Source organism: Erinaceus europaeus, chromosome 4, assembly GCF_950295315.1.
Source record: "Erinaceus europaeus chromosome 4, mEriEur2.1, whole genome shotgun sequence".
Taxonomy (NCBI): domain Eukaryota; kingdom Metazoa; phylum Chordata; class Mammalia; order Eulipotyphla; family Erinaceidae; genus Erinaceus; species Erinaceus europaeus.
This window is the reverse complement of record NC_080165.1, coordinates 122,996,854-123,068,942: the sequence shown is the minus strand read 5'-3', so window position 1 is coordinate 123,068,942 and position 72,089 is coordinate 122,996,854. Positions and strand designations below refer to the sequence as shown.

Sequence of the window (72,089 nt, the reverse complement as noted above, 5' to 3'; positions counted from 1 at the left end):
ACTGAGTCATTTGGCTTTTGTCCAGGACTCTTCTTTCAGTGCTAGATTTCACCCAATTCAAAGTTGGCATAAGAACTTGATTATATTTCAGGAAAGGTCCTTATACTTCTTCCCCAAGCCAACTGGCACCTTCTTAAAATCCTTTTCAATATTTGTGGCCTATCTCATGTTCCAGGTTTCTCTTGCCTTGGCTTTTTCTCACAATACACCAGCTTCTTTAATGAAGCAAAGGCTATTTGTCTTGACTGCTAGTGGGCAGACTTCCTAGTCCTATAGCAAGTCAACCAAGTAGAAATTATTTAACTAGAAAGAGAAGGTGGCATTTGAAGTTACACACACACACACACACACACACACACAGCAAATATTAATTACTGACATCTAAAACTTAACTTTAGAATGTATTACAAAAGTATATTTTTTATTAAAGTTTCTTGAAAGTATACATGTTAACTGGAAAATTCTTCTTAGCTTTTGATTTGGGGTGGGGTCTTCTTGAATATCGACTGATTATCATAAAACATTTATGAATTATAGCTTATATTGCAAGATATTGTGTTTGATTTTGGAGAAATTAGTAATGAACATGTGGGCTCTTCCATCATGTAATTACATGTAAATAAATCACCAATTTATTGGTTCAAGTTACAAAATGTAGAACATACAAAGCCCAAATAATTTATATTTCTATTATTTATACACTTAGTTGAAATTAAGCTACTGACTGAAATTTTTGTTTTTAAATTTTTTTTTCTCTTTACCCTATGGACAGAGAATTGGTTTGATTTTTATTCTTGTTTTATCACAACACTCATCAATAGTTGGCTCTTACATACTTGATTTATTAGTTTATTTTTGTTTATAAACAATTCTTCTTCTTCTAGCGTTTGCCCTTCTTCCGTAGCCAGTCAACAGCGTCAGGTTGAGCCTGATGTAAAGTTTCGAGACCTCCTTTGAATCTGGAGAGGTGGCAGTCATTGACTATGTGGGTCATAGTCTGTCTGGAGCCGCAGGGGCAGTTCGGGTCGTCTCTGGCTCCCCAGCGATGGAACATAGCGGCACACTGGCCATGGCCTGTTCCATAGCGATTGAGGAGGGCCCAGTCATAACGTGCTAGGTCAAAGCCGGGTTGACGCTTACAGGGGTCTGTGATGAGGTGTTTGTTCTCCACCTCAGCTGACCGCCAACTCTGTTTCCAAGAGACTGGAACAGAGAAGTTCAGTGTAGGCGTAGGGGACCAGATTGGGTGACGAGACGTCAAGCGTTGGACAGGGTGGGTGAAGATATCCGCGTATATTGGCAGGTCCGGTCGAGCGTAGACGTGGGAAATGAACTTAGATAATGCCGCATCCTGATGAATATCTGGCGGGGTGATGTTGCTAAGAACTGGCAGCCATGGAACCGGGGTGGAACGGATGGTTCCAGAAATTATCCTCATGGAGGAATATAATTTGGAATCGACCAAGTGGACGTGGGGGCTACGGAACCATACTGGGGCACAGTATTCTGCAGTGGAATAGCATAATGCCAGAGAGGATGATCGTAGTGTGGAAGCGCTCGCGCCCCATGAGGAGCTGGCCAGTCTTGCAGTGATGTGATTCCTCGCGCCTACCTTTGCTGCAGTTTTTATGAGATGTTGGTGAAATGACAGGGTGCGATCGAGAGTAATGCCAAGATAGACTGGCTGGGCTTCATGCCGGATTCCCGTATCGCCAAGCTGCACATTAAGCTCACGCGAGGCCGAGGCATGGTGTAGATGGAAAACAGATGATACCGTTTTTGCAGTGCTAGGGATTAGTCGCCATTTTTTACAGTAATCAGATATCAGAGACATGTCTTTCGTGAGTGTTTCCTCGAGGATGTCAGACTTGGATGCCTGAGTTGCACAGCAGATGTCATCGGCGTAGATGAACTTCCTTGAAGAAGTTTCTGGGAGGTCATTGATGTAAATATTAAATAGCGTAGGAGCCAGAACAGAGCCCTGGGGGAGGCCACTTGAGACAAGTCTCCATCTGCTAGACTTGTCACCCAGATGCACCCGGAATCTTCTGTTTTGGAGAAGAAACGATATAGTGTTGGCCCCCCATGGAGGCAGGCATCTTGAGATCTTGACTAGGAGACCACTGTGCCAGACCGTGTCATAGGCTGCTGTGAGATCAACAAAGACAGCACCCGTCTTTAAATTCTTTTGGAATCCATTTTCAATGTAAGTTGAGAGGGCCAGGGCTTGTTCGCAGGTAGATCTTCCTGGGCGGATACCAGCTTGGGCGGGTGATAGGAATTTCTCTGAAGGAGGAGAAATACGTGACAGAAGCAGCCTCTCAAGGAGTTTGTAACACATGGAGAGGAGAGAAATTGGTCTATAGCTGGCGGCCAGTGTTGGGTCTTTCTTTGGTTTCAAAACCGCTATAATCTTCGCACGACACCAAACTTTGGGCATAGACTCAGATTCCAAGATGTGGGACAGGAATGAAGCGAGCCACTTCTTTGCCATGGGACCCAGGTTAATAATGAGTTCTGGGGTGATGTTATCATAGCCAGCAGCCTTTCCCGGTTTAACCCTCTTCAAAGCGTCTTCCAGTTCAGACAGTGTAAAGGGAGAGAGTTTTGGAGATGGACAAGATAAACGGAAGTGGGATGACCACTCATGGGAAATTTCTCTTTTCCAGACTGGGTCGATCTTAGATCTTAGCACATCCAACTTGAGTTAGGTGACTGGCCACTGAGTTTGGAGATACGGGAGGATGGGAGACGGGAGGGGGTTGGCTACCGGCACCCAGACTATGAAGAAGCTTCCAGGCCTTCCTACTTGAGTGGGTGAAGTTCAGACTTTCCGTGAGTTGTTGCCAGCGGGCTTGGCGTGCTGCATCCAGGGAGGCAATGAGATGGTCGGCCACATCTTCCCATGATAGATGTCTTTAGAACACTCACCCCAGCTTAGGCCCTTTTCCCCCCATCATGCACTAGTATCCAAACCCTTTCTCTACTCATTCTCCCCTCCTTTCTCATGCTTTTTGCTTTGGTACCATACATACCACCCAGTCCAAGTTTCGCTTTGTTTTCAACTTGTCTATTGCTGTTTCTTAAATTTTGCCTATACGTAACATCATTTGTTAAGTATCTTTCTCTTTTTTGGCTTCTCTCACATGATTCCTTCAAGTTCCACCCAAGATAGGGCAACGTAGATGACATCATCATTTTTAGTAATGAATGGTATTCTGTTGTGTATATACAACACAACTTTCTCAGTCACTCATCTCCCCTTTTCTTTTCTTTTTCTTTTGCCTCCAGGGTTATTGCTGGGGTTTGGTGCCTGCACTAAGAATCCACTTCTCCTGGAGGCAATTTTTTCTCCATTTGTTGCCCTTCTTGTTTTATCTTTGTGGTCATTATTATTGTTGTTACTGTTTTTGGATAAGACAAAGAGAAATCGAGAGAGGAGGGAAAGACAGACGGGAGAGGGGAAATAGATACCTGCAGACCTGCTTCACCACTCATGGAGTGACCACCCCACAGGTGGGGTGCCAAGGGCTCCAAACCGGAATCCTTAAGCCTGTCCTTGTTCGCACCATGTCTCCTTAACTCGCTGTGCTACCCCGTACCCTTCTCTTTTTTTAAAAAAAGTTTGGCTCACTCATAGCTAAATATTCTTAAAAGGAGATTATTTTAATTTTTGAAATTTTATAAAAATAAATTATGCAGGATATTTTAGTGTTTGGATTTTCTTCACCTACTTAAATTCAGGTTGCTGTATGAAGTGTCTAATCATTAATTACTTAACATTATTCTATATTTTTAACATGTATTAACTATAATTCATGTGCAAGTCAGCCTACTTTCATTTATATATTTTTCTATTATTTTGTCTTTTCTATATTTTTTTTCTATATTTTGTCTTTGTTATTTTATCTCTTAATTTTTCATTTTTATTAGCACCTTAACAATATTTTACAAATTATAAGATCACAGAAGTATGATTTTTTTTTTTTTTTTTACAGAGAGAAATTGAGAGAGGAAGGGAAGACAGAGAGGGGGAGAAAAAGACACCTGCAGACCTGCTTCACCGCTTCTGAAGAGACCTCCCTGAGGTGGGGAGCCTGATACTTAGGCAATTCTTGCACTTTGTTTCATGAGCGTTTAACCGGCTGCGCTACTGCCCGCCCCCCCCCCCCAGGGGCATGATTTCCAAACTCCCACATGGTATAAGTTACTTAATATTCTGTGCCTCTTCCCCACACCCAAACACCATAGTTTTCACAAAGTCCAAGAAAATTTTTTTTTTCAGATTCATTTGCTACAAACGTTATTGACATAAAGATTATGTATTTGTATTTTGCTTGTTTTAGAAATATTTCTCTTTGATATAAAATTGTCTGTGTGAGGTGCTGGGCGGTGATATACCTGGCTGAGAACACATGTAATCATGCTCAAAGACCCAGGTTCAACTTCCTGGTCTCCATCTACATGGGGGAAAGTTCACAAGTGGTGAAGCATACTGCAAGTATCTGTTTGTCTGTGTATATAACTATCTCCCTTTCTATCTCTTAATTAGTTCCCAATATCCTCTCTGTCTAATAAGTAATAAATAAATGAATATTTATAAAGTACAGAAACATATAGTCTAGATAAATTTTACTTATTGTTATGTTTGTGTATATAGTAATGCAATATTAATACTTTTTATTGAATCTTCATTTTCAGAAATCTTAAATTTACTCTTCAAAGGATAAATTCATTTCAGTTTTTCTGAGTTAATTCAGACATGCATAATGCTATTTCCTACAAATAAAAGCTAAAATAAATATTAAGTCATATCTCACTTGATCTATCAGGTAAGGTGATTAATAACATCTGTTTCTGTACAGGACAAGGAGTTTGTTATGTTCAGTTAAAAGTATATAAGGCAAGAGTTGTAATTAGACTTGACAATTGATTAAAAGTAGGAAACACGTATTGTACCAATACATTTTCTAATGTGATATAATAGAGATTTGAACAAGCAATTTAGAGTAAATTAATTCACTGCTACTAGTTGTTAATTATCTAGTATCACAATGGTCATTCTCACAAACTTAATTTGAAATTATTATTTTATCCTAAGCTTTTGATCATTTATCATATATATCCTTTTCACAATACAAACACACACCAGTTTGTTTGTTTTTTTCCCATAACCAGATAGGACAGTGGTTGGTGCTGCCTGAAGAAACCAGATAACTCAGGTCTTGTCTTTTAGGACTATTGTCTTTCTTAAAGATTGAATTGGTAATTTTTTACTTTACCACAAGGGTGCACTAAAAAACTCTCGAACACTGAAGTCAGCTACTTAATTTATTAAAGCTCATTTATCCCTAGCAGTAACATGTTTCTCTTAGATTCACTTGAATCTACTCATACTCAAAGAAGTTGACTACATTGCTAGAGATAGGAGCAAAACAGTTTCCCTTACAAATAAAGTCCAAATCTAAACATTTTTACAATGCTTAGCTAGTAAGGACTTTAAAGCGGTCCTATAATTTGTTTCAGACATAAAATTAAGTTTGGTTAAGGTTTTAAAACATATATTTGTACTTTAAAAGATAGTTTTTCTCTCTGAAAATAACTTAATTAAATAGCAAAATTGGATTTTAGCATAATTTCTAATTATGAAGTGTTAAAACTTTATTGTATTAAGCTAGCATATCAATTTTTCTTTATTTAAGTATAATTATAATTGAATTTTTATAAGCCTTACATAAATCAAGAGACACTTTATATAGTACATTTACCAACCCAAACTCTTGGAGGTGAATTTTATTTTATTTCACAAAAGAAAAAGCCTACACATCAACCATAGTGCTCCTGTCTTATTTTTATTTATATATTAGAAGCACATCACCTCTGCCACCTCCTTTTTGGGTGATCTTTTGCTTTTAGATAACGAAAGTGATGATATATAATAACGTATTAATATGCATTTATGTCAATATATATGTGTAAATATATATAATGATGCATATTCATTTTATGTGTCTCCATCTTTACTTTTCATTAAGCATTTATTTACTATTTATATATGTCAGGTACTATAATATAACCTGGGGAATCAAAGTCAAGACAATAGCAGATACAATTCATTTAAAGCACTATTAGGACAGCAGAGAGATGGAATTTTTTAGACAAGAGTAGAAGGGTCAAATATTTCTAAATATTCACTGGGGAATCTGTGTTCCAACAACAGAGTGTACTTATTTGGAAGGGATATTATCTCATAGCACATTTTTTTTTTAGGTTGGATAGTGGAAGAAGCACTCATTTGGGAGACAGAAGTTCTGGCTTTTAGTTTCATCTTAGTCACTAACAGCCTGGTTTCATGGAAATTCAAAAAAATCCTGCTTCTTCATTTGTAAAATACAGCAGTTAGAGTAAATGATCTTTCAGTTTTCTTTGTACTCCATCATGCTGTAATTCTACTTATGTGGCTGTATAATTAAGAGATATGTTGCACTAAACTGTGGAGAAAATTGAATTGCAAACTGAGTATTTTGTAGTAAGAGGACAATAAAGATATTGTAGGCTTTTGATATGAACATAAAGACATTATTCATTTTTTAGAGTTTAGTTCAGCCATAAGCATCTTGCAAATGTGATAGACACAAAACAACCCTTAACATATAAAATGATCCTTTGAATCCAACAAAATTCCAGTCCACTGCTATTCATCACTATAAATTTCTTGCTAGGCTAATTCACATGACAGTGGGAAAATATGGAATATAATTGCAAGAAATTATATTTCATATAAAATATTTTACTATTATGAAATATTAATGAAAACATATTTCTTTCTTGTCATACCTATTATCACCTTTGTTTTACATTTTAAAATATTTCTTGCTAAAAATGTCAAATATATAAAAATAATACAATACATTTTCTGTGTAATTATCACGTAGTTTAAGCAATTGTCAATCCACAACTGATCTTCTTTATTATATGTTACCCATTCTTTGACATTTTATTTTTTTAAGTTTTATTTATTTATTTAGGATAGATACAGAGTAAAACTGAAAGGGAAGGAGGAGATAGAGAGGAGAGATACCTGCAGCACTGTGTCACCACTCAGGAAGCTCCCCCCACCCTCTGCAGGTGGGGTCCAGGGGGCTTGATCCTGGGTCCTTGTACATTGTATTGTGTACATTCAAACAGGTGTGCCATCACCTGGCCCCATTTTTTTTTTTTGCTATTTTCAAGAGAATCCTACCTTTGCATCATGTCTTCAATAAATACAGATAGTTATCTAATCCGTCTGTAAACTAACCTCTGACTTTTTATACTGCATCTACAGTATCTGATATTATATTTCCCCTCTCATCTGTCCATCATTGTGAGCCATGGTAAGTGACAAGGGACTCTGAGATGACAGCTCAATCATCATATTAAGTGCTTTAATTTTTGTTTTGTTATTGTTGTTTAAACTTGATCCCATTAATTTTTTTAAGATTTTCCCTCAGATTTATGACACCACTGTTCTTACTAGTCTTTTTTTCTTTCCTCTATATAGAGGGTGAGAGACAGAGAGAGATAGAAAGGGAAAGGCATAGAGAGACACCACAAGTCCCCACCTGCAGGGGGAAAGCTTTACGAGTGGTGAAGCAGTGCTGTAGGTGCCTGTCTATCTCTCTTCTTTTCTATCCCTTCCTTCCCTCTTGATGTCTGGCTTCAAGAAAGTTCAAGAACCAGAAAATAATACTTCAATCATGACCAAAATAGGGGAATTCCTGCTGAAGTGAAGTTTCATAAGTGATGGAATGGTTTTGTGGTGTCTCTCTTAAATTTGTTTAAATTGTGTTTGTTTATTAGATAAAGACAGGCAGAAATTGATAGGAAGGAGGAGGTAGAAAGACACCTGAGTCACTTCTTCACCACTTGTCCACTTGTGATGCTTTCCCGTGCAGGTGGGGACCAGGGGCTTGAACCTGGGTCCTTGTATATTGTAATACATGGGCTCGACCAGGTGCACCACCACTCTGCCCCTGGTTCTTGAAGTTTCTAAATGTTAAATGCTCTTTACAGTGAGTATTGTGTTTAAATGTATGACATATATGCATGTCTGAATGTAAAAATCAGTGGCTTTATGTTCTTTCATTGTAATCTTAAATGTGTGTGTGTGCATGTGTTTATTATTTTTTTCTGACATGAAGTTTAAAAGCAATCCAGTTTCTTTTCCTTTATTTTTCTTGCTGTGTTTTCAAAATGGTTGGCATCGCCTGATTTCCTTCTATTTCTTTTTTTTAAAACTTTTTTTTAAAAAAACTTTTATTTTAGTTTTGATATAAACAGCCAGAAACTGTACCCCCCATCCTATGATTTTGTTAATGTCTCCTTTCTTAAATAAATTAATTAATTTAAAAAAAAAGTAACAAAAAAAAACCAGCCAGAAATTGGGACAGAAGAAGGTGATAGGGAGACACCTGCAACATTGCTTCACTACTGGCAAAGCTGTCCCCCTGCAGGTCCCCACCGGGGGCTTGAACCTGAGTCCTTGCACAGTGTAGCATGTGCGCTACCACCCAGCCCCTTCCTTCTATTTATTATTTTTTAATATATATTTATTTAATATTTATTTATTCCCTTTTGTTGCCCTAGTTGTTTTATTGTTGTAGTTATTATTGTTGTCATCGTTGTTGGATAGGACAGAGAGAAACGGAGAGAGGAGGGGAAGACAGAGAGAGGGAGAGAAAGATAGACACCTACAGACCTGCTTCACCGCCTGTGAAGCAATGCCCCTGTAGGTGGGGAGCCAGGGGTTTGAACTGGGATCCTTAGCCGGTCCTTGCGCTTTGCGCCCTTCCTTCCATTTCTTAAGTCAATAGTTCCCCAAATGTATTAGACGTTTTAGACCACATATTCACATATGCAGTTTGTCTAACAATAAATTATTTCAATTTATTTTTTAGGCACATTACTTGAATCATGTTTTCAGTTTTCTTCAGTTTCATATTTTTCACATGTTGAATTTTTAGGCCTGTTTATTTATTTGAGAGAGAGAGAGATAGAACATTCAAAGGAGAAAGACCAGAACACTGCTCAATTCTAGTCAATAGTCTATTGGATTGAACAATATGTTGAGTCTTTTCTTTCAGTAATATCACCACTTTCTTTGAATTCCTGTTTTCTCATTCATTTTATTTTGATTTTTAAGTGTTATCTCTTTTCTATCTTTTCTTTCATTATTCAAAATTTGGTGATACATTCGAATTTAGTATTCATTTCTGAGGTAACTGAATTACTTTTACATATAATTTTAAAGCTTTGGAAGCAAGGTATGCAAATCACCTGTTTGCCCAGCCATCAAATTTATCAGTTTATGTAGTTTTTTTATTTAAGCTGTTGCTTCACAGTTTGCAAAAGTGTCTAGAAGTCCTGGAAGTGAAATCAGGGACTTGGATGTATACTTGTCCAAATTGTCTAGAGAAAGTTTAGAGATTTTAGTGGTTCTCAGGAAGTAATTGAGAATGAGTAGATAAGGTAATGTGAAGAATGTTCATGAACTTAAAAGTCAGATGGAGGTGATAAAATATTAGAAAAAAAATCAAAAGTTGATGGTATTTGAGGTATATTTTGTGCCAACACAAATTTAAGATTTATTTCTCTGCAATATACTTGATAGATTCAACATAACATAAAAATTAGTTAATTAAAAATTACAATCATTAAGATTTAATTAATTTATTTTTGTACTGCCAGGGTTTCAGTGTTTCAGACAACTTTTTTTCAGGTAGAGAGAGAGACGGCACAGCACTGAAGCTTCCCTCTGTTAAATCCTGGTGCTAAATTTGATCCTCGATCTCACACATGGCAGACCAGATGCATTCCAGGTAAACTGTATTGCTGAACCTGAACTTTTAAATTTAACTTAATAAAATGTACTTAATTCATTATCTCAGGGCTGGTGGAAGAAAAAAAATGAAGACTTGTTTTTCCTTGATAATAAGGTATGAGGTAAAGACTGGATTTCTTTGAGAATTTCCAAGGAGACTTGCACAACAAATGTGAATGTATCATAAATTCAGATACAAGTTCAATGTATAAAATTTATTACATTTCTACATATAACAGGCACTAAACAAGCTACATAAAACAATACTAACTACACTGCATTTAAAATATTAAGTATCTAGGGATAAATCTGAAGGAAAAAAGATAAGATCTGTATTCTGCAAACTACGCTGGGGAAATGAGCAAAAGAAAGAGACAAGTCACATTGTTATCACTGGTCAGAAGACTAAACATCTCTACACTGCTAATTCTTCATGTGTTGACCTGTAATATTTAATAGATTATAGTCATTGATATGTTGTCCAAGTTTTATTTAGCTCTATAATAGTTGATTTGAGTAGTTGAGACAAGAAACTGTACAACTCACCAAGCCTAAAATTTTATTACAGAAAGTCTGTTGACCTTTGATCTGCTTTACTCTTTTATTTATTTATTTATTTATTTATTTATTTATTGCTTCCTGGGTTATAGCTGGGGCTTGCTGCCAGCACTTCGAATCTACTGCTCATGGCGACCATTTCCCCCATTTTATTGGATAGGGCAAAGAGAAATTGAGAGGGGAGAAGATAGAGGGAGAGAAAGATAGACACGTGCAGACCTGCTTGTGAAGCAACGCCCTGCAGGCAGGAAGCTGGGGCTGGAGTCAGGGCTAGAACCAAGATCCTTGTGTGGGTCCTTGCCCTTCCTACTAGGTGCACTTAACCTAGTGCTCTATCGCCTGCTACTCCTGTACTTGTGATATTGTTTAACAACTTTCTATTTCACTCAGTTACTTCTTTTTCTCATACTTAAGTCCTAATTTAAGATTTTTTTGCAGTATCCTTTTCAACTTATAAAATGGAAATATTGACAATACTATAGGATAAGAGGGGTACATTTCCACACAATGCCCATCCACAGAACTCCATATCCCATTGCCTCCCTTGATAGCATTCCTATTCTTTATCCCTCTGTGAGTATGGACCCAGGGTCGTTGAGGGTTGCAGACGGTAGAAGGTCTGGCTTCTGTAATTGCTTCCCCGCTGAACATGGGCGTTGACTGGTTGGTCCATACTCCCAGTCTGCCTTACACTTTCCCTAGTAGGGTGGGTCTCTGGGGAAGCTGAGCTCCAGGACGCATTGGTGGGGTCTTCAGTCCAGGGAAGCCTGGCCGGCATCCTGATGGCATCTGGAACCTGGTGACTGAAAAGAGAGTTAACATACAAAGCCAAACAAATTGTTGAGCAATCATGGACCCAAAGGTTGGACTAGTGGAGAGGAAGTGTTAAGGGGGTACTCACTGCAAACTCTAGTGTACTTCTGTTTCAGGTATATATTTTGCAGTAGTTTATGGATACATGTGAACATAAGCTCTCTCTCAGAGAAACTGGTGTATATCTAGGTTTTGGGTCTTTGTTAGAAAGTGAACCACCTGGGATGTAATTAGAGAATACTATGTAAGGAAAGGTCTCACCCAAGTAATGAAGCTGAAGGGTTGTCATTCCATACGTGAAATCTCTGAGCTGTTGATTAGGTTGATCGTTGTGTTGATTAGGTTGCGATCGGCAGATGCAATATTATTTGATATGGATTGGGAGAGGCATACGGGAAAGTGGGCCCTATCCAAAAGTTCAAGGACTGGGGGAAGTAGAGGCTCTATAGTGGAGATGTGAGATTCCTGCTGTCTTAGGGTTCAAAAAGACAATGGAAAGTTAATGTTATCATCACATTATTTGGTAATTGGTTAACTTTGAAAAGTCCTTCTGTTAGGGTTTGCTGTACAGTACCCAGTATCTTGTATATAGCTGTGCTATTGGTTGCTTCTGATCTACTTGGTCTAGGCTTTTGAGAGTCCACACATCAAATACACAGCCTATATTAAAAGACTCAGTCTGTGTTTTAAAAAGTTCGAGACATACAATCAATTTCCCCCCTCTCATATTAATTAACTAGTGATTTATATGACTACACTTTACTAGGAGTGTACATAAACACCATTCCCACCACCAAAAGACTGTGACCCATCCCTCCCACCCACTCCCACCCCCCACTGGCCCAGGAAACTGCATGTCTACCCCTCACCACAGGGTTTTTACTTTGGTGCCCTGCTTACAATTTGGTCAGGTCCTGCTTTTAGTTTCCCTTTCAGATCTTCTTACTCAACTTGTGTTGATGAGTGGGATCATCCCATACTCATCTTTATCTTTCTGACTTAGCTCACTTAACATAATTCCTTCTAGCTCTGTCCAAGATGGGTCAGAGAAGGTGGGTTCATTGTTCTTGATAGCTGCGTAGTATTCCATTGTGTATATATACCACAGCTTTCTCAGCCACTCATCTGTTGTTGGGCACCTGGGTTGCTTCCAGGTTTTAGCTATTATGAATTGTGCTGCTATGAACATAGGAGTACACACCTGTTTTTGGTTGGGTGTTATGGAGTCCTTGGGGTATAATCCCAGGAGAGGAATTACTGGATCATATGGACGGTCCATGTCTAGCCTTCTGAGAGTTTTCCAGACTGCTCTCCACAGAGGCTGGACCAATTTACATTCCCACCAGCAATGCAAAAGGGTTCCTCTGTCCCCACAGCCTCTCCAGCATTTGTTGCTGCTGTCCTTTTTGATGTATGCCATTCTCACAGGGGTGAGGTGGTATCTCAATGTGGTCTTAATTTGCATTTCTCTGATAATCAGTGACCTAGAGCAGTTTTTCATATGTTTGTTAGCCTTTTGGATCTCCTCTGAGGTGAATGTTTTGTTCATATCCTCTGCCCATTTTTGGATGGGGTCATTTGCTTTTTGTTGCTAAGTTTGCTGAGCTCTTTATATATTTGGTGATTAGTTTCTTGTCTGATGTATGGCATGTGAAGATCTTCTCCCATTCCGTGAGGGGTCTCTTTGTTTGTTTAATAGTTTCTTTGGATGTGCAGAAGCTTTTCAATTTGATGTAGTCCCATTGGTTTGTTTCTGCTTTGGTCTTCCTTGCAATTAGGTTTGATTCATCAAAGATGTCCTTGAGGTGTATGTGGGAAAGTGTTTTACCAATGTTTTCCTCTAAGTATTTGATTGTTTCTGGTCTGACATCTAGGTCTTTGATCCATTTGGAGTTGATTTTTGTTTCTGGTGAGATAAAGTGGTTCAATTTCATTCTTCTGCATGTTTCAACCCAGTTTTCCCAGCACCATTTATTAAAGAGAGCCTCCTTCTTCCATTTAATGCTTTGGGCCCCCTTATCAAAGATTAGATGTCCATAGTTGTGATAAACCACTATTTAATCAATATGAGAGGGGGATTATAGATTGAATGTCTCAAATTTTTGATGCATAGACCCCATATCTGAATATACATTCCTTCAATCTAAGCACTTATGGTTTCAAATTGGTGAGCTGATTGAATTTTATTACTTTGGACTTTGACAATGTGATTAAAGAATGCTTTGCTATTATCACAACCACACTTACCATTTTGATCTACCAAAAGAACTCTAGGTCATTAATCCTGGTTTTTCTAGATCCTAAGAGACATAACTGTATAGTTTCCTGACTCTGACAAAAAAGTGCACACACACAGAATTATATTACAAATAATATATTTATAAGATGGCATAGATAGCATAATGGCTATGCAAAGAGACTCATGCCTGAGGATCCAAAGTTTCAGGTTCAGTCCCCCACACCACTATAAGCCAGAGATGAACAGTGCTCTGGTTACTAAAAGAGAGAGAGAGAGAGAAAGAGAGAATACTTTTTATAAACAGTTGTGAAATTATGCTTGACTCTGACATAGCATAAACTTAAGCTAGGTTCTTTCAGGTCTGTTTGTAACTTAAGTAAAGATAAAAATAGTTTATAGATTGATGCATTTACATAGAAAGCAAATTTCCTGGGATATTTTACCCCACTAATCACTATTAATTAAAGTTCAGCTACTCCTGATTTAAGGTGGTGACACAATTGTTTTTCCCATAATTTCTTAATATAGTTGTTTAGAAGATTGATATTCACCTAACATTTTAAAAGAAAAAATTAGAAAGTCACTGGATATACCTTCAGGTTACATGAAGGAATAAGAAGCCCAGTTGCAGCTAGTTGATGGAAATGGTAGATCACAACAGCTAGCTAAAAGAGAAAACAAAAAGCATGCTTCTATTATGTAAAGAAAAAAGTGTTCAGGGTAAATAAAGAAGTGAGGCAGTAAAGCAAAAATGAAATTTGAAACTAATATGTGATGAAGACAACCAGGCGTTGAATAGTATTGACATGTGACATTGATTTGCAATGTTTTCTCCAAAGAAAGCTACAAATGGAACATTTAATGCAAGTCATTAATTCAAATAGTTAACTACCTAGTCCAATATTTAGAGAATCTTACCCAGGATAGCTGCTTTTTAACTGGAGTGGCAGTTAAGTGACTCAGCTACTAAGTGTTGGGTAGTTTAATGAACTGACGACTCTTCCGGGATCCAGCTTTCTGGTCTTTTTTCCAGTCATGACATCATCTCCCCAGACAATAACTTGGATCCACCTGCATATCAGATTTCAGTCTCAGGGAAAAAAAAAAAAATAGTATAGCCACAGGCGTTTTGGAATATAATTAAAATATGCCTACTAGCTATCTACAAAATGGAGGACCCCTTAACTCTTCAGCTGCACTATACCAGCCTTTAGGTCCATAATTGTTCAACAATTTGTTTGGCTTTGTATATTCACTCTCTTTTCAACTACCAGGTTCCAAATGCTAGCATGATGCCGACCAGACTTCCCTAGACAGACAACCCCACCAATGTATCCCGGAACTCTGCTTCCCCAGAGCTCCACCCTACTAGGGAAGGAGAGAGATAGGCTGGAAGTATGGATGACCAGTCAACGACCATGTTCAGTGGGAAAGCAATTACAGAAGCCAGACCTCCCACCTTCTGCATCCCACAGTGACCTTGGGTCCATACTCCCAGAGGGTTAAAGAATAGTAAAGCTATCAGGGGAGGGGATTGGATATGGAGATCCAGTGATGAGAATTGTCAGGAATTGTACCCCCTTATTCTATTATTTTGTCGTTTCCTTTTTTTAAAAAAAATATTTATTTGTTCCCTTTTGTTGCCCTTGTTTTTTATTGTTGTAGGTATTATTGCTGTTGTTATTGATGTCATCGTTGTTGGATAGGACAGAGAGAAATGGAGAGAAGAGGGGAAGACAGAGAGGGGAAGAGAAAGACACCTGCAGACCCGCTTCACCACCTCTGAAGCGCCTCCCCTGCAGGTGGGGAGCCGGGTGCTTGAACTGAGATCCTTACACCGGTCCTTGCGCTTGGCGCTACCTGCGCTTAACCTGCTGAGCTACCGCCCAACTCCCGATGTTTCCTTTTTATAAATAAAAGAAATGTTGAGGGAGTCGGGCGGTGGTGCAGTGGGTTAAGCGCATGTGGCCGCAAAGCGCAGGAACCGGCTCCTCACCTGCAGAGGAGTTTCTTCACAGGCAGTGAAGCAGGTCTGCAGGTGTCTATCTTTCTCTCCCCCTCTCTGTCTTCCCCTTCTCTCTCCATTTCTCTCTGTCCTATCCAACAATAAACAACATCAACAATGGCAATAATAATAACCACAACGAGGCTACAACAACAAGGGCAACAAAAAGGGGGGAAAAATGGCCTCCAGGAGCAGTGGATTCATGGTGCAGGGACCGAGTCCAGCAATAACCCTGGAGGGAAAAAAAATGTTGAAATAAATAAAAGATAAAAGGGATTTTAGGCATAAATGCTTATTTTTAGTTAAGGATATCATAACCATATATTGGAATATAAAGAAGTAGCAACTGTCTATTGCAATATACAGACTTTCAGTTGACTAGAAAGAATACAAGGTGGGTCACTTGTAATGTCCTGAAAATAATGTCCTGGAAGTTCTGCTCCTCTGTGTTTTGCACTGTTCATTTGGCTCCCACCTACGTGAGAGAAAAGGTGATGAGCAAAAGGTGCTATTATCCATTCAGAACATTTGTGACTCAGCAGCAACAGTGGCAGCTTAAGTTATAGGAAATCGGTGGAAATACAACTGGATAAATAAAAGTCATCCCCCCCACCCCCAGAAGGTAGAGTATATAAAATAAGAAACAGAAGTCTTAAGAACATAAAGATGCAAACCTTTTAGAAGATATAAACAGGTATTATTATCCTAGAATTTAAAAAAGGAAAGGTAAATAATGAATACATAGTACAACTGCTAATTATTTATTTTTTTCTTCTTTGTTTTGTTTTTACAGTTTGGAACCTTACACAGGCATGTTTTCACGACCCCAGGCTGATTGATTGATTATTATTATTATTATTATGAGAGTAAGAAGGCAAGATATCAGAGCATCAAACTTTCCCTCAGTGCCCATAATATTCCCATGGGGTACTAGACCACAAATCTTGTCACACTCTTGGCAAGTCTTATCCCCTATCAAGGAAATTAATCTCTAACCAATATATATATGTTTTTCTCATTTATAGGTCTACATAGATGAATGATACATGTTAGAAAATGTACAAACTATAGAAACAATTGAAAAAGCCAGCACAACACACACACATACACAAAATCTTATAATTATATTGTTTATTGCATATATTTATCTATGTATATTAAGAAAAATACTTGAGAAGGAAGGCAAAATTGAATCCAATCATACAAATAGCAAAATATTGTATTACCTCTTAAATTAATAAACTTCTATATAATGAATTTTAGGAGGAATGTGTTCTTAAAAGAAAAATAGGGGCCAGGTGGTGGCACACCTGGTTGAGCACACAAGTTACAATGCGCAAGGACCGTGGTTAAAGTCCTCGGGTCCCCACTTGCAGAGGGAAAGCTTTGCAAATGGTGAAGCAGTGCTACAGGTATCTCTCTGTATCTCTTGCTTCCCTCTCAATTTCTATTTTTATCCAATAAGTAAATAAAGGTAATAAAAACAATTTCCAAAAATAAAAATAATTACTTGTTAATGTTGGGCTTGGGTAGGGTTTTTGTTTATTTTATATTATTTTTTTTTAATTTTTGTATAGGAGGGACAAAAAGATATAGATACAGAGAGAGAGAGGCTAGAGCACTGATGAGCTATGGCTTATATTGGTGCTACTGATCGAATCTGGGACCTCAGAGACTCAGACATGAAAGTCTTTTACATAACAATTATTCGGTTTCTCTAGCCCAGGTAGCTTTTTTTTTTTAATTTGGAAAATTACAGAAGTGTTTTTAAGATATTGTCATAGACAATAAAAATAAAATATTAAAAATCACCTAGCTATATGAAAAAGTAAATTTATTTCTTTAAATATTTTATTTACTACAGAGAGAGAGAGAGAAAACAAAACACTTTGGCATATGTGATGCCTAAATCAATCTCAGGACCTTATGATTTTGATTCCAAGGTTTTTATCCTCTGTGCCACATTCTGGGATGTGAAAAAGTAAATTTATTGAACAAGATTCCACCAACACAATGTTGCATTTGAAATAGAGTATTGAATAGCAGGACTATGCTTCAGGCACTAGAATTACCCTGGAGACATTCACAGCATGCACTATTAATTTTTTTATTATATAGTGAAAACACACATGGGAAGCAACAAAGTATGCAATCCTTACTTTTGGAGAGATATGCGTGGAACACCCATGAAATGGTGAAAGACTTCTTATTTTGTTAATTCTCAGGACAGATGCTCAGCTCATAGAGTAGAGACAACCTTACTTATTTTCTTAAACATTACATTTTTGGTTTTCATAAATATACTTGGATTTTTTCATTTATTTATTTGTTCATTTATTATATATATATATATATTTTTTTTTTTTTTTTGGTTAAAGACAGAGATAAATTGAGAAGGAAGAGGGAGATGGAGAGAGAGAGAGAGAGAGAGGTAGCACTGTTTTACCACTAATAAAACTTCCCCGAGCAGGTTGGGATCTGGAACTTGAACCCCAGTCCTGGTATACTATAATGTATTGAAAAGAGATCTCTTTAATTTCCCTTCTCAGTGAGAAGTCTTTGGGACTCACCATCTGTCTTTGTCACTACTATTTTCCTTCTTGCATCAAACATCTGCTCAACTGTACTTCTATGGATTCTTTATGATTATAAAATAACATGAGCTAAGGATGGAAAGAATTTGTTGCATATCACTGAATAGGAGCTGTTGCTCATCATGAAGTAATGTGATATGGCAAACTCTTAATCTCTGGAATGTTCTGGAGTTATTATTCAATAGAACAAAAATGGAGCACTTACAGCATGCACATATGACTTTACAAATTTATTCTGAGAATCAATGAAGTAATAAACCATAAATAACTGCTGATATTTTGCCTTGTTATATATAAATGTAATAACTAGGCATAGAATTACACCAAGTGTCTGACATATCACATATTCAAGAATTTTAGCTGTTTTATAAATACAAAATAGAATGATATACTCAGTTGAATTTTTCTTTTTATATCCAAAGATATAATGAATAAGAATATTGGCATATTTATTAATACTACACTTTGCACAGTACATGTACTACTCACATAAATTGCTAGCCTCTGCATGTCCTTCTCATGAAGTTTTATGATAACTTTCTAAGTTATTTTAAATAGAAAATGAGAAGAATGTGCACAATTAACCAATACTTTAAGTTTTTAACTAAGATGATATTTTTCTCATGAGAAACTTAGAATATTAGAAAAGGCAAGATGCAATATTTTCTGGTTTTATTTTTTTAATATTTATTTATTCCTTTTTGTTGTCCTTGTTGTTTTATTGTTGTAGTTATTATTGTTGTTGTTGATGTCATCATTGTTGGATAGGACAGAGAGAAATAGAGACAGGAGGGGAAGTCAGAGTGGGGAGAGAAAGATAGACACCTGCGAACCTGCTTCACCGCCTGTGAAGCGACCCTGCTGCAGGTGGGGAGCCAGAGCCCCAAACCAGGATCCTTCCTCTTTGTGCTACCTGCACTTAACCCGCTGCACTACCGACCGATTCCTCGTTTTCTGTTTTTATTCTTCAAGTAGAACTGTGTTTACATTTCTAGTGACCAAAACAAAAGTTTTCTTCTTGAGTTGTGACAGATAAGCAGAGATACTCATTTTTCTTCAAGATTGTCTGTGGTTGTTTTTCCCAGGAGAAATTGCCTAAAGACCTTCTTCGCCAGTTGTAATCTTTCTCAAAGGCAAAAAAAAAAAAAGTTTCAAAGTCATGGAGTCATGGAGACCTGCAAGCATATGAAGTCTTTCCCATGGGATTAGTCACAGCACTTCTGGTTTAATTCATTAGCTATGTCCCATCAATATCTCTAAACTGATTCTTCTTTGAAACTGAATAAGGCTAGAAATTATTAATTCCAGAATAACTATATGGAATAACTATATGGAAATACTTTGTAAGAACAATGTAAGAGTCATGAGTCACTAGTATGTGCTTTGACAAGAAATCTCATCTAGTTGGGAGCCTGCTTTGCCATGTGTGACCAAGGTACCAGTCTTCAGAACTTCACATGGCAGTATAACTGAGCTGGGAGAAACTTTGATGCTGTGTTGTCTCCTATCTGAAAAGTCCACCTGGAATGGATAGATTCCCTATACTTAATCTCTTTCATATATATATATATATATATATATATATATATATATATATGTGTGTGTGTGTGTGTGTGTGTGTGTGTGTGTGTGTGTGTGTGTGTGTGTGTGTATTCTGCATATATATATATGTGTGTGTGTGTGTATTCTGCATATATATATATATATATATATTCTATCTTTCAGCTACATTCATTCATTCAGCATTGAAACTTGGGTTTGTAGTGATAAAAAGCAGTGGTTTTAAAAATGGAGTATATATCAGAACTGCCTGAAGGTCTTTGAAGTTCTGATTTCAAGGCTGCACTGTGTATGATTCAATAAATATGAATTTGTGAACATTTTTTTTCTCTCAACAGGACTTCAACACTCTGAGCAGAGATAGAGAGATAGGGATAAAAAACACAACACTGGAGCTTTCTCCAGTGAAGTAAGGGCAAAGCTCATACCTGGTTAAGGGGCTATGCCTTTCTAAGGTGCTCTTCGGTGATATTGATGCTGATAGTCTAGGAACCTCATTTTAAGAACCACTACTGAAAAATGTGTTATCGATTCTGTAAAAATCAGAGCATTTAGTATATGCGAAAAGCCTGAGGATTAAAAAATATATATCCAGAGAAGTTATACTTTCTTAGTGGGAATTACTTGGAAGCAAAGTCCAAGTTTATTTTAAATCACAAATTAATTGCCAGTGTTTAGTTTTTACCTGCAATGTTATGTTTCCATATCACTTTCTAGTAATCTACATTTTTGGTAAGAATTCAATCCATATTTTATTTTTTTAATCATGAAAATTAGACTTAAAACACAATGAATTCAACATAAAGTCACCTCACTAAATCTAAAAAGTAAGGTAGTCCTGGAGATTAAATTATAAATAGATTAAAATACTACTTTTATTTATAAATAGATTAAAATACTTCTTTAGTTTCCTAGGATGCATGAAAAAATAACACAGACTGGGTGGCTCAAACAGCAGAAATGTATTAATATTTTCTCTCTCTGGATCTGGAAGTCCAGGATCAAAGTGCCAACAAAATAGGTTTCAGTGAGATATTTCTTCTTCGCTCTTTCTCACTGATTCTTCATATCTTTTTTTTCCCCTCACAGTGCCCAGATATTCCTAGTATCTTTCTCTTCTCTTAAAGATACTAATCTTACAGGATTAGGACCCCACTCTATGGACTTCCTTTCAATTTAGCCATATCTTTGAAGGTCTAGCCTTTAAATACATTCACATGGGTAAGAATCCATGAGCAGGACCTTGGCTAGCTTTAATGATCTTCTTCGTAGTTCTATCTTCAAAAGAGTTGCATTCTGAGGGATTAAGGACTAGGCTTTCAATTTCTGCATTTGGAGTAAATACAACTTATTTCATAACAGAAATAGTTGTGTGGAGAAACCCTACACTAGAGGATATAGCTTTAAACTCCTTCCCCCAAATTTGCATCTAAAGTGTAATTTTAAAATTTTTTTCACAGTCCTATAACCACTTATGAAGAAGCTTTAAGATTTCCAGGGATCCCTGTAGTAGTAAAGAGAATAAAGGATGTGTTTATCTTTAATCTTGTCTACTTGCAAAATGTAATATGCATAGTCATACAGAAACAATATTTGATCCAAGGGCAATTTTCCTAGAAGAGCTCAGAAAGTTTACTTAATTTATAATGTATTTGAACTAGTGTTTAACTCAAACATAAACTTATTAAACTATGAGATTTAAATTTTCTTGATTCAAGTAGTAAAAGTCTGATCTGAGAACATATCATAATGGTTTTTCGAAATGACTTTCACACTTGAAGCTCCCAAGTCACAGGTTCAATTCCCATCACTATCACAAGCCAGAATTAAGCAGTGTTCCAGACTCTGTTTATTTCCTTATGTATTTGTTTCTCTTCCCCCCCCTCTCTCTATATATATATATGATGGTAGAATGGGGACAGTTTTAGCTACAGTTGTTTACATATTTTTTAAAACTTTACCACTTCCATCCACTTTTACAATAAGCATATCTTTGGACAATTGTCTTGTTTTCAGGTTACTATCTGAAATTTTAAAATACAGCAATCGATAAAGAGGATATACCTTTGCCAGAATGGAATATGAAGTCATTGTGATTATTAATAATTGAAGGTCTAACAACAGAAAGAAATAAAGCTGTTCCCAACCATATTGGTGGGGTCAGATTTGGTAACCAAATGGTAGAAGAAAAACTTTTTTTTTTTAACCAAGGGTACATTTCTCTACAAAAAAAAAATACTTAGTAAAATATGGGCATGGTTGAGGAAACAAACAAGGTATGTTGAGGTCCTTAGACCCTAGCCATCACCATTTCCAATTTGAAGAGTCCTAAGAAGGAAATCATGGTAATGGAGTTCTTGAGAAAGAGAAATATGGGAAAATGTGTACACAATGGTAATGTAGATTGTGTGTTTTGGGGAAAGGGAGAAATTTACTGACAAAAGCAGTGCTCAAAGTAAGGAAACCAGAAGAATAGCGTCTCCATTTCTCTTTCCTTCTTCCTATTCTCTTAATGGGCTTTGTTCAAATGCTACAACTAGCCAGGTAAGGAAACTGATATGAGATAGTTCCCTGGAGTTAGGGTGTTGGGGGGGGGGGAGTAGGAAGTCTGAGAAATAAGGCACACCACTAGCAAAAGGTTGCAGTGGACCTAAGATTGTACTTAGATCAGTCATTCAGACATGCTATTTACAGACATAATGCTTGTGTCTCAAGCCCTGTTGGTATGAAATAAAGTTAATGTTTTGCTTACGAAATCAAATCATGGATAATGCTAAACAACATATACCAAATGATTACAGAGATACCAAGAATAGTTCGTGACCATAAACTAAATAATTCATCAAAAGTGGAAGATCAGACCAAGAAAGAGATTACTGGGGTTCCCAAATTTATATTTTATCAAAACCCAATTCTAATCAATTAAACAATTTATTTAATGGTTTGCTAATTAGTTTTTCTTGAACTTGTGCTCAGTAACATGGTAATTTCATGACTGACAAATTTTTCCAATCTGTGCAGCAGTTATACCCTGCTCCACTATTTCTTTGAGAAAGCTTTGACAGGAAGTTCTTGGCAGTATTCCCAGGAATACAAAATTCTTTCTATCTTTGGAAAGAGCTGTACAATTTTGAAAGTGGCTAAGGTATTGGTGGTACTTGGACTCACTATCATTGGATTGTATTTTTAGGACATAGTGTGAACATGAAATATATTAAAAGATAAAGTAAATGAATCTTAAGAGAATGTTAGTATCAGGTATCGATGTACACAAAACAGCAGAAACTAGAAATGGTTCTATAAACTATTTTATATTTTTGTCATAGTAATTGGAACAATTATAAGTAGAACATCTATTGTATGATAAGTTTACCCCTATCTCTGCATGATTTCTTGGTTTTCTAAAATGTAACATTATGGTTGACAAGAAAAATCTTTAAAAGAAAAATCTTAAAAAAATAAGATTTACTTTTTTTATTAGTGATTTAATTATGATTGACAAGACTATGGGATAAAAGGATTACAATTCATTAGATTCAATTCCCACCACCATATCCCCTACCCCCATTAGAAGTTTCCCTATTCCTTTTTTTTTTTTTTTTGCCTCCAGGTTTATAGCGGGGGCTGGGTGCCTGCACTACTAATCCATTGCTCCTGGATTAGTAGTGGCCACTTCCCCCATTTTGTTGCTCAAGGGAGGAAGCTGGCGGCTCAAACCGGGATCCTTAGGATGGTCCTTGCTTTACACATGCACACTCAGCCTGCTATGCTACCACCTGTTCCAGCCCCACTCCAAGTTTCCCTATTCTTTATCCTTCTGGGAGTATCTTTATGGGGAGCAGAATGTAGAAGGTCTGGCTTCTGTAATTGCTTCTCTGCTGGACATGGCCTTTGACAATCCATACCCCAATCCTTTTTCTGTCTTTCCCTAGTGCGAAAGGGCTCTGGGGAAGTGGGGTTCCAGGACACATTGGTGAGACTGTCTGCCCAGGGAAGTCAGGTTGGCATCATGATAGCATCTGCAACTTGGTGGCTCAAAAGCATTAAGATGTAGAGCAAAAAAAAATTTTTTTAATAATCAGAAACCTAAAGGTAAGAGTATAGCAAATGAAATTTTGGGTCTTCATGTTGGAAGAAGCTAGGAAGTCTATTTTAGTTATGTTCTAAAGAGCCCATGACTACACTAATTTTATACTGAGCCCAACAGCTAACATGCAGGTGGGCTAGGAGTGTTGTTTGGGAAGATGGTGTCAGAGCTGAGAATAGGAATAAAAAACTGGATCAGGGCAGAGAGAAGCTCCCAAATATGGGAAAAGTATATAAATACTGTTACGTAAACCTCACTGGTCTGACCTACAGCCCAATCTATTCATGTTTAGCACAGGAGCCTGTGTAACCTCTGCATCCGGGTCAGTTTGAGCTTGCATTCCATGGTCTAGGAACATTCTGGGCTGCACTCATTTTAGGACAGTCTTTTTTTTTTTTTTTCTTTTAAACAGTATTTATTTACTTATTTATTATTAGATAGAGACAGAAAGAAATTGAGTAAGAAGGGGAAAATAGAGAGGAAATAGAGTAAGAAGGGGAAATGAGAGACATCTGCAGCTGGTGAAGCTTTCCCCCTGCAGGTGGGGGCCAGGGGCTTGAACCTGGGTCCTATCATACTGTAATGTGCTTAACCAGGTGCACCACTGCCTGGCCCCAGGACAATCTTTCTTGAATGGCAGAGTATGTTGACCCAGCCTCCCTTCGGAGAGTGGGACAATTGCTACTACTGTCGTTCATTGTTCTACATTGAGGGCAATGTCCTGTAGAGACCCACAAGAGGGTTTATGATGTTGTTCCTTATGGAGACAATCAGGGATGGTGGAGAAAGGATCTGTTGGAGTTCTAGGTCCATTATATCTATGTGGGAACCCCAGAACTCCCTGACCAGGGCCCCAGATGATGGGGTGGCCTGGTAGTGACCAAAAGGACCATCATTAAAGTGTGCTGGTCTCTTGCCCTTATCCAGCTTTTGTAGTTCTTACTTTATCTGACAAGTTTAGCCTTAGAGTGATTGAGGGAAGTGAAATAGCAAGTACATGAGGAAGGTATCTAGGTCTAAGTAGAAAATATTTGATTAAGTACCTTATGGTGTCTTCCTTAGGTCTTTTCCCCTTCTTATTGCATCTATTGAGTCATTGTAGACTATTGCACACTGTCACTTTAAGGTATATGTTTTCCCCTAATAATGGATACATGTGCCCATGTGCCCTATCTCATGGGGCCTGGTCTATATCTAGATTCTACAGCTTTGTTAAGAAGTGTGCCACCCAAAATGAAACCAAGGAGTCCTATGAGCTAGGAAAGATTTCATCAAAATATTGGAACTGGAGGGTTGACAGCTCAGGCATGGCATCTCTGGAAATAGCCCGAAGTGAAACACGTCGAGGTAGCACTTGTTGCATTGATTTGGTTGAGATCAGCAGATGCAGGATCAAATGGTGTGAATCTAGAGAAGCATGAAGGAAATTGAGCCAAGCCCCAGAGGTTCTAGCACTGGGAGAAATATGGGTGTATAGTGAATATAGTTTAAGAAAGCAATAGATAATTATTATTATAACCAAGTTATTTGGGAACTTGATTTACTTTGAAAATTCCATGGTTAGGATTGTGCCAAAGTAAAAATCTCTGGGATGGGGAAGGCTAGATTTAGTGACACAGACCTTTGCTGGCAGGAACGGTGTTAATATATACTCCCATTAACCTAAAGTCTTATATGTCCCTATTTAATCAACATAAAAGGGGAAAAAGAGATTGAATGTCTCGAGCTTTTTAATGCATAGACTTCAGTTCTGAGTATATATTCCTTCAATCTAAGCACTTAAGGTTTTAAAAAACAAAACTGAATTTTAACATTGGGCTTAAATTGTTAATGCATTTCTAATAATGACTTTTTTTGAAATATTAGATCACCTATAATCATAGACCAAGGAGACCAGAAGTAACCATTCTTGCCAGTAAATAAGATGCAGTTATTTGTAAATAGCATTAAATGACATAAATTGTGGCAAGGTCTCATATACTTTTCTTTCATTTTAGAGGTTAGCCTGATCATGTGAAATAGTAATAACCAACTGAATAAAAAAGAACCAGAGGTAGCCTTTCACTTAGGAGGATGTTAGTACTACATTTGGAAGCATTTACAGAGTTCTTCCTGAGATTTGCTTTAAGTATTTTTACCTTAAAAACAGCCTTATCTGTTCATCTCAACTTTTGTTTTTTTCTACCATCTTTTTTCCTGGGTACTTAGTGTTTCCTGTTGCTTTTTTAATTTTTTTCTGTTTCTATTACAATTTATTTTTTTAAGTCACTCTAAAAAAAGTTGGAGTTACTATATTCAGGTGAGGAAAGTCTTGACACAGCATTAGAAAATTTGGATTAAAATCTTAGCTCTACTTGGTTATTTTGATCTTGTATGAGTTGCTTAGCCATGCCATGTCATGTGCTGATTTTAGAAAATTGAGATAATGGTATCTACTTTGTGGATTTATTGTGAAGAACAGGAATGCAGTATTGAGATACTTAGAAGAAAACATTTTTAGATATCAACTAACAAAACAAGACTCTTATGTGGGGAAAAAATTTTCCTTCTGTGTGCATATCTGTATCATGTTGTGCAAGAATTTTCCTATTGATTCCAGACTGCTTGTCTAGGCTTATCTTTGTGTGTAATAAACAATCTCTACTTACTCTAACAAATATACTATTCCATAGATGTATACTATGTGTTCCAGTTACATATTTCTCTTGTTTTTCTTGTCTCAGCCTTGAACTGCTCAGAGTTTGGAAAACCCTGATTTTTTACAGTAATTAATTAATTAATTAATTTTAGTTAGGCTACTAGACTATGAGATTACAGGATATAGTTCTACACCAGACTCACCACCAAAGGTCTGTATTCCCTCCCTCCCACCTCCCAAAAAAATAACTACCACATTTTCATAAGTCTCAGAAACAGTTTGCTTGCTTTTGTTTTTTAAGGTTTTTTTTTTCTTTTTCTTTTCTTTTCTTTCTTTCTTTCTTTTCTTTTTTTTTTTTTTTTGCAAATTCATGTATATAAGTTCTCTAGATTTCACATATGAGTGAAACCATCTGGTAGTTGTCTTTCATCCCTTTTCTTTGTTTATTTTGTTAAGCACAATAACTTCTGGTTCCGTCAGTTTTACCCCAAAGGACACAACATCATTTTTTTTTACTGCTGAGTAATATTCAGTGAAATATATATTCTATAGACTCTTTAACCAGTCATCTGTTGATGGACACTTTGGCTTTTTCCACTCTTTGGCCACTGTGAATAGTGCTGCTATGAATATAAAAGGGTACAATTATCCCTTTGTTTTGTTTTTTTTTAATTTTTAAAAAATATTTTATTTATTCCCTTTTGTTGCCCTTATTGTTTTATTGTTGTAGTTATTATTGTTGTTGTTCATTGTTGGATAGGACAGAGAGAAATGGAGAGAGGAGGGAAAGACAAGAGAGGGAGAGAGAAAGACAGACACCTGCAGACCTGCTTCACCACCTGTGAAGTGACTCCCCCGCAAGTGGGGAGCCAGGGGCTCGAACCGGGATCCTTACACAAGTCCTTGCACCTTGTGCCATTTACGGTTAGCCCGCTATGCTACTGCCCAACTCCCCATATATCCCTTTGTATAAGTGTTTGTAAGTCATTTGGGTAGACACATAAGAACGGTATTGCTGGATCATATGGTAATTTCATTTTTTATTTTTAAACTATATTTATTATTGATTTATTGGTTAGAGACAGCCAGAAATAGAGAGGGAAGAGGGATAATAGAGAGGGGGGCAGACAGAGAGACACCTGCAGCTGTGCTTCACCACTTGCAAAACTTTCCCCCTGCAGTTGGGGACTGGGGGCTTGAACCTGGGTCTTTGTGCATTGTAACATGTGTGCTCAACCAGATGCACCACCACCTGGCCCCCATTTTTATTTGTTTAAGAACTCTTCATACAACCTTCCAAAGGGGCTGCACTAGTTTACATGCCTACCACAGCCTTGCCAACACCTGTCTTGTTGATGTAGGCCATTTTCATAGGCGTGAGGTGAAATCTCAGTGTAATTTTGATTTGCATTTGTCTAATGACAAGTAATGTGGTGCATTTCTTCATAAATCTGTTTGCAATGTGAATCTGATCTTTTGAGAACTGCCTGTTTAGTCCTTTGGTCCACTTTTTTATTTTTATTTTTTTTTCTTTGTGTTGTTGTAGCAGTTCTTTATAGATGTTTGATATAAACTGTTTGTCTCTTGTGTGGTGTGTAAATTTATTCTCCCAGTTTCCAAAATGCCTGATTATCCTTGAGTAGTTGTCTTTGGATATATAATAAGTTTTTTATTTGATAGAGTCCATTATTTACATCTTTCTTTTATATTTCATATGCCCATAGACTTGAGCCTCCAAATATGTCTTTGGTGTTAAGATCTTGCAATGTTTCCCCAATATTTTCTTTATAGATTTTAGAGGTTCTGTTCTAATGACTAGGTCTTTCACCCATTTTTATCTGACTTTGGTGTTAGATGATGATCTAATTTCATCTTTCTTCACTTGGGTGTCCAATTGTTTTAGCATCATGTGCTGAAGATGCCTTTCTCCATCAAATGGCCTTGGCCCCTTTGTCATGTATTAAGTCACTATATATATAAATATACGTGGCTTATTTCTGGGCTTTCAATTCTGTTCCACTAACACTGGTGTCCATTTTTATTCCAGTACCATGATGTTTTAAATTACTATTGCTTTATAATGTAAACTTAGGTTGGGAAGCATTATACCTCGTTTTTTCCACTCCTCAGATGTGCTTTGGATATTTATTTATTTATTTATTTATGGTCCCACACAAATTTTTAGACAAGTTGTTCAATTTACTTGAGAGATGCCATCAGAATCTTGATAGTGATAGCATCGAACACACTGAGATTTTTCTTTTCTTTTTCTTTTCTTTTTTTTTCCATGAGATTTTTTATTATTATTTATTATTGGATAGAAACATAGAGAAATTGAGGGGAGGGGGAGACAATAGGGGAAGAGGAAGAGATACCTGAAGCTCTGCTTCTCCACTCATGAAGCTTTCCTCTTACAGGTGGGGATCAGGGGCTTGAACCTGGGTCCTGGCACACTGTAATGTGTGTGTTTAACCAGGTGTGCCACCACCTGGCCAGTTATAGCACTGAAATTGTATATTGTTTTTAGGAAAATGGCAATATTAATAGTGTTTATTCTTCCAACCCAAGAACATGGAATGTTCTTCCATTTCTGTGTGTCTTTCTCAACTTCTTTTACCAATGTCCTACAGCTTTCCTTGTAATATTTCTTCACCTCCTTTGTGAGGCTCAGACTGAGGTATTTTATTTTGGGGGGTTCAATTTTGGGATTAAGATCTTCAGTTCCCTTTCCTCTAATTCATCGTTTGTACATAGAAATGCCACAGATTTATGGGTGTTAATTTTGTATCCTGCTACTTTAAAGAATTAATTTTTAACCTTTATTTATTTATTGCATAGAGACCGAGAAGGAAGGGGGAGACAGAGGACGAGAAAAACAGAGAGACACCTGCAGCATTGCTTCAACACTCATAACGTTTTCCCTGAGGTGGGGACCCAGGGCTCGAACCTAGGTCCTTTTGCATTGTGACATGTGCACACAACCAAGTGCGCCACAACCTGGCCCCAAGAATTAATTTTTCCAGTAGTGTTTTTTACAGGAATCTTTGGGATTCTCTAAGTATACTATCATGTCATCAGTGAATAATAATAACTTGATTTCTTCCATTTGTTTTTATTTTCTTTATTATCTTTATTTATTGGATAGAGACAGCCACAAATCAAGAGGGAAGGGGGCAATAGAGAGGGAGAAACATAGAGAGACACCTGCAGCCCTGCTTCACCACTCATGTAGCTTTCGCCCCTGCAGGTGGGGGACGCTGGCTCGAACCCAAGTCCTTGCGCATTCTAATACATGCGCTCAACCAGGTGCACCACCATTCAGCCCCCTTCCATTTGTTTTTAAAGCTATAGTCAAATTCATCTGTAGATCTTCTTTTACCTGTAGCTTTTGACTGTAGCTTTTTTTTTAACCTGTAGATTTTTACTGACTCTCTAGACAATACAAATTTATATATTTGATGTGACATTGTTGGCATTCTGCCCACATCTCTTTTTTTTTGCCACTTCTTTCTATTCCAAAGACCTGATTTTCAATGATAATTTTTTATGTCATGACAACCCATTGCTTTTTGAACCCATGTAATTATATTGTTATTGAATAAACTTCATTAAAAAATATTTTATTATCTTTATTTATTGCATAGAAACAGACAGAAATTGAGAAAGAAGGGAGTGGTAGAGAAGGAAAGAGACAGAGACCTACAGTCATGCTTCACCACTTGCAAAGCTTTCCCCTTACAGGCCAGGGGCTTGAACCCAGGCCCTTGAGCATTATAATGTGTGCATTCAACCAGGTGTGCCACCACCTGGGCCCCTGAATAAACTTCACAAAATAAAAGTTGAGAATGAAAAGATGAGGTATTTCTGTTCCTGAAAATAAACACCTATCTGTGAGCAGGCCTTAAGTTATGCTAGTTATAGAAAGATTTGCAATTTATAGGGATCATTTTGAAGAATATGTTTTGCTTAATTTCTTGTAGTTTACTTTACAATGAGAGTTTTACAAAGTAGTATTTTATGATTGTTTCTAGTTCTCAAAAAATCTGTTTACATTCAAATTCAAGGCTCTGGTCCACTCTTGAAGGAGTTCAAAATAATACACTTTGTCACATAACCTTTTTTCCATAATACTTTATATATGTTTTCACTGTTTATAGAGTTTTTAAAATTATTATTATGAAGCATCACTATTGATTATTCTGAAACCTCTTCTGGACTATGAGGCTTCAACTAAGAGCCATATCTCATTTACATGATCTTGAACTGCATTAGGCATAAGGTGTTGAACTCTAAATCATGAAGTCCTGAGTTCAACTCCTAGAACCACGTGTTCACAAGTGATACTATGATTCTCTTTCTCTGTAACTCTAACTAATAAATTATAAAATAACTCTTTAAAAAAGGAAAGAAATTAAGGTGAAATAGGAAAGGTAAATGACAAAGAAAAAATATTAAAGAGGAAAAAGCAAAAGAAGAGAAATAAGAAAGAAAATTAAACTGGAGTAGAATATTGAGAGTTTATGTTGGATGCTCTTTCTCTTTCAATAAACTAAAAGAGGAAATAACTGATGATGTAAAAGGGAAAGAAAAATAATTCTGTAATGGAAAGGCAAAAGATACTTGAAATATCTTGAAATAGAATTGGGTAGTCAGAGATAAGTCAAAAATTGATATTCTTCAAACAATAAGCAATTACAAAGCACCTATTATGTTTCTATGCTACATAGTAAGCCATATAGAAGCAATACAGACAAATAATTCAAATATCCCACCTGCGAGGGGTCACTTCACAAGTGGTAAAGCAAGTCTACAGGTCTCTCTTTCTCTCTCTCTCTGTCTTTCTCTCTCTCTCTTAGTCTCCACCTCCTCTCTTAGTTTTTCTCTGTCCTATCCAATAAAAAAATTTTTTTTAATTCAAATATATAACCTTACAGATTTTTCATTCTGTTTTGGGATCAATAATCTCAAAATATATGTCAACAATGCCAATAACCAAAAACATGAAAATGTTTATCAACAAAGCAAAAATACATTAGTCACTTAAACCCTGAAAATTGGCTTTTCTTCATAACAAATAGTTGCTAACAATGTCAGAATCGATCGTTTTGCTTTTCTGTTGTCCAGTAATGAGAAAAGCTCTTCTGGCAATATCACTTTTTTATTATCCTTGTTGATGTTACCCAGAAAGCAGGATATTGAGTCATTGTTCTAAATCAGAAAAAAAAATGCTGAAGTCTGTTCAGAGGCTTACGAGGTATTCTAAAGCAAAATGTAATTTTATAACTAGTGTTTTCTAACCCAGTTTTACATTCCTAAGAAAGTTTAAGCCTATTGCAAAAGTCACATTATAATGAGTCAAGTTATAAATTCAATTTCAATCCTATATTTTCTTCTTTCATATGATATTTCCTAAGCACTTTATCAGATCTCCCCACCCGCAATGGTAAGCATTATATGTCAATATTACTACACACTTTGGACCTTGAAAGAAGCTAATTGTGCAATTATAAATACTGTTTATGATAGGTTAGAAACAGGATTTGGCATCTGAAGACCTGAAATAAAACTTTTTCTGTCTCTTATTCCCTATAAACTCAGAGAAATTATTTGACCCTACTGTTGTTTATTTTCCTCTACAAAAGTTAGACAAATGGAGGAATGCAAGAACTTAGCACACTAGAAAAGATAGAAAACACACAAAAAAATTTTGTTTGGCAATTGACAATGACTTGATAATTGTTATCAGTTTATATGGAGTATTTATTTGTTTTTCTGATTGTTTGTGTATTTGCTTTCAGCTGTTCTTTATACAGTTCCCCCTTCCTAGATGCAGGAAGATACTATCTAAAAATCCTAACAAGAATTCATATTTTTCTTATATAAGGTTAAATGGTAAGCATTTGTGGAGTTTGCATCTCTACAGTCCTTTAAGCATAGGTTTGAAAACTAAGTGCAGCTAAGGAAAGAACATAATGGATTTACAGATGTTTTTTCTGCCTGAGGCTCTGAGAGCACAGGTTCAATTCCAAGCACCACCACCATAAGCTAGAGGTGAGCAGTGCTCTGACAAAAAAGAAAAAAAAAACAACAAAGAATATAAACAAAACATTAGTATGCCACTAGATTGCTAAGTGAAAAAATGAAAACAAAGAGTATGTAGATTACACTTTGAATGATCAGATTATGATGAAAGAAATATTCATACAAGTGGATCTGTTCGGTGGAAGTAGAAACAGCTGGTAACAACAATCACCTTCCAGAGGCAGCAACAGCAGGATGATTAATGGACTTTCCTTTAGTATTGAAGGGTCCATAGTGGTAAGAGTGGCATAAGATATAACAAATATATACAGTTTGATGTGACTGCTACTTTGGTCTTCATTCCCCTTGAAATAACAGGATGATCCTTTTCTTTTGAAACAGCTAGTCTTTGTTTCATTTAGTGAATCCTTAAATACTGTAAGATTAGGATCAGAAATGTTTGCAAGCAATAAGTCTAAGAAAAATTGGGGAAGAGGGTGTCAGGCGGTAGCGCTGCACGTTAAGTGCACATGACACAAGAGCAAGTACCAGCATAAGGTTGGAGTCCCTGGTCCCCCACCTGCAACAGGATTGCTTCACAAGTGGTGAAGCAGGTCTGCAAGTGTCTATCTTTCTCTCCCCCTCTCTGTCTTCCCCTTCTCTCTTCATTTCTCTCTCTCCTATCCAACAACAATGGCAGCAATGACAACAACAATAATAACAGCAATGATGAACAACAAGGGCAACAAAAGGAAAAAATAGCCTCCAGGAACAGTGGATTCATATGTAGTGCAGGCACTGAGCCCAGTGATAACCCTTGAAGCAAAAAAAAAAAAAAAAAAAAGAAAAACAAAAAATTGGGAAAGAACATACAAACTCATGTATTTGAGAAATCTGTGATTTGTTAAATAGCCTTGTCATATAAATTCTAGTGAATATTAAAGATTAGAACTCTGGTGGCCAATGACATTTGGTACCAAATCTTAATGAAATTACTTTCTGAAGTTATCTACTATAAAGTAATGATTTAAAACAAAACTGAGAGACTAGTATGAAAGTAAATTCAGGGGCTGGGTAGTGGCACACCTGATTGAGCGCACATGTTACAATGCTCAAGTACCTCGGTTAGAGCTCCACCTGCAGGGGGGAAACTTCACTAGTGGTGAAGCAGTGTTGTAGGTGTCTCTCTGTCTCTCTCCCTTTCTGTCACCCCCTTCCTTCTCAATTTCTCGCTGTCTCTATCCAGTAAATTAAAAAATAATAAATTTTTTTAAAAAAATAAAGTAAATTCAGTGTGTATGGGAGATGAATTTTTTTCAAATATATGGATATCTTTTTTTTAAGGGTGGTTTATTGAAATTCCAAAATTCTTGGCTTTAAATCATACACAATAAATAGGACATTTTCCACATTCATATTAAATTTTTAAAAAAATCATTTTTGATGAACAGAGCTAAGATACTAAAAACCAAACGTATATTTGAGTCTGAATTATGCTAGATTAATTCATTGCCTTGCTGAATTCTTTAGATAAACCATCAGAACATTTATTGGGGAAAAGAGACTAGGAAATTTAGAATTAAGATACTTGGAAAAATTCAAAAAAGCCTGAACTTCCAGTGCTTTCTGTGATTTCTTTGCCTCCGGAAAACTGACACTCATTCCTTTTGATGTAATTGCCCATCTCCCTTCTTGCTTGGCTCCCTAAAGCAGTTTCTGAAAGGAGGAAGTCAATTCAACTCAAGCCCTTGTGTTTTCATCTCTAAACCAGTTTACTTCAGATGAATAGTTACAAAGTAAAACTTGACAAAGCTATAGGCATACACATAGTTATATGAGTGAATACATTTTTAAATGCAACTTTATTATTTTTTTAAAATCTAGATCAGGAATGATTTCTTTCTTTTTGCAATTCTTTTTCTTTTGCCCCCCATCTTTTATTTATGAAAAGGAAACACTGACAAAAATAGGATAGGATAGAGGGGTACAACTCCACACAATTCCCACCACCAGAACTCTATATCCCATCCCTTCCCCTGATAGCTTTCCTATTCTTTATCCCCCTGGGAATATGGACCAAGGGATATTATGGGGTGCAGAAGGTGGAAGGTCTGGCTTCTATAACTGCTTCTCCACTAAACATGGGCGATAACAGGTCAATCCATATTCCCTGCCTGTCTCTCTCATTCCCTGGTTGGGCAGGGCTCTGGGAAAGCAGGGCTCCAGGACACATTAGTGGGGTTGTCTGCCCAGGGAAGTCCAGAAAGTCAAAATTTCTGGGTTGAGGGTGAGGGTGGATGTTTGGCTTTTTTTTCTTTTTTTAACCAGAGCACTGCTCAGATCTGGTTTGTAATGGTGCAGGGCATTGAACCTGGGACTTTGGAGCCTCAGGCATGAGAGCCTGTTTGCATAGCCATTATGCTATCTGCCCCTATAGGAGTGATTTCTATACTAAATCTGGTCTGCTGCTGTTTTTATCAAGAAAATGGATCACAGATCTGCTCAATTACATGTTGATCATGGCTGTTCTACCATTAATTATAACAGTGGGGCTTAATAGTTATGACAAGAGACAATCCTTCCAAAAAGGTAAAAGAAAAAAATAGTTAGCATTTGGGACCTTACAAAAAATGGCTGTTGGGTGTGGGAGGTTGGGCAGCAGCACATAGGTTTAATTACCTTACTCGTGTAAGGAACTGGGTTCAAGCCCCTAACTCCCCAATTGCAGGGGGATTGCCTCACAAACAGTGAAGCAAATCCTCAAGTGTATTTCTCTCCCCCTCTCTTTATCTTCCCTTCCCCTCTCAATTTCTCTCTGTCCTATCCAATAAAACAGGGAAAAAAATATATGGCTGCCAGGAGCACTGGATTTGTAGTACAGGCACTGAACCCCAGTGACAACCCTGAAGCAAAAAAATAACTTAAAAAAAATATATATATAGAGAGAGAGAGATCTGAAGGTGTATGAGTAGTAGAGTGCTTGCTTTGTTATGTACATGTCTTGAGGCAACAGAGTTAATCCCTCATACCACAGAAAACTGCATGGGCAGCATCAATGGTGCTGGGAATACTGTGAGAACCAGGTTGAGCATGGTGAGGTTTTTCCCATTGAAAAATAAGGAACTGAGGAAACGAATCTCCCTGTCAGACTCTCTCTTGCTAAGGTTGAGCTGGGGAGAGGTATAGACCTCAGTTTTTGCTTCCCTGTCAGTTACTCCCTGTCTCCAGAAACCCTGCATTTTTCTGCCTCCAGTGGCTCAGCATTCCTTAAAACATTAAGCCAGCTCTGCATTCCTTGATACAATGGCCTGCTCTCTTATTATCTACATATCAATGTTCTGCTTTGTCTAACAAATGACTTAAGCTCTCCTCCCTATTTCCCCACCCATTCTGCTCATTTGATATATTCTTTTCCTACCCTCAAGACCCTCCCTGCCAGCAGGGTATTATTAATCCTACCAGTTAAACCCCTCACAACAGTTGCTAAGGAAGTTCCTACCTTTTGTCTTTCTCCACCCCTTTCCTAACCATGTATGATATTGTCAAGCCACTTCCTTTTTTTAACTTGCCACTTCCGTTTTCCGGCCTCAAAGAGCATGGGGCACTCAGACTGGGATCCTTACGCCGGTCTTGCACTTTGCACCATGTGGGCTTAACCTGCTGTGCTACCACTTGACTCTGGGGCATTTGGGTGAATAAAGATTTGAACTGCTTCACCACCACCTTCTCAGTTCCTGGGTCATCTCTCTCATGTCACTAGCCCGACACAATGGAACTGCCCAGATGCTGGAGTAGTGCTTTGGTGTCTCTCCTCCTCTCAAGACTCTCCCTACTCTGTATGTCTTTATCTAAAAATAAAAAAATAAATATTGGGCAGTGGGGCAACTCAGCAGATATATATTTGATGAAAGCTCTAAGACTTTAAACAATCTTGCCAGATCCTGACATGTAATTTAATTGTATAATTTGTCACTACTAAATCCGTGTGTGTGTGTAATATGATATATATTATATATGTATATATGTATGTATGTATGTATGTATAATAAATATGGCCCTAGAGTTATCCCCAGGTATTATTGCACAACAAACCCAAAATGAAGTCTGCTAGCCACAGGACTAGGTCAAGAAGGAAAGAACAAAGTTTGAACATATTAGTTTGGATTGGTCATAGCAGCTATTTTGGAAGCAATGTGCTTCTTTAGTTGGTAATAGTGACCTGAATTATTTATCTTTATTACTTTTTTAATTATATTTTTATTTGATAAATGTTATTAATTTAGGTTTTTTTCCCATTGGATTTAGTAGTGACAAATTATACAATTAAATTACATGTCAGGATCTGGCAAGATTGTTTAAAGTCTTAGAGCTTTCATCAAAGAATTCACAGGAACACCATATAGAAAATAAAGATCAGGGGGCCAGATGGTGGTGCACTGGGTTAAGCCCACATAGTACAAAGTACAAGGACCAGCACAAGGATCCTGGTTCCAGCCTCCAGCTCCCCACCTGCGGGGGGTCATTTCACAAGCAGTGCAACGGGTCTACAGGTGTCTATCTTTTTCTCTCCCTCTCTCTCAATTTCTCTTTGTCCTATTTCCTCCCCCCAAAAATGGCCACATGAGTAGTGGATTTGTAGTGCAGTCACTGAGCCCCAGAAATAATCCTGGAGGATTAAAAAAAAATTCAGAGTGACTTTAGTATCTATGGAGTACTCACTTTCTTCCTGAATTTGTCATATCCTCCACTCCTATAAACAGCCAGAAGCCAAGAGGAGTATTTTATTTTTCAGAGAGAAAATAGGGCTAGTAGTAATAAAGGGCAAAAATCCAAGTGAAATAATTTTGAAAATTACCTTGAGGGCCAAGTGGTGGTTCACTCAATAGAGTTTACATGGTACAGTATGCAAAGGTCAAGTCCTGATCTCCTCCTACAGCAATGGGGAAGTTCCATGAGTGGTGAAGCAGTGCTACAGGTGTCTCTCTCCGTCTTTGCCTTTCTTTTCCCTCTCAATTTCTATTGGTCTCTCTTCAAAACTAATCAATAAAATTGATTTGGAGTCATTAAATATTTATAAGCAGGTAGCATCCTACCTAGCAACTAGAAAGATACTACAAAAAAAATTATACAAAAGGTTAAGTTCTTACTGTTAGAAAGTAAGTGGGGCAGGCCATTAGGGGTTATTCACTGAAAGCCATTTTCTGCTAGAGGCAGGCTGGAAAATCTGTCATGTGAATTTTTCTCAATAAAGTATGTCAGGAAACCACAGGTTGACTGTTTTAAAATTCCACCTTTGAAAGTCATAATTGTTATTAGGTCTGGTGCTGAGTCATGGTGAGTATGGTAGTATGGACTCCAGTTTGGACTTCTTTCTTTTTATAACAGTACCATTTTGGATTTTGTATGGCTCCTGTACAGAAATGTTTTGGCATTGCAGTTATTGCTATGGTCTTGTCAATATTTCCATTTTATAAATAAATAAGTAAGTAAAAGAAATTCCAGTTCAGTCTGATAAAAAGTAACAGGAACATTAAATAAAAAACACATGGTGTTAGAGTAAGTAGTTAATCTCTGGCAGTAAGGTTTGGATGTGTTTAAATGTTTGGAGGTTGAAAAGCTTTTTTTTTCTCTCCTAAACTGAGAATCACTAACAGATGGTCAAAGATGCAGGCAGAGAAGTAATAATAATAAAAAAACTGTGTGTTATAGTAGTTGAGAATTGACTTAGTCATATGACCACAAGAATTTCTCAATGCTAAACCAAAAACTGACACATATTCTACTATTTACAGTTTATTTAGGCAACATAAGTCCCTACACAGCAACCTCACTCAAATAAGTTATTTTGGGGACAACCTGAGTAGGAATATGAATATAAAAAAATGAAAAATATTCAGCTTCACATATCTTATCTCTCCTTTCCACTTTATCAACCAGATAATTCATTCATCCTTCTTTGGAGAAGAGAGAAGGAAAAGACTTAAAAGACAATAATGTTAATCCTTGTTCTTTCACTTAGAAATAAAAGGCAAGCTGGGAGCATGGACCCAGGGTCGTTGTGGGTTGCAGAAAGTGGAAGGTCTGGCTTCTGTAATTGCTTTCCCGATGAACATGGGCATTGACTGGTCGATCCATACTCCCAGTCTGCCTCTCTCTTTCCCTATTAGGGTGGGTCTCTGGGGAAGCGGAGCTCCAGGACACACTGGTGGGGTCGTCTGTCCAGGGAAGTCTGGTTGGTATCGTGCTGGCATCCTGAACCTGGTGACTAAAAAGAGAGTTAACATACAAAGCCAAACAAATTGTTGAACAACCATGGACCTAAAGACTGGAATAGCACAAATGAAGTGTTGGGGGGTATTCCCTGCAGTCTCTTGTGTACTTCCGCTTTCAGGTATATACTTCTGCTTTCAGGCATATACTTTCAGGTCCATACTCCCAGAGGGATAGAGAATGGGAAAGCTATCAGGGGAGGGGAGGGGAGGGGATGGGATATGGAGATCAAGTAGTGGGAATTATGTGGAACTGTACCCCTCTTATCCTATGGTTTTGTTAATGTCTCTTTTATTAAATAAAAAAATATATATAGCTAAAAAACAAAATAAAATAAAAGGTAAGCTAAAGTGAAGCCTAGAAGTCTTTCCACCTGTGACCAGGGACTGCCAGCTCAGATTGACAGGGATTCAGATTACACAGGCTCCCGTACTAATATGAATATATATATATATATATATATATATATATATATATATATATATATATATACCCTGGAACAAGTTGATGAGGTAAGATGTTAATTGTATTTATATATTTTATTCAAGTTTTGGAGGTATTCTCTGCCCTAATCCAACTTTCTAGCCCTATTCTCAATTCTGATACCATCTTCCCAGACAATATTTTTAGTTTACCTCCAGGTTAGCTATCAAGCTCAAGCAAAAATTACTAAAGTTATGGGCCCGTAGTAATATACCTAAAACAGACTTCCTAGCTTCTTTCAAGCCTAGGATCCCTATTCTTATCTGCTCTATTCCTACTTTTTGATTTCTGTTTTTTAACCATTTTGTGCTGCTTTCTATCTTACTGTCTTTGAGCCACCAAGTTTCAGATGCTACTATGATTCTATCCTGACTTTCCTGGGCAGACAATTTCACCAATATTTTCCAGAACCTCACCTCTCCAGAGTCCTACCCTACTAGGGAAAGACAGAAACACACTAGGAATATAGATCAACCCGCTGATCCCCATGTCAATAGAGAAGCAATTATAGAAGGCACAACTCCTACTTTCTGCCCCCCCCCCATACACACACACTGCTAGAGGGGGAGCAATCTTAGGTATAGATGACCAGAGGGCTCTGAACGCCAGTTCCTTCAGGACCTGGAGAAAAAAAAAGAAAAAAAGGAAGTACATTTAGAAATAGTAATAGGTGTAGATGTGACTTAGAAAGGAAGAGAAGGTAGGACCATAGGAAAATGGGGATATATTATATATAACATATATAATTACATGTATGTCAGCCTATAACTGTGACCTTGAGAGAATTACTGCAATTTCTAATAAAGAGAATAAGAACACAGAACTCTGGTGATGGAAACAGTGTGGAATTATACCCCTGTTATCTTATAATTTTATAAATTAATACTAAATCATTAATAATATTTTAAATATAAATAAGTTAAAGAATTTAACCCTCCTCAGACAGTACAAATGATAGTGGAAGCTTGAATGTATGATTAGAAATCTGTGGTTATTCAAAGAATAATTAATTTGTAGCTATTAATATAAATTATAAAGCATATTGTAAAAGTTTCCACTATTTTATTCTACTTTTTTAAAGTTAGATAGTTACTTTCAAATGCTTTTATGGAACTTCTGCAGCAGGTAAACCTGTAAGTCTTTATATGAAATATAAAATGTGGGCAGATGTAGATAGAGTAATGGTTAAGCAAGGAGACACTCATGCCTGAGGCTCCAAAGTCTCCGGTTTGATCCCCTGCACCATCATAAGCCAGAGCTGATTAGTGTTTTGGTAAAAAAAAAAAAAAAAAAAAGTGGTGAATTTACCTTCTCCACCAACTATTGTATTTTTACTATTGACTGTAAACCGTTAATCCCCCCAGTAAATTAGAAAAAACACCAGAAGATAATAATAATAATAATAATAATAATAATAAATAAAACATAAAATGCAACATTAACATTGACTTAGTATTTTAAGAAACCAGAATGCTCCCTGAATCAGCACACTCTAAAGGAGAAAAATCCGGTTGAAATTTATATCTTAAATGTCAAATACCCAGTTGTCCCCAAAACCTACTTTACTTCACATCATATCATATAATTTGACTGAGATCAAAATGTTTCTTTGATATACACAAGAACAAATATTATAAAAAGGAATCTGTAAAGAATAACAACAAGCGGGAGTCGGGCGGTAGGGCGGTGGGTTTAGTGCACACGGCGCAAAGCGCCAAGGACCAGCATAAGGATCATGGTTCAAGGCCGGGCTCCCTACCTGGAGGGGAGTCGCTTCACAGGTTGTGAAGCAGGTCTACAGGTGTCTTTCTCTCCCTCTCTGTCTTCCCCCTCCTCTCTCCATTTCTCTCTGTCCTATCCAACAACAACACCAACAATAATAACTACATCAATAAAACAACAAGGGCAACAAAATGGAATAAAAAATAAATATTTTTTAAAAAAAGAATAACAACAGGCTTGAAAATTCATTTTAGCTAATGTAGTACTACAGAAATATTCCATTCAAAGAACACTTGCATTAAGAAGCATATTGAGAAAGAAAATGATTTGACAGACTTACTTAATTTTAAGTTTTTGAGAAAAAATGTTTTTACAAAATTCAGTAACCCTGTCTTGTCAGTGCTCAAAACATTTAACTAGATTAGATGAGGTGATACTCTGTATAAAAGGTCATTTTAACTATTTATTTACTTATTTTTGTCACCAGAGTTTTCACTGGTGTTCAGTGCCTGTACAACTCTACTCTTCTGAAACAACTTTATTCTTTGTTTTCCCTTGCAGGTGAGGATGAGAGACAGAGAGATAAAGAGATAACGCAACATCGATTTACCACTTGTGAAACAGTCTCCATTTGCATCCCCTTGTGGTAGCCCGGGCTTAAATACAGATCCGAAAGAGCCATCTGTTGTCTCCCACTTTATTTTATTTTATTTTATTTTATTTTATTTTATTTTTTACTTCTTATTTCATCTTTTCTCTTTTGCCCCATAGTAGGAGAATGATTGGCTTATGACAATTAAAATTCATCTCCCCTTTTTCTATTTTAGATATAGGTCTATAGGGATCTGATACAACCTTTCATAATTACATTTGTTATGAATGCCACAGATCTTATTGGCAGGGCTATGTGTCGAATATATTTGCTGTGTGATTGAGTTTGGTAGTAAAATGAGAAATGTAATATTTATTATTATACCTGCCTCACTATATTTCCACCCTATGTTCTCTACGTGAGGAACAGCAATTTCTCAAACAAGCCAGAACAATTGGCCCAGGATTTAGTATGTTACATTGCATAAGATAGTTACATTTGTTGTTGTAAGATCTTGAGGATTTGCTGACAATATTAGAGCATATTTATCTCTCCAGATACCAAGAGTCATCTAGGAGTTAGTTGAGAAAAGGTCTTCAGCCTTCTTTCTGCTTCTGAAATAAAACCATGTAAATAAAATTCCCAAGTGCATGAATTAACTGGTTAACATAGAAGAATGATCATCAAGTCTAATAATATATAGATTTAATTTTATATCATCTTGATTTCCATAGAGACTTAACTACTTATTAAATATAGCAGCTTTATTTTAGTCATGTACAAGTAAAGTCCCTCATTTGATATCTGATCTGGAGTCATGCAAATTGCTATTTATTGTCAAAAAATTAAATAATACAAATTTTTTCCACTAAGAAAAATGTATTATTTTCTAACTGCAGAAGCAAATAAGCCTCCATTTGTATTGTGAATAAACATACTTTAAACTAGTAAAAATGAAAAGTGATGATGCTTTTAGAAAAAACAATGTAACTTTTGAGTAAAAAACACTCATTTTCGGGAGTCAGGCAGTTGTGCACCAGGTTAAGCGCATGTGGCGCAAAGCGCAAGGATAGGACGGGGTAAGGATCCCAGTTCCAGCCCTCGGCTCCCCACCTGCAGGGGAGTTGCTTCACAGGCGGTGAAGCAAGTCTGCAGGTATCTTTCTCTCCCTTTCTCTGTCTTCCCCTCCTCTCTTTATTTCTCTCTGTCCTATCTAACAACAATGACATCAACAACAACAATAATAACTACAACAACAATGAGAAACAAGGGCAACAAAAGGGAAAATAAATATTAAAAAAACACTCATTTTCATTTTCTTAAGAAGGCTGTGACCCACTAAAAAAAATGTTGGATATTGTCAACTCAAATAATGCTACTGAAGAGTCTTGCCACCTTTATTTGAATAGGTAGCTCGTCTACTGCAGAAGAAAGCTGCCAAATCTGTCTAGAATTGATTAATAAGGAGAATAATTGCCTCCTACAATTTTTATTTCTTTGTACAGCTTTACCTCCCATGGGATAAACAGGAGGACTTCGTGGCTTTGTCATCAGATCTGAAGCTAAGCATCCACTTGCCAGCAGCCGATGAGATGCAAACACAAATTAAACTAGATTGAGGATTATATTACTTGGCTGTCTGAAAATTTATATTACTAAAAGCATCCGGGCAGAGTAGCAGATGGGCAGTACAGAGCAAAATTTTCTTTCTGAATATTGCCCATCTGTTTTCTTTTGTGTGTTTGTACTTCAAGTTGTTTCAGCTGTCCTAATTTTTCTTTTTTCCCCCTTCTTCTTTTTTTTTTTTTGTGGTGCCATAAAATAATTACCCAGATTTTCAGTGAGCAAATAAATAATTTAGGTTTGGTGATTTTAATATATGCTAAACAATCTTACTAATTTATATTGTGTGCATTTGGATTCAAGTCATTCTCCATTAGCTTTTATTTCGGTGAGGGTGGAGGTGACAGGAGCGCCACACATTTCACCAGTCTGAGGCTCTTTTTCATTTAAATAGACAGAGAGAGGACAAGGGAGAGACACCATAGCACTAAAAAATCTATTGCCATAGTATCTGCCATGTGGCGCCAGGCTGGAACCTGGATCACAGGCACACCAAGACAGGCTCCCTACTCAATAAATTCTCTCTCCAGCTATCCACAAACTTTTAAATGTCCCATTACTTTGTAATATCCAGTAAAAAAGAAACATCAATTATCCCTGTCGTACTAATGAGAAGGTTGAAGAATAAAGAGTTCAAAACAATTTGGAAGTCCAAATTGCTAGCAAATGGTAGACTAGAAGTTCAACTCTATTTTAAAATACAACGCCCCCCAAAGGTGGGGACTGGATATTTGGATCTGAGTCTTTGCTAACATCTACTCTACTGGGTGAGCACCACCCAGCCCACAGAACCTCATTTATCACAGGAACTCTAATTTTATTTCTTCCCAGTGGCTCACTATATTTACTCCCCTAAAGTCAGTCCCTTGGTTTATGATTTAATCATTCCTCACCCAGGAAATTTCTTTCTCCACAATGCACAGTTAACATGGTTAATAGGATTTTGCATTTCTATCATTATTAATAGTATTTTTTCCCTTTGGGATCATAACTCCCCACTTTGATCCAAGGGCTAAGGATCTCTTTTTTGGAGCTAGGACCTCCTGTTTGTACAATTTTACCACTCCTGGATTAGTATTTCATTCAGATAGAGAAAATGAGAGATAACAAAGTACTAGAGCTTCATGGGTACCAAGGAATTCATATTTCTTGAGTTTTCCAAATTTGGGATGCATATAAGTCACTTAAGACCTGGCCTTTCCTTTTTGTTTTTATGTTTGTTTTCTTTATCAGCTGAGTCTTTGTGCCTATATTATTCCACTGCCCAAAGTGGACATTTTCTTCCCCCAATTAGAAGATGAGAGCCAATTAGAGAGGGGATGGGAGAGGAGAAACATCAGAGGAAAAGAGGGGTACAATTCCACACAATTCTCACTATCAAAGTTCTGTATCCCATCCCCTCCCCTGATAGCTTTCCTATTCTTTATCCCTCTGGAAGCATGGACCAAGGGATATTATGGGGTGCAGAAGGTGGAAGGTCTGGTTTCTATAATTGCTTCCCCACTGCTGAACATGGGTGTTGACAGGCCAATCCATATGCCCAGCCTGTCTCTCTTTCCCTAGTGGGGTGGGGCTCCAGGACACATTGTTCACGTCATCTGCCCAGGGAAATCAGGTTTCCATCATGGTAGCATCTGGAACTAGATGGCTGAAAAAGCATTAAGATATAAGGCAGAACAAACTGTTAAATAGTCAGGAACCTAAAGGCAAGAATATTACAGATGAGATTTGGGGTCTCCATTTTGGAAAAAACTAGTAGGTCTATTTTAGATATATTCGAAGGGGTCCATGACTTTACTAGTTTTTGCCTGAGCCCAACAGCTCACATGCAGGTGGGCCCAAGGTATTATCTGGGGAGATGGTATCATAGTTGGAAAAAGGACTAGAAAGCTGGATCAGGGAAGAGAGTAGATCTCAAATCTGGGGAAAGTATATAAATATTGTTAACTCTATCATTGGTTTGATCTGGGGCCCACATTCAGCACAGGAGCCTGTGTAACCTCTGCATCCCTGTAGGTCAGAGCTCAAATTCTGTGATCATAGCTAGGAACATTCTATGCTGCACTAATTTCAGGACCCATCTTCCTTGAGTGGTAGAATATGTTGCCCAGCCTCCCTTCAGAGAATGGGTCTGTCCCTAACATTATTGATCCACATTGAGGGCTAGGACCTATAGGGGGGGCCACAAAAGGGTACATTATGTTTGAACTGGAATTTCTAAGGGTGTGCAGGACACCTATATTTTCAGAAAACTAAACACATTTATCAGTGTGTTCTAAGACATTGAGTTGTATCTACTATATTCTTTAAGTTTGCTTTCATATATTCATTAAGAAAACCAGTCTCTTGTCCTTATCCAGCTTTTGTAGCCATTTCTTTATGTGATGAGCTGGATAAGAACAAGAGACTGGTTCTCTTAATGAAGTCCAAATAGGCAGTATGACAGTAAGGGATCAGAGAGAAGAAACATCAAGAAATATAGACCTGAACTTTTTTCCAGTGTTTAAATTTAAAACAAGGTATTGAGGAATATGTGAATTTTTAAATAAATCATCTATAAAATCTATACTTTTTATAAAAATATCTTATGTAGGAAAATATTTGCTAAAGCATGAAATTTCTCCATGAATAACTCTTGTAGCTTTACATATAATAGGGAAAATTATGCATGTAAATTTAATTTTATACTCAAAATTTTCATGTAAAATGTTTCTTAATAAATTTACTTAATTTATTTTTAACAAGAGAGACTAGAATATTACTCATCTCTTTCTTATGATGGTGCCAGGAATTGACCCTGGGACCTAGGAGCCTTAGAAAGCCTTATGAAAGTCTTTTGCATAACCATTACACTACCTTGGTCTCCTTGATAACTGTTTAAACTTAACATACCTTGATGAAATTTCCATGGTCATAGAGTGACAATGACATAGAGTTATACATAAAGAACTACTTTCAATGAAATAGTCATTCCCTAGTAGATAGACTTTTGGTTTCTTATTATGTTCCAAGGCAAACGCCAGTACAATGATTATCTTCTTGCTATACCTTTGCATTTGCTTGTGCAAGTACTGGTTTCTTCTCTACTGCTAAATATGAGATTGTTTTTTAAATCATGTTCTACACTTAAACTAACAGCATAGTGGGCCAGGCAGTAGCACAGTGGGTCAGACCTGCTTCGTCCCCATTTGCAGTGGGGGTTGCTTCACAAGCAAAGCAGGTCTGCAGGTGTCTTTCTCTCCCCTTTTTTGTCTTCCCCTCCTCTCTTGATTTCTTTCTGTCCTATCAAACAACAATGAGAGCAATAACAACAAGAATAATAGCAACAACAATGATAAACAACAAGGGCAACAAAAGGGAAAAAATAACCTCCAGGAGCAGGGGATTCGTAGTGCAGGTACCAAGCCCCAGAAATAACCTGAGAGGCAAAAAAAAAAAAAAAAAAAAAAAAAACCTAACAGCATTAAATAGGGTTGTGGCAGGTTTTCTAAATAGCTATCCACCTTTGAAACTGGAGTGCCAATAAGGCAAATGAGTATTTGGGGAGATACTATGGACTGCTTGGCAAAAGAATTCTCTGCATGAAGGTGAAGAGTATCCCAGTGTATATGAAAAATGTCCATCGTTAAGTGGAAATGATAATTTGTAAGACTAGGCGTCATGAAAGAGTGCTGTGATCCTATTGGATATGACCCTAGTATTCCTGTATCAGCCAGCTTTTTTTGCATGAGGGTTTTACTTTTCCTGCTCCCTTTGCCTAGAAGGAAATGTGTATAAACTCATACAAATTTTGTATAATATTTGCATTCACTGTCTTATTTATGAATTAAGTATGTGTAATTTACATTAGAGAAACATGAGTCAACAGAAAACAGACTGTTTGTGAGACATATGTTATTGCAAGAGGAATAATGGGGTCAAACGCAGTGCATGATTTTATTTTTTCCCTTTTTTGTTGCCCTTGTTGTTGTAGCCTTGTTGTGGTTATTGTTGTTGATGATGCCATTCGTTATTGGATAGGACAGAGAGAAATGGAGAGAGGAGGGAGAGAAAGATAGACACCTGGAGACCTGCTTCAAGGCAGTAGATGTTTTAAATGTGCAATTCTGACATTGTTCTCCAACAGGACAATAAAAATTTATGATAATATTTCATGAGGCTGTTTTTCTCAGTTTTACCAGCACTGTTGGGTAAGAATGAACTTTGCTTTTTTTTTTTTTTTTTTTAATCAATTCAATTCATCCTTCAGAGTGGAAACAGATGTTATTAGATTTTTGAATAATGACCTACAATTTATATCACTTTTAAAATTATTACCTTTCTTCTTATGAATTATTTGTTCATAATACACATATTTTCTACTGTTTTTTTCTTTCTCATTGTTGGTTCATAAAGCCTTTGAAAAAACAACACAAAAGGGCCAGCATTTAGCTCACCTGGTAAAGCTTATGCCCTGATGTGCTTGAGATTCTGAGTAGGAGGCTTTAAGCCCCATGGAACACCAGATATGGTACAGGGAGAGAGCTCAGGAAGGCTTGAATATTGCTGTACTGCCTCTCCATTGTCCCTTTCTCAGTCACTATAAATTAAAGAATAGAAAATTAAACAGGGATACACCAGTCTCACACATGTCCCACATGTGAGAGGTCCTTGTTTGCTTCCTGGGTACTGCATGAAATAAATTTTTAGAAATACAAAACAAATAAAAACCAATATCTATAAACTGAAAAAATCCTTAGTCTTTTGCCTACTATAGTACTTGACTTTGTATGCAGGTTTTTTTTTCACATAGAAACTGAACTTTTTAATGTGTTAAATTTTGCTAATGTTAGATTGCTGGATTTTGTGGCTTGCTTGGGAAGAATTTTTAAACCCCTAAGTTATAGAAACATTCTCATATTCTCTGGTATTTTTATTTGTACTTTTAAGTGTTTTCTATTGTTAAACCATGCCTCACCTCTCAATTTCTCTCTTTTCTGTCAAGTAGAAGTAGAGAAGAGGAAAATATTTCTGCTGAGAGCCTTAGAAATAACACTGGTGGCAAATAGAAGAAAGAAAGAGAGAAAGAGAGAGAAAAGAAAAAGATAAGACTACAGCTTTGAAGACAGTGGTATAAAGAGATCTTTCTAGGTATATATCAAGTTTTCTCATAGTACTTTTGTTTTGTTCAACATTTATCCATGAATTCTGTCATCTGTAGTTAACCAGTTCTTCAAATTTAAACCTAGGCTGATTTATTTTTCAGTATTTTTATTTCTGAATCATTTGCTATGAGTGATGCTCCAACAATTTGATGCAGAATTACTGTGCACAGTGCCTGGAGACCTAGAGGAGACCTCTTTTTTTTTTTTTTCCCTTTGATAAGTCTGTTTCCAAAACTTTAACCAAGTTCTTCTGAATCAACATTCAACCTTGGGCATAATATCAACATTCTCACAGAGTAGTTTTTACAAGGCTTCTGCCAAGTGTGTTTAAAGAGAGTCACTCTATTATGTTATGATAAACTAAGATATTTTGTCAAATTCTGCATCCCACACCAGCCTGCACATTCTGTATCTTATCATTCTAGACTGTTTTTAGTGAGAATCTTAAGTATGTTAAGCAAAAGATCTTCTGATCATTGATGTATCCCTTTAGTAATCTTCAAACCACTAATTCCCCCATGTCCCTAGCCCTATCTTCTCTATAGTCTATCGATATTTGTTCTTGGTACAATGAGATTTGAGCTGGTTTTTTCCTTGCTGAAAACTCCCATTACAATATTCATTCTCAAAGCCTTACTATCTTTCACATGTGTCATGTATTTGCTTTAATAAGAAGCACATAGATATATATTCAAAGAGCATTAGAACACCATGTATCTACCATGACCTGAACCTGAGCCACATGCATGGCAAAGTGCACACTATACATGGTGAACCATCTTACAGCCCCTGGGCTCTTTTTTTTTTTTTTTTTTTTTTTTTGTCTCCAGGGTTATTGCTGGGGCTTGGTTCCTGCTCTAGGAATCCACTGCTGCTGGAGGCCATTTTTTTCCCTTTTGTTGCCCTTCTTGTTTATCGTTGTTGTTCTTATTGTTGTTATTGCTGTCATCGCTGTTGAATAGGACAGAGAGAAGTTGAGAGAGGAGGGGAAGACAGAGGGGGGAGAGAAAGATAGATAGATACCTGCAGACCTGCTTCACAGCTTGTGAAGTGACCCCCCTGCAGGTGGGGAGCCAGGGACTTAAACTGGGATCCTTATGCAGCTCCTTGTGCTTTGTGCTATGTGTGCTTAACCTGCTGTGCTACTGCAGCCCCTGGCTCTACTTTTAAAGTACAGTCAGAGTCTGTCACTTTCCTTCACTTCTGCTATTCCTCTACTAATGGACACTACCACCAGTTCTTCATTACTGCAATAGTCAGCTAACTGTGCCTGCACTCATTCCTGATAGACTGTTTTTTTTTCTTTTTTTATTTAAGAAAGGATTAATTAACAAAACCATAGGGTAGGAGGGGTACAACTCCACACAATTCCCACCACCCAATCTCCATATCCCACCCCCTCCCCTGATAGCTTTCCCATTCTCTATCCCTCTGGGAGCATGGACCCAGGGTCACTGTGGGTTATAGAAGGTGGAAGGCCTGGCTTCTGTAATTGCTTCCCCACTGAACATGGGCATTGACTGATCAGTCCATACTCCCAGTCTGCCTCTCTCTTTCCCTAGTAGGGTGTGTCTCTGGGGAAGCTGAGCTCCAGGACACATTGGTGGGGTCTTCAGTCCAGGGAAGCCTGGACAGCATCCTGATGACATCTGGAACCTGGTGACTGAAAAGAGAGTTAACATACAAAGCCAAACAAATTGTTGACCAATCATGGACCCAAAGCTTGGAATAGTGGAGAGGAAGTTTTAGGGGGATACTCACTGCAAACTCTAGTGTACTTCTGCTTTCAGGTATATATTTTGTAGTAGTTTATGGATACGTGTGAACATAAGCTCTCTCTCACAGAAACTGGTGTATATCTAGGTTTTGGGACTTTGTTAGAAAATGAACTACCTGAGATGGAATTAGAGTATACTATGAAAGGAAAGGTCTCACCCAAGTAATGAAGCTGAAGGGTTGTCATTCCACACGTGAAGTTTCTGGACACAGTCTGAAGTGAAGCAATCATTGTGTTGGTTAGGTTGTGATCGGCAGATGCAATATTATTTGATATGGATTGGGAGAGGCATATGGGAAAGTGGGCCCTATCCAAGGGTTCTAGGACTGGGGGAAGTAGAGGCTCTATAGTGGAGATGTGAGGTTCCTGCTGTCTTAGGGTTCAAAAACTGATAGACTGTTTTTAAGAGAGCAGAGAAATCTTTTTATAAAATCCAATATTGCAATGGTTACCTCTTTCACTCAGTGTAAAACCAATGTTCTTCAAATGACTAAAATGATCTGGCCTCATAACTCCTATTGCCCTACCCCATACCTTACCACTTTCTCTATCCTCTGTCCTTTTAGGTCCCCAGTTGCATTGACTTCATTCTATATGCTTTCCCCATCTATGTGCATACATTTCTACCTAGAGAAATAGCTTGAATTTTTGTCACAGGATCCAGTTAGGTTGATGCTGTGACAGATGCACTTTTATGTAGACTGATAACCAATCTTTCCTGTGTTTGCTACTCCTGATACCTTCTTAGTGTGTGCGTGCATTTGTGTGTGTGTGTGTGTGTGTGTGTGTATGTGTACACACATGCAATGTCCTTATTGCCTCCTGTTTGGGAAATCCTGTTTTGGAAATGAACTTCAAAGTCTAGGTAACAATACTACAGTTTTTTAAATATTTCTTTATTGGGGAATTAATGTTTTACATTCAACAGAAAATACAATAGTTTGTACATGCATAACATTTCCCAGTTTTCCGCATAAAAATACAACCTCCACTAGGTCCTCTGTCATTCTTCTTAGACCTGTATTCTTCCCTTTACCCATCCCAGAATCTTTTACTTTGGTGCAATATGCCAATACCAATTCAGGTTCTACTTGTGTTTTCTCTTCTGATCTTGCTTTTCAACTTCTGCCTGAGAGTGAGATCATCCATATTCATCCTTCTGTTTCTGACTTATTTCACTTAACATGAATTTTTCAAGGTCCATCCAAGATAGGCTGAAAACAGTGAAGTCACCATTTTTAATAGCTGAGTACTATTCCATTGTGTATATATACTACAACTCACTCAGCCACTCATCTGATGTACGGACACCTGGGTTGCTTCCAGGTTTTGGCTATTACAAATTGGGCTGCTAAGAGCGTATGTGTACACAGATCTTTTTGGATGGGTTTGGTGGGTTCCTTAGGATATATCCTCAGGAGAGGAATTGCAGGATCATAGGGTAGGTCCATTTCTAGCCTTCTGAGAGTTCTCCAGACTGCTCTCCACAAGAGGATGGACCAATTGACATTCCCACCAGAAGGGCAAGAGGGTTCTTTTGACCCCACAACCTCTCCAGCATTTGCTGCTGTTACCTTTTCTGATGTATGACATTCTCATAGGAGTGAAGTGGTATCTCATTGTTGTCTTTATTTGCATTTCTCTGACAAAGACTTGGAGCATTTTTTTCATGTGATTCTCATCCTTTTGGACCTCTTCTGTGATGAATATTCTGTCCATGTCCTCTCCCCATTTTTGGGTGGGGTTATTTGTTTTCTTGTTGAGTTTGGCAAGATCTTTATTTATTTTGGTTATTAGCTTCTTGTCTGATGTATGGCATGTAAAGATCTCCCATTCTGTGAGGGGTCTCTTGGTATGGATAGTGGTTTCTTTGGCTGTGCAGAAGCTTTTTAAATTGATATAGTCCCATAGGTTTATGCTTGCCTTAGTCTTCTTTGTAACTGGATTTGTTTCTTTGAAGATATCATTAAAATTTATATGGAAAAGAGTATCCTGTATACAGCATATGGTTGGGTTGTATTTTCTGATCCATATTCCTACTCTGTTCCTTTAAATAGGTGAATTCAGGCCATTGACAATGACTGATATAAAAGATTGAAGATATTTTGATGCCATTCCTGTAGATTTTTAGAGTGTTCTGATATTTGGCATATATATGATGGTCTGACTGTTTATAGGAGAGCTCTTCAGGACTTCTTTCAAGGCAGGCTTGGTGATAATTGATTCTTTAAACTTTTGGTTGTCTGAGAAGATTTTCATGCCTCCATATAATCTGAATGACAATCTGTCAGGATACAGTAGTCTTGTTGAAAGCTTTTCTCATTGAGCACTCGATAGGTATCTTGCCATTCTCTTCTGGTCTGTAGTGTTTGTGTGGAGAAGTCTGCTGCTAATCTTATGGGTTTTCCTTTGTATGTGACTCTTTATTTTTCTCTTGCAGCCTCAGGATCCTTCCTTTCCATTCTAAATATATTGTGTCTTGTTGTCTTTAAGTCTGGGTTAATTCTGTTTGTGAACCTCTCGGCTTCTTGAACCTTTATGTCTTTGATGTTGTCTAGACTAGAGAATTTCTCACCTATTATGTCCTGAAGAATACTTTCATCTCCTCCCTCTCTTTCTTCCTCTGTTAAGCCAGTAATGCGTATATTATTTCTTTTGAGGGCACCCCATAGGTCTCTGTTGTTTTCAGTATATCATAATCTCTTTTTGAGATCTCTTACTTCTTTTTTAGTTGTCTCTAATTTATCCTGGATCTTGCTAATTCTGTCTTCAGTCTCATTTATTCTGTTCTCTCTCCCCCCTACTGTTTTCTGGAGTTCACCTGTTTTGTTACCCTGTTCTGATACTATTTTAGCTTGTTCAGCTAGTTGTTTTATTAACTCATCTATTTCAGCTTTCAGCTCTGTAATAACCTTGAGATAGTGTTTTCTTCTAGAGTCTTATCTGTTGTTTCTGCATTTCTGATGACAATTCTTTCAAAATCTTTACTCACTCCTATGATTATCTCCTTAACTAGTGTTTGGATATTGACCTCATTATTTTGTGGTTCAACCTTTGGGGGGCTGTTAGCCAGACTCTTGTACTGGTTCATTTCTCCAATATTTATTCTTGTAGCTTTAACCATTTTATATAGTATGTTATGAGGTCAATTTCTCAGTACTTTTCAAATTACTGATCACTCTTGCCTGGATTAACTTGTGTCTAAGTAATGTAATTAAAGGGTTCACAGTTGTAGAAACTGACAGTTGTTTCAATAGTATTTTAATCCCTGAGTTGGATCTCAGTGGCTTAAAATCCTCTTTTGTTCTTTTTCTTCCCTGTAGGTTATGGGAGCCTGAGGGCTTTTAATGTATAAGTAGGCTTGTTAGCTTAACTTCTTCTTCTAGCGTTTGCCCTTCTTCCGTAGCCAGTCAACAGCGTCAGGTTGAGCCTGATGTAAAGTTTCGAGACCTCCTTTGAATCTGGAGAGGTGGCAGTCATTGACTATGTGGGCCATAGTCTGTCTGTAGCTGCAGGGGAGTTCGGGTCATCTCTGGCTCCCCAGTGGTGGAACATAGTGGCGCACCAGCCATGGCCTGTTCCATAGCGATTGAGGAGATCCCAATCATAATGTGCTAAGTCAAAGCCGGGTTGACGCTTGCAGGGGTCTGTGATGAGGTGTTTGTTCTTGACCTCAGCTGACTGCCAACTCTGTTTCCAAGAGTCTTGAACAGAGAAGTTCAGTTTAGGCGTAGGAGACCAGATTGGATGACGAGACGTCAAGCGTTGGACAGGGTAGGTGAAGATATCCGCGTATATTGGTAGGTCCGGTTGAGCGTAGACGTGGGAAATGAACTTAGATGATGCCACATCCCGACGAATATCTGGCGGGGCGATGTTGCTAAGAATTGGCAGCCATGGAACCGGGGTGGAACGGGTAGTTCCAGAAATTATCCTCATGGAGGAATATAATTTGGAATTGACCAAGTGGACATGGGGGCTATGGAACCATACTGGGACACAGTATTCTGCAGTGGAATAGCATAATGCCAGAGATGATGATCCTAGTGTGGAAGCACTCGTGCCCTATGAGGAGCTGGCCAGTCTTGCAATGATGTCATTCCTCACGCCCACCTTTGCTGCAGTTTTTATGAGATGTTCGTGAAATGACAGGGTGCGATAGAGAGTAACGCCAAGATAGATTGGCTGGGCTTCATGCCGGATTCTCGTATCGTCAAGTTGCACATTAAGCTCACTGCGAGGCCGAGGCATGGTGTAGATGGAAAACAGATGATACTGTTTTTGCAGTGCTAGGGATTAGTCACCATTTTTTACAGTAATCATATATCAGAGACACTGACTCTGACCAAGAGATAAATCAGGGTGGGGCAGAGATAATCCAGTGGTTATGCAAAGAGACTGTCACAGCCCCACTGCTAGGCCACCAAGATCTGAGTTTCCTTGTGAGTTCCCTGTCCCTTGGTGTCAGCACAGTCCTCCTCCCCAGAACCCCACTGCTCCAGATTCTGAGAACAGTAGCAGTGGAGACTCACAGTTGCATTTGGTGAGTCTTAGGGGAGTCCTCTCCTCCCACCTTCTTTTTGTTGGTGAAATAGACTGGAGGTTATGTCTCAACTGGTAAACTGCCAGACTGGACTGTTACCAGCCACTTAATCTGTCCCTAGGCTCCTCTCTGTCCATGAGCCACACGTGTTTGCACTCACCGGTGATTTGGTGGGTTCCTGAAGTTGTTCTAATCTTCTCTTGTTGCGGTCAAGTGGCCTCCTTTGGTATTCCTAGTTGACTGGGGAAAGGAGAGGAGCCAATTCTACATCTTTTTTTTCTAAGCACTTACACATGTGCAATTCACAAGTGTGAGAGACTCATTCTTTTTTTGGGGGGGGGTATGTGGTATTTTTATTTATTTACTTATTTATTTATTTGCAATTTCTTATGTTGTAATTCTGTGTATTCCACATATGAGTGAAACCACCCAGTAGTTGTCTTTCACCTCTTTCTGCATTTAATTAACACATTGCCTTGATTTATATTTATGTTGTATTTATACTGTTGAACATATAGTTTACTTAATCTTTGGGGTTATTATTTTTATCTTCTCTTGATTTTCCCCAGAATAAAATTTTAAGCATATAGAGGATCAGAGATATTTTCCTATTATTGGGCAGCTGTATCCCCAGCACCTGGAACAATTATTGGTACATTGTAGGCCCTCAGTAATTATCAATTGATTGAAATGAAAGACTGAATGCTATTGATCATGTGTCACTATTACTGCTGCTGTAATAAATTAGAACTTGTTTCTGCTTCTTTATATTAGAAGGTCTGCAGGAATGGAAACTGAGTGATATATATATATATATATATATATATATATATATATATATATATATATATCACTTATATTTTAGAGTTTTAATAATGATTGACAAGACTGTGGGATATAGGAGTACGATTCCATATAGTTCTCACCACCGGAGTTCTATATCCCCGTCCCTTCCTTGGAAGTTTCCCTACTGTTTATTTCTCTGGGAATACGGACAGAAGATCTCTATGGGGAGCAGAACGTGGAAGGTCTGGTTTCTATAATTGCTTCTCCTCTAACATGGGCATTGACAGGTTGATCCATACTCCCAATGGGGTAGGCTCTGGAGAGTCGAAATTCTAGGACACACTGTTGAGGTCATCTCCCCAAGGTTGGCCTCATGGGAGTATCCGCAACTTGGTGGCTGAAAAGCATTAAGATATAAAGCAAAAAAAAAAAAAATTGTCTAGGAATCAGGAGTCTACAAGTCAGAGTATAGCAGATAATGCCGGGATAGCCTGAGGGTACTTCTTCCTGAGCTAGTGCTATCTGGGTTGGAGAGAACTCAACTGGAGCTGATCTAGGCTGCTGTGTGGGAGAGGGATCAGGAACTCGTGCTGCACCAACTTCCGCAGGAGATACACTCTGGAACTCTCGGAGCCGGAAAGCAATTTCCAAGTGTCTTTAATCAGAAGAGCAGCTGTTTTTATACTCTCCAAGTAGGGTGGAAACAGGATGTGATATAGAGAGGGTGGAGAGAAAAGTGACTGGTGAAAATCAGAGTGTGACAAGGAGGGGGCGGAACAGGCGAGAATCCTATCACTGAACCACCAATGCCCTGGAGTGCTTTATGTAAAAGTGATTTATGTAAATAGACCAAAGCTTTGGATCAGTAAATCCCTATATAGGCATATGGTTAAGCAGAAGCCAGGGGGAGGTGGCATACTACCCAAAATCTCCCCCTTTCTTTTTAACTATTTGCCATAGTATCAGGAGTGTGGGGCACTTTGTGAGGCAGGGAGACTGATAAGAGGCACACCTTTTTTGGGGTTCTACTGTCCCTCCTTGCTCAACCTCTCCGTGGAGAGAGAGACTAACAGGATTGACACACCCCTCAGGCTCAAGCCCTTCCAAGCTCAACCATATCCTCACAATTCCCCAACATCTTCCTCTTACTTAATGGCCATATACAACTGGGTCAATGTCTGTAAAAGGCTTCATCTCTGTCAGGGGAATAGCAGTGTAGGGGTGAACGGAAACCTGTTGGGAAGAAAGCAGAATGATAGTGTGTAAGTGTCTTTAAAAAGAACTAGCACAAGACGGAGGGATAAGTAAGAGTAGCAAGAGACAGAGTGAGCCTGATGGGTGGAGGAGTGGGGGCCTGATAAGCCGAGGGGCTAGAGGGGTGATCTGGTATTGCAAAATCCCGAGTCAGCTGGCGGTAAGTTCTATGAACTGCTACAGTAATTCTTCAGAAAGTCCAGCAGTATAAAAGGAGTGTCCAGCAAGTTCTATAGAAGCATCAGTCCAATGTCAACGGCCAGGAAATAAATGCCACACGTCTATCCTGATGGAGGAGGACGGCCACTGGAACTTTTCTTCTCTGTAGAGAGTGACCTGGAACCGCCAAAACATGATGGGCGAAACAGAAGCAGGAAGAGCAGACACCGATGGTTGAGAGAAAGGCAGTAGGAAAGGCTTGTCCTTCGGAGTCTGTGAATCAGGTTCTCTAGATCGTGTCAGGTCACATCATGGGTTTCGGGGGATGGCTGTAATTGTGGGTGATGTCAAAGGTCAGGGGTCCAAGATGGATTTCTGGGGATTCTATATGAGCAGATGCTTCTTTATGCGAAGGCTTGTCATAGCTGTAGTCAATTACTTATGAAAAAACTTTGTAACAAATTAGAAGTTTACTACAATTGATAACTCAATGATTATAACTGGTTTAGGTATCTTTATAATTTCGTGTAAAGGTCATCTTACGTGACCTCATGTAGCAGTCTTTATATAGCAAAGTTTTCATACCGAATTTAAGTTACATATATTGATTCTTAACTATTTTTACATTGGGTTTTTAAGCAAACTCAGGTTACTAGAGTTAACACATTTTAGTGACAATTTTTTTTTTGGTACATTTACAATATCAGATTGATGCCAAATTTGTTGTGGATTAATTTCCACATGATAGCTTACAGGACATTTTTGGGGGCCCTCCAAAAATGTCCTGTATAGAGAATTTGTATTTTAACTTAGGAGATGATGAATTGTCACATTGAATATTTAGAGTTTTACCTTAAACACTCAGTTACTTAAATGAATTGATTTTACCTCTTCTCGTAAAAATGTAACTTCGAAGTTACGATTTAACTGTTAAGTTAATGTTTACCAAACTTGAAACACGCATATTAAACATATAGTTTATAACACACAGGAGGAGAAAAACTTGTAAATAAGATATATCATTTCAAATGTGAATTTAGAACTACTGTCATAGTTGAACCATCTTTACTCACACAGTTTAAGACTAAACATTTCATATTGATATCAAGACTTAAAAAAGAAATCAAAAGGGGGAATGAACAATTTTTGGACTGTTTCTGGACGTCTCCAGAAACCATGGCTGCGTCCAGCCGTTTGATATAAAGTCAGTTAACTTTCAGAGTACTCTGAGCACAATGGGTCATACAAAAATTTTGGTCACTCAACTCACTCAATTTTTTTTTTTTCACTCACTCACTCACAAAACACAACTGGCCAGTCATAGCATAAGACATTCATTCGGGGGGGGGGGGGAGAGTTCTGTGAATCAGATTTTTTTTTTTGATTCTGCCATGCTGTATTATGGATCCTGGGGTGCATCCTGTAGCCAGTCCTCTTGCAGCTAGTCTTCTTGCAGTGTTTCTTGTTCTTCAGGGATATCAGCGCCATCATGTGGGTATTGCCGAACATGGCGGGCAGGAACCCAAACAGGCTTGGAGTAATTTTGTGGAAAAATACATGCGAAACCCCTCCCCATAGTCAACAGGGGGTCAGGTCCTTTCCAAATTTTATCAAGTGGGTCTTTCCATTTGACTTTAATAGCTGGAAGGGTGGGTGGTGTTTGCCAATGAAGAATTATAGGAGGTTGGTCGGAGTTTTTGTAAATATTAAAGAGATTTAATGTAGTTAAGGCTTTTGCCAGCTGGATATTAGGGGGGTACATTTCCCCTTTTTCTTTATTTAATTGAGCCTTAAGAGTTTGATGGGCCCTCTCAACAATGCCTTGTCCCTGTGGATTATACGGAATGCCTGTAGTATGAGTAATGTTCCAGAGGGAACAAAAATCTTTAAATTGTTTGCTGGTAAAAGCAGGTCCATTATCCGTTTTGAGTTGAAGAGCCCATTACAGCAAAACAGGAGAGCATATGGCTTATAAGCTTTTTTGAGTTTTCTCCAGTCTGAGCTGTAGCCCACATAAACTTAGAGAAGGTATCAATTGAGACGAACACATATTTTTGTTTGCCAAAGTTAGGTATGTGGGTAACATCAATTTGCCAAAGAGCGTTGGCTTTTAAACCTCGAGGATTAACCCCTAGAGTCTGAATAGCAGGTGTTTTGATTAGACCTGCACAGGAGGAACATGTAGCAAGAATACGTTTTAACTATGGCAGAGGAATATCAGGAAATCGAGCTCGAAGACCTTTAAGATTAACATGGGTTAGGGAATGAAAGTCAGCAGGATTAGAGACAGAGGCTAGGAGAATTCCTGTGGAGGCAAGGCGGTCAGCTGCAGCATTCCCTTTGGACAGGGGACCAGGAAGAGGGCTGTGGGAACGTAGGTGCTGAACATACAGTGGATGGGTTCGAGAACAGAGCATAGAGGCAATTTGAATTAAAAGAGGAGAAAGTGGGTTGTCATCAATTCTTACATAAGATCGAGCAAGCCATGGAAGTAAGTTAACAGTATACACACTGTCAGAAAAAAGGTTGAAGGATTCTGGTACAGCTTTTAATGCAAGGAAAACAGCATAAAGTTCTTTGTACTGAGGGGAATCATCAGGAAGTTCAGTAAAGAGAGGTTTGGGGTATTGCTGGTCTGGATAATATATAAGGGCAGCAGCTCCCTTTTTTCCACTATCAGTGAACACTGTAGGAGCAGAGGGGATGGGATCTCGAGAGAAAAGTTTAGGTACTAGTAGAGGCAACAGAGGTAAAGAAGCTATCAAATTATTAGAGGGAAAATGATTATCTAATTGTCCTGGAAAACCCATTAAACTTATGGCTAAACGAGAATGGTGGCGTATGAGCCATTCTGTATCAGTGAGAGAAAAGGGAAGAATGATTGAATCTGGTTCCCTTCCTAAGACCTGAACCGATCTGTTTCTTCCTTGGCGAACCATAAATGCTAAGGCATCAATCTCGGTAAGGAGTCTTGGAGCTCCACCTACTGGCGTATGAAGCCATTCGAGAATGCCATGTTTCTGCCACAATGCCCCCACTACCGTGGGGGTGGAGTTAAAGATTAGAAGATTTACTGGAGAGGAGGGGGAGAACCGAACGAGGTGCATGTCCTGGAGAGCCTGATTAACTTTTTCCAGAGCCAAGGAGGCTTCGGGGGTTAACATACGCTTTGAGGAGGGCTGTTTGTTTCCTTTTAACAGATCGAACAGTGGTTGCAGGCAGCTCGTAGGCAGATAAAGATACTGCCTAAGCCAATTCAAATTTCCAAGAAAACTTTGTAAAGAAGCAAGAGTGAGATTAGAAGGAAAAGTAACACAAGGTTTTAAAGGACGAATCTGCGTTAGGGAAATCTCTGAGCCTAAGAAAGATATTGGAGGGATTATCTGTATCTTCTCAGGAGCTACATTAAGTCCACTTCTCTTTAAGGCAGGGATTAGAAAATCATGTAGGGCGGAGAGATCTGTATCTAATTCTCCCCATATTAACACGTCATCCATATAATGAAAAACCTTAAGGCCCTTATGAATATATGGAAAAAGGGCAGATTTAACAACCTCTTGACAAATAGTAGGACTATTAGCCATGCCCTGGGGCAGTACCACCCATTCAAATCTATCGGCAGGGCTGGCATTATTAATAGAAGGAACAGAGAAAGCAAAACGTTTACAATCTTGTGGGTGTAAGGGAATAGAGAAAAAACAATTCTGTATATCAATAGCTATGATTGGAATTCCTGTGGGAATTGTGGAAGCAAGAGGCAAACCCCTTTGGGGGGAGCCCCAAACCTGCATGGTTTTATTAACTGCACAAAGATCTTGGAGGAGGCGCCATTTTCCTGAGCGCTTTTTAATTACAAAGACTGGAGTATTCCATGGGCTCTGAGAATGACGAATGTGTCCCAAAGATAACTGCTCTTGGACGAGTTTTTTAAAAATTTCTAGCTTCTCCCTAGGCAAAGGCCACTGTTCCACCCAGACAGGCTCATTAGAAAGCCAATCTAAGTGGGGAGTTCTGTTACGAACAGTGGCAGTTAGTATTGGGGGTGCTGGTTGGGTCTAGCACTCTCACAGGAGTGAGTGTGGTGTCCTGCAGAGGTGTCTGAGGATATCACTACATCTAAAGATTCCAGCAAGTCTCTTCCCAATAAATTGGTGCTTATATCAGCTATTAAAGGCTGAAAGCATCCGGTAGTCCCTTCTGGATCTTCCCACACAAGGGAATCTCGTGTGCGGAATGCCTGAGTCAATCCTCCAACACCATGTAAGCGTGGTCCTGGGAGGAGTTCCCAACTCTGGGGAACCTCTGCTTGTCTTAATATTGTCTTATCTGCTCCCATGTCAATCAAACACTTAAAAGGAATATTACCAATCTTTACTGTCATAGTTGGGTGACCCCTTTCTAAAACAGGGGTGGTCCATAAAATCTCAGGCTCTGAATTCGAGCTGTTCTCTTGCTCCAGTCGGTTATTTCTATGCTGGAAGTTCCCACATACCACAGGTTCCTCCTTCTGCTCACCCTCTGTTATTGTTACTTGGCGTGGTGGGTATAGCGACGGATTGGGTCCCAAGCTGGGCTTCTGTTTGTGGAAGAAGGGCACAGCACCAAGTGGGCGACCTGCTTCCTTCCCTCTTGGGGGCGGGGCTAAGGGAAGCCCCACACCTAGTTTAAATCCCTGTTTACATTTGGCAGAGGCGTGCCGTTCCTATGGAACCTTGACCAACAATCTCTCCTCCAGTGAAATCCTTTCTGGCATCTGGGACAAGGCATTCGTGGTCTCTGGTTCCCTGTCTAGAGGCGGGGTTGCCCTGATTGGAGGTGGGGTCGCCCTGACTGGAGGTGGGGTCGCCCTGACTGGAGGCGGGGTCGCGGTCTATTTTCTGGACATTGGTTATGCCAATGCCCTTGGCGACCGCACTGAAAGCAAGCCCCTTTTTGCTTATGCAAGGTAGCTGCATAGGCCTGTAACATAGGTCCTTGAAAAGAGCTTGATCTGAGATCCTGTGTAGCTAGAATCCAAGTATCTGGGTGTTCGTTTTTAAGAGTGATACAGGCCTGTCGAAAATGCGGAAGCATTCCATCCCAGACTATGGATCGCAGAAGGAGAAAACGAGCGTCAGGATTATAAATCTTCCTTTCCAAACTCGACTGGACCCTGGCAATGAATTTAGCGAGGGATTCATCAGGTTCTTGTTGCAGGGAGAGAATGGGGGCTGAGGCTGCTCCCATGGGTAGTGTTAATCGCTCCCATGCTTTTAATGCACACAGGCGTACTTGATCAAAATACCCCGCTGGAAACTTGGCTTCCGCCTGTTGAATCCCTGTTTCTAATTGGCCTGTTCCAAACAATGCATCAAAATTACCCTCTGGCTGATTTTGAATATTTTTCCGCAATTGTTGTAAACATTCGTCACAAAAGAATGCCTCCCATTGCAGGAAGAGGGGGCCTGGGAGCATAGCACGAGTCACATCTATCCAATCTTGAGGGGTATTAAGGTTCTGAAGCAGGCCTTGTAAAATGGACCTGGTCCATGGGGCATGAACATCGTCATCTTTGATAGCCTGGCGTAGTTCCTTCAGGTCTGTGGCGGAATATGGATACCAGGCCTGAGGTTTTTGTCTATTGGGGGCAACATTGACCGGAAATGTGTGGACTTGCTCTGATAAGTGTGTAGCGGTAGGAGGAGTCATCGAAGTGGAAGCTTCTGGACAAGTGGCCGAAGAAGTGGTTTTCGAGGCTACAGGAGAATTCGGACATGTGTCTATCAAAACAGGGGTGGGTGAAGAAGCAGCCGTGGAGGCAGCAGGAGGTTCCGGACACGTTTCTGCCAAAATGGGGGTGGCCGAAGAAGTGGCTGTGGAGTCCAAAGGAGAATTTGGACACGTGTCTGCCAAAATAGGGGCCTCAGGGCAAGATGCAGAGGAATTAGGGTGGGTCAAGATCTCGACAGGCCTTTGCTTCCTCTTGTTTTTAAGGTGCTGGTTAAGTTCTATGATTACTTCCTTTATCTCTTGGACCTCAGCCTCTAGGTCCTTAAGCCTTTTGAGAGGTTGCCCTATATATCCCTTAAAAGCTGCTATGATGATCAACAGGATATAAGGTGAAGCCCCAAGAAAAATGTCCCAGATATATAAAAATTGTATACTGGAAAAAGAATGCAGGATTTGGAAAAGATTTTCCATGGTGGAGAGATCTCAGGAAAACAATAAGAAAGAAAAAATATCACAGTGCCTTAACACAATATTGCAGATACCCAAAAGGTGTGTACTTATCTAAGATGTCTTCTTGTAAATCTGCTGCTTATGGGTCCCTGTTCCGGGAGCCAGATGCCGGGATAGCCTGAGGGTACTTCTTCCCGAGCTAGTGCTCTCTGGGTTGGAGAGAACTCAACTGGAGCTGATCTAGGCTGCTGTGTGGGAGAGGGATCAGGAACTCGTGCTGCACCAACTTCCGCAGGAGATACACTCTGGAACTCTCGGAGCCAGAAAGCAATTTCCAAGTGTCTTTAATCAGAAGAGCAGCTGTTTTTATACTCTCCAAGTAGGGTGGAAACAGGATGTGATATAGAGAGGGTGGAGAGAAAAGTGACTGGTGAAAATCAGAGTGTGACAAGGAGGGGGCGGAACAGGCGAGAATCCTATCACTGAACCACCAATGCCCTGGAGTGCTTTATGTAAAAGTGATTTATGTAAATAGACCAAAGCTTTGGATCAGTAAATCCCTATATAGGCATATGGTTAAGCAGAAGCCAGGGGGAGGTGGCATACTACCCAACAGATAAGATTTGGGATCTTCATGTTGAAAGGAGCTAGGAAGTCTATTTTAAATATATTCCAAGGAGCCCATGACTTTATGAATTTCTGCCTGAGCCTGACAGCTAAGCCTGCCAGTGAGCTAAGCATATTGTCAGGGAAGATGGTGTCAGAGTTGAGAATTGGACTAGACAGCTGAATAAGATCAGAGAGAAGCACCCAAATATGGGAAAATATATAAATACCATTAATTGTAACCCCCATCAATCTGACCTAGAGTCCATGTTTATTCTTATTTAACACAGGAGCCTGTGTAACCTCTGTATCCCTGTCAGTCTGAGCTCGTGTTCCATGGTCATAGCTAGGAACATTCTAGGCTGCACTCATTTTAGGACAGTCTTTCTTGAATGACAGAGTATGTTGACCCACTGAGCTACCACCTGGCCCTGAGTGACTGTGCTTTACATTCAGAATAACTTATTATTAAAAATAACCAGCTGGTCATTTCCAGTGGCAATTGCCTCAACATATTCAACTCACATCTATCAGACATCATGCATTTCCTACCTCAGCTACTAATACTGCCAGACAGTCCTTTGATCCAATCTGAAACTTTAGAATAATCCTTAAATCCCTATATCCGGTTGGTTTGCAGTTCAGTCTCCAAACATCTCCAAAATGTCTTCTCTCCTATTTACTGACTCTGCATTCACTGGAGTCCTGTGCTGTCACATCTCAGCTTACATGTCACCTTCTCAAGGAGGGTTTTCATGCATCCTGTTTAAAGAGGACTTCAATTCATGCTTACTGTTATTATCAACTTAGCCTTTTTTATTCGTTAAGTATTGCAACAATTTGCCATGACTCATTTACAACTTTTTACTTACTTATCATTTGCTCTCTCACTGGACTATAAATTCTAGTACAGCAGGAACTTAGCCACCCTGTTTTCTGCAGCTGTCACAATAGCTACTTTCCAACAGATGCCTTCTTATTAGGTTTATTTGCTCACAATTTTCTTATTCATTATTTCTCATCTATAGGTCCATATAAGAACTGATAGAACTCTTTATAAGAAATAGATCTAATCATGTTGTTTCCCAGTTTAAAACATTCAGTCTCCGCTTAAGAACAAGATAGATGCCAATTTCTTCATTTAATAAGATAATATAAATACCTTTATTATGCTATAAATAAATATTGGGTAAAATTAAATATATACTAGATCAAATTTTTAAATTCAATTTTTTTAAGTTCTGCATTTAAAAATTGAGTAAATGTAACGTTCTAGAGTAAAAAAAAAACTCAAGAATTTGCCTAAATTATATTCATCTTTTCTTCAAAGATGTTTAAATTTTTTTAAGTATGTTAACTTATATTTTTCATATTTTGTTATGTTTGATTTGTTACCTTTTTTAAAATTTTTATTGGGTTTTATGCTGGAGAAGTCATGATGTATTTTTCTATGCAAAAACAAGCATTATGACTTTTCTGACAAACCAATATTATTAATCTCTTTAAAATAACTCTCCTTTTCTATGCAGCACTATAATTATCCACAGAAAGGAACTGCATTTTGACTTGACGCTAAGATCTCACTAAAATCCTAGTTCTATTTCCTTCCTACTTTGAGGCCAAATCCCATAAACTTAATACCAATTTGGGTTCAAAAAATGACACTCAATACACTAATAATGGAGAGGAAATCCAAATTTGTCAGATAAAGAAGGGACTACAAAAGCTGGATAAGGACAAGAGACGGGCTCACTTAATAATGGCCTTTTGGACCATCTATCAAGCACCCCTTCACCCGAGGTTCTAGACAGGGAATCTTTGATTTGCCCATATATCTATCAGCCTAATAGATCTCTCTCCCTACCATCAGTAGTCACGTCCACTGAGAATGTCATCATAAGCTCTTTTGTGGGCTTCCTTAGGACTGTACCCTCACTATGAATGAGCAGTGGTAGAGAGTGCTACACTCTCCAAAAGGAGGCTGAGCCATCCTGGCAGTATAAAATAGAGAATGTGACTAAAAAGAAATATTTTTGAGGAGATGAAAAATTGTTTTTCTGAAGCACAGCCTTGTAAATCAAAGTTACCTCAAAAATAAAAGCAAACACAAAAACCTTTCATTAATTTTTTTTTAAGTCAGTGAAATTCTATAACTAGTTCCTCTTTTTAGAATTGTGTTATATTACCTGGAATCTGAGAAAATGTGAACTTTGGGGTTAGCTATTGGGATAGGCTCGGACATCTTGCTTCCCCAACAAATAGTTGTGTTCCAGTCTCACAAACCATAAATACCATCATATTTGAAAACAGGAATCTTTCTAGATGTGACTAAACAAAGGACTTTAAGGCAAACAAAGGAATGTCTTAGATGTTTTCAGTGATTGACTCAATTTTTCATTTGATGGCAACATAGGAGCACACTTAAAGGAAGAGTAAACCGAGGCAAAACATAGCAATTACACTGAATTGCAGAGATAGAGATCAGAAGAATTTTAACTTTGTGAAACAGAGTACTGGAGCATGATAGACTTTTTTAAATTAATTTTTTAACATTTATTTTTATTTACTTATTATTGGATAGAGAAAGAGAGAAATTGAGAGGGTTAAGGGGAGATAGAGAGAGGGAGAGAAGGGTCAGGTGGTGGCAAACTTGGTTAAATGCACACATTACAGTGCTCAAGGACCTGGGTTTAAGCCCCTGGTCCCCACCTGCAGGAGGAAAGCTTCACAAGTGGTGAAGCAGGGCTGCAGGTAACTCTCTGTCTCTCCCCCTCTCTACCTCCCTCTTCCTTCTCAATTTTTTTCTCTCTATTCAATAATAAATAAATAAATAAATAAATACATTTTTTTAAAAAAAGAGAGGGAGACAGACAGAAAGACACCTATAGCCCTGCTTCACCACTCCTGAAGCTTTCCCCCTGCAGGTGCGGACCAGAGGCTTTGAACCTGGATGCTTGCACACTGTAATGCGTGTGCTTAACCAGGTGCACCACCACCTGGCCCCAAGGATGGTGGATCTGAGGTGGCTCCAGAAACCTGCAGTGAAATCCCTTTGTAACTGACCAGCAAAGCTCCTCATGCAAAAGTCAACACTAAATGAAAGTGAAGAACTACATACAGTTGCACACAGGAAAGGTTGAGAATAGCAGATTGGGAGATGTGTCATTTTCCAATTTGCCAGAGCGAAGAGATATCATTTTACAGTTTTACAGTTCACTCCATGGAGGACTTAAGCTTTAACGAAAGAGCTAGACTGGACATAGAATGAAGGCTACTATAGTCAAACTAGCAAAGCTTTAAGACTAGTCCTGAGAGGATCATAAAAAACAAACAGACAAAAAAAATTTTTAAAATAAATTTTATTATGTTTATTTATTGGAAAGAGACAGTCAGAAATTGAGAAGGAAGGGGGATGAAAGAGAGGAAGAGAAACAGAGACACCTACAGTTCTGCTTCACCACTCACAAAGCTTCCCCCCTGCAGATGGGGATTAGAGGCTCAACCCTGGGTCCTTGTGTATTTTAACATGTGCACTCAACCAGGTGTACCCACCACCCGGCCCCAACATCTAATTTTCCCAAGGAAGATACTAAAGAAAATTTCAAACAGTGAACAACATAAAATTGATAATATTTAACATTGATAAATAATTACTAGTTACATAAAGAGGCAGAAAATCATGAACCAAATCAGAATAAATCAATAGAAATAGAATAAAAATATTAAATATACTTGGTTAGCCATAAGAGATCTGCAAAGCATACACTGTAAACATCTTCAAAAGTTAAACATAAGAAAATTAAGCCATAAAACTGAAGCCAATAAGGTTTGTAGACTAAAAATACACATTTGTATAGACTAGACATTTTATATGACCTACAAATACACAGTTTACTGTCTGAAGCCTAAAACCCAAGATAAAAATAACAGCATACTACTTATCAGAAATTATGCTACCAAGAAAACAATAAAAGGTATTTAAAATTAATAAAATAATAAATAATAAAGGTTGTTATAGCTTACTTGGCTAGTGTGCATGCTTTATCTTATATGTGATTCAGGCCTGAGTTCAGCTCCCATGTGCCAAAGGGAACTTCCATTTTAGATTTTTCTGCCTATCACTGTCTCTGCCTTTAGATCAGAGGAAATTTGTCCTGAGTAGTGAGGCCTCAGGGACAAAAACAACAAAAAGTAAAAACTACTTACGTTTTCTTTTTTTTTTCTAAAGTTTTTATTGACAGAACACTGGTTTATGATTCTGTATAGGTGATCTGTTACCTCTGCTGGGTGAGGCACCACTGGCTCTATAAAAACTTATTATATGCAAGGTTTATATTACTTAATTTTAGAGCTTACTATTAAGCTATAGCACTAAAGACCATAAAATTGGTACATATAAAGAGTTCACACTATTTACTGGTGGTAATTATCAATATAGTTTACAGTTTAAAAATATATCTAACAGGAACATTTAACTGTGTAAATAGTACTTATTGTGTTTGTATGAAAAAATGTAAATCTCTGATATTATTGTATCTTAATTTGGTTAAATAATTTTACATTTTCTCCTGTGTTGGACGACATAAGTAGAGCTGATAACAAAGATCGCAGTCTTATCTCAAGTCTTGAATCAAACTCTATCAGTTGCTACAAAAAATGATAAGAGAATGGGAAAGCTATCAGGAGAGGGGATGGCATATGGAGATTGGGTGGTGGGAATTGTGTGGAGTTGTACCCCTCCTACACTATGGTTTTGTTAATTTATCCTTTCTTAAGTAAAAAATTTTAAAAAATGATGACAAAGTTTCATAGTTCTAATGTTAACAGAACTAGGGAAAATTGATCACATCAAGGTATTCACTTCAGTGGTACTTGGCCAGTAGTTCTTAACCACTCCTATAAGAAACAGTTTCCCCTTTATTTTGTTAAAAAGTAATCCTGAGATAGTTCCACCTAACTTCAATGTAAAAATCTTAAAAACCAACACATCTTTAATACAATACAAAGAGGAAAAAATATCATTTCTAAAAAATAATGTGCATTTCAACATGTTAATGTGTTATTAGTAGGCTAGCAGTCAGATAGGGAAGTTACTGACCTTTCAGTAGAAGTTGAGGGTTAGGAGTTTCCAAGGCCATCTTAGGAAGAACAAGACACTACAAGTAGGCCAGCTAGGTGTGAACTCATCCAAAAACACTCAAGAAAGACCCCAGAACAAAATGTGAGATGGCACATCTCGTGGTTGGGTATGATCTGTGAAGGATAAACTTACAGTCTCACACCTGTCCAACCCAGGAAAGAGCTAAACATAAATAAATACCACCTAACATAGTGAGGGAAAATGAAGCCCATTTGTCAATTAGCATGGATGGAGTAGGCACAGAAAGGACAGAGATGTGGCTGAAGATGACTCCTGCTTCATTATAATATCATTGTAATAAATTAGCATTGCGGTTTTTGACCTCCTTCTCCCTTTGAGTTTTCTGGATGCACTATTGGTAAAAGCACATGCACAGATTATTATTGATTATGTAAACCTCAGCCTGTCAACTAATGTTGTAATTTCAAACTCCTCTCAAGATTTTATTTTAAAACACTCAGTATTGTACTTCAGAGCCCATCTCCTTTTGGAGGAGTGAGTCCTCTCATTCTCTTAGAGTAACTTTGCTTACTATTACTTGTTTCAAACTTCTGTGTGTCCGTCTTTAACTCTGTCAATCATTTCAAGGACTGAAGTAGCTGTGGCTTCCCAAGCCATTCCTCCTGGTAGAAAATACATCTATGTTAGCAGATGAAACAAAATAGAAGCCAGTACCTATTCCCATAGTTCCTATCCAGGTGACAGATGGGGTATTATTATTATTGTCCTGGAGACAATGTTCTGAGCAGAGTTGTTACTAAAGATTTTTTTTTTCCCTGAACTGGGAGACAAATATTGGCTAAACTCAAAAACACAAAGTGATTTTTTTCATTTACATTAGAGATGAATCATGACAAATAAAAACATGCCTATTTATTTTTTTAGTATATTTTCTGTTTAATTTTAATGAGATAGGAAGATACTCAAAAAGAGAGACAGAGAAAGAGAGAGATATCAGAGCACTGTTTGCTTAGCTCTGGCTTAATGTGTGGGAAACTGAAACCTAGACTTTGGAGCATCAGTCATGCAAGTCTTTTTTTGCATAACCACTCTGCCATTTCCCCTGTCCTATTATTTATTTTTGCTACTGATTTAATAATGGTCTATAAGATTATACAATTACTGAGATATAGTTCCACAGCATCCACAATCAAAGGTGTATCCCCACCCTAATCCCCACCCAGACTCATCCCCAATAATAACCATCATAATTATCACGAGGTCTTAGAGAAAATTTGGTTCACTTTTTTTTCTCCCTCTACTTCACATTTCAATTTTTTTGTGTGTATATGAGTGAAACCATCCAATATTTGTCTCTCAGAGAAATACAGGTCATTTTATAACAAACTATAGCAATAATATTCAGTAGTTCTTGAATTCAAAGAACAAAACTGCTTGACTTCTATTTCTTTCCCCATTTTTTTTTAAAGTTTAAATGCAGAGCCAAGGGGTGGGAGGTAGCATAATTGTGATGCAAAAGTCTTTCATGCCTGGGGCTCCAAGGCCATGGGTGTTCAATCTATGCACCATAAACTAGAGCTGAACAGTACTCCAGTGAAAAGGGGGAGGGGGAGGAGAAAAGAGAGGAAATAACAAAGAAGGAAAAATAAACAACAAAGGATTAATTCAAGGCTTCTGGCACACAGGATGTCAAGGAATTGTCTCATGAAATCTTTCCCTTCCTTTCTCTCTCATTTCTTCCTTTCTTTCTTTCTTTCTTTCTTTCTTTCTTTCTTTCTTTCTTTCTTTCTTTCTTTCTTTCATCCTTTCTGGCCTCCAGGGCTATTGATGGGGCTTGGTGGCTGCACCACAAATCCATTGCTCCTGGAGGCTATTTTCCTCCCTTTTGTTGCCCTTGTTGTTTAATGTTGTTGTGGTTATTATTATTGTTGTTATTGATGTCATTGTTATTGGATAGAACAGAGAAATGGAGAGAGAAGGGGAAGACAGAGAGGAGAATAGACACCTGCAGACCTGCTTCATCACATGTGAAGCGGACCCCCCCCCTTGCACTACCACCAGACTTTCTTTCCTTCTTTCTTTCTCATTCCCTCCCTTCCTTCCTTCCTTCCTTCCTTCCTTCCTTCCTTCCTTCCTTCCTTCCTTCCTTCCTTCCTTCCTTCCTTCCTTTCCACCATCCATGGAACTTCTCTGGTGCCTTCCATGATGCTCCTAGTGCAATACTGTACTAACTTGAATGTCCAGTAGTCATTTCCACTAAGACCATCAAAACAAACAAAACAACACAAAGCTAGTAAGAAGTTGTCATCTGGACCTAGGGTGGCAGAAAAAAAATTGCAGAAATAAAAGGAAGATAATTGACGAAATCTCAAGTCCTTAAGGAAACAATTTTAAATGGCTTTTATCCTCTTTAAATAAAGGTCTTGTGCTGGAACTGAACGCTTTAATTGCAACCTTTATATTGGTCATAAATATTGCAGTGGAGCAACGGGGTTTATTTGATTTTGTATTTCCTTTGTTACTCTCTTAGCAGTCTATCAAGCAGTAAATCCTATAGCCTAATTTGCAGTGTGTGTGGGGGGGTGGTGGTGGTAAATTTCTATACACACAAACACAGTCACCTCTTCCACCTCTTCGTATCTTAGCAACCTTCCTAGATTTTGGACAATAAGGATCACCTGGATTCACTGCCTCACTGCCTGCATAGTTTTGGTAGGAAGTACATCTATGCAACTTTGCTCACAAATTTTAGTTGTGGAGATTTCTCATAAATAATTCTTTCCACTTGTGGTGATTTTACAGTTCACCAAGTGCCTTCAGATCAATTACTGCTTTTAATCTAAAAGTTCAGTTAACATATCAAACTAAGGAATGATATGGTTTTAATGGAAAGGATCCTTACAAGAAAGGCTTTTTTTCTTTCACCAAGGACCCTTTAAGGGATGGTGTCTAAATGTGGGGCTCCAGGCTGGGAAGGGGGCGGGCGGGGGAGTGTCCTCTTTCTCCCCCCACCCTCCAAGCAGTTTTGCCAAAGCTTGTGCGGACTGTCTCCTCCTCTTCCCTAACAGCTGCTGCTCACTCAGCTCATAAGCCAGGGTCAGTGACCAGGGCAGCAGCAACTTCTCCCGCTCCTGGGAAGTGGATCCGCTCGGGGCCACCGCAATGCCGGGAGCAGCCTGGGTCCTCCTGGTCCTGCTGCTGAGTGGAGGCCTCGCGGGCGGCCAGGCACAGCAGCAGCGACAGCCACAGGCGCATCAGCAAAGAGGTACAGTCGAGGCACAAGCTCTATATTACATCTAGTGGGAGTTTGGTAGCTTGGGATCTCTTTTGGGCTTTGCCCTTGGGATATATTTTTTGGGGGAGTTGGGAGGGGCAGAGACTAAGTTTGATGCAGGTTCATTTCAGTTTACAGAGTGGTGTGTGTGTGTGTGGGGGGGGGGGCATTAGTTAACCCCCATCCCAGTTTTTTTTTTTCCTTCTTCCAAAAAGATCG

The 72,089-nt window shown here is 38.2% G+C and overlaps 1 protein-coding gene across 1 annotated transcript in view; it reads left to right on the top strand.

Moving 5' to 3' along the window:
- Positions 1-71,650: 71,650 nt before the first annotated feature.
- The window catches only part of LAMA2 (laminin subunit alpha 2), a 711,163-nt gene continuing 710,724 nt past the window's right edge, over positions 71,651-72,089 (top strand). The window contains exon 1 of the mRNA XM_060190486.1: positions 71,651-71,861. Within this exon, the coding sequence (XP_060046469.1) occupies positions 71,759-71,861 (103 nt within the window). The 5' untranslated portion in view covers positions 71,651-71,758. The remainder of the gene's footprint in view (positions 71,862-72,089) is intronic.